The following is a 72,089-nucleotide window of genomic DNA, read 5'->3' on the forward strand; positions in this document are numbered from 1 at the left end:
ATGACAGAAAAGATTTAATGTACTTTACCTTCAAAAAGCCCTTAGGCACCGGTAAAAAAACCCCCACAACATATAAAATATGCATACTTCTATACAGATAACTCACAAAAGCCATAATATAAATGCCAATAAACACGCAGAAGATATTTAATATTGTTAGAAAAAAGAGTGCAGCTGAAACAATAAGATTAAATTCTATCAGAATTTGACAAATATTAAAATGTCTGATTTTATTAGGTGTAAAAGAAAATGCCAGAAAACATTCATATACTTTTTGTCTGTTTTGTCCAGTGAATATTGAAAGCATAGTTAAAGTAATTTTCTCAAATTGGTTTATTCAGAGTTCCTGTAAATGTGAGAAGGTAGTGTGGGGGTAGGAGAAAGAGCAGGATACACTGGAGGATCTTCCAGGATCATCAATTTTGTTGGATGACAAGTATCAAACATCATTTGTAAAAATTATAAATATTACATAGAGTGAAACTTAAAACCCACATGACAAAATCAATTTCACAATGGTGGCAGATTGGTTTAGACTATAGCTTAGGAATCTGTTGTAGGTGTATGTTCTGTGTGTGTATTTTATGTAAGGATGTTGATACTTTTTATTTGGACTGTAAAATGATTATCCAGTCAATGCTACAAGAAGCCACTCCATGCTTTGTATGCTTTTTTTTTTTTTTAACATTTAGTGAGTAGAACATAACAACACACCAACTGAATTGAATAAATACATGATGGTAAAGGATCTTAATGAAATATGCACAGTGGAACCACAGAACTGAGTCATCTAAACTAGGTTGGGATTTGGAGAGGAGAGAAAGCAAGGAAGAGTACCCGGAAAAGGTTTTTCATAATGAGTCTTGAGGGATAAAGACTGTGTCTTAAGCAATGGAGGCACACCAGACATAAAGAGCAACGTGGATCAAGGCTTGGAGTTCTTAAAAGATAGAGCTTGTTTGGGTAACCCCAACGTGGCTGGCTGTGACAGTAGATTATATGCAAGGGTTTTTAGGAGACAAATTAATGAAGTAGGAAGAGGGGAATTTTATGTCAAGCTAAAGAGACTGAAAGTTATTCTGAAGGAGTTTTTTGGGGGGGGTTTTGGAAACTATTATTGGTTCTCAGCCCAGAGTATAACCATATCCTCTAGAAGGCCCATGGAAATGTGTGAGTAGGGTGCTTGTGGTTATCATAAAAATTGGAAAGTATTCTAGGCATTTTGCAAATGGGCCAAAAATGTTGAATATCTTGTATGTAGGTCAATCCCTTTGAACTAAATCTGAACCATCCAAAATATCAATAGAACTTTTACTTCAAAATATTCTGTTTAAAGCAAGTGAGACGTGTTGGATTTGCATATTAGAAAGAGCACCTTGGAAGCAGCACTCAGGGATAATTTTTAATATTAAATGAGACTGAAAACAGAGATGAATTAGAACAAGGTTGGAAAAAAGACACAGGAAATAAGGCCACTGAGGATGGAGAAAGAGAGATGGATTGAGGAGATGTTTTAGAAATAGAATCAACAGATCTGATAAAAGAGTGAGGAGGTGAGGCAGCAAGAAATTTAGGATTATTATTAAGTTTCTGGCTCAGGTAGTTGAATGGAAGATGTTGGTGTTTACTACGATGAAGGATAGGGAAGGGGGCAGGCTGAGGATGTATGCCATCTGTTAATGGAACATGCAGCTGAAGATAGGGTGGGCCATCACAAAGATGTGTGAGCCGTCACATCGGGGATTTAGAGCTTGGGGCAAGAATGGGATCACTCAAGGATGTAAAAAGGGAGTGGTGATCTAGGACAAATCACTGGGGAGCCCTGGTGTTTAAGGAAAAAAGACAGAGGAAAGGTCTATTCCTATTACTAGGAATATTACTTGTTAGTTATAGAATCCTGAGTTTTGGTTGTTAAAAGTAACCATAACGTTTGGGAAGGAGAGCTTGAAGCCACCTTGGATGCTATAATGCAGTCTGCATTCTCATTTTTACACTTTCATGATTAAACTCAAGAAGACCAATAGATCACTTCTTGGACTTTTGGCTAAGATCAAGTGAAAAAGACCAATAGAAGAGAATTTAAAAAAAGGACGAAAATTCTGGTTGAAAATCAATCGAGGCAAAGACACCAGCAAGACTGTTATAATAGAAAATCCTAAAGATAAAATTATACTAATTTAGCATAACCCTATATAATATGTACTTACAATTCTCTGCTGATTTTATTTTGATGCCATTAACAAACACCTCAAATAATTTAATTCACATTAATACCTTTCCATGTGACTATCTTGAGTATTTGTTCTGAAAGTAAAACAAACAAACAAAAAAACACCTCAAAGATTGTATTTATTTTTATCAAACAGTATGATTCACCACAATTTAAGGAGTGCATACCAAAAGCTATGCAATAAGCAATTATGGTTAAATGCCATCAATACTGTAAAAAATTGGTCTGCACATATGTGAAAAAAAAATATGGATTCAAATGGTGATAAATAGAGGAAAATGGAACTGTAACATTTATGTGAATTTTCCCAGCAGTTGAAACTGTTATGAGATAGATCTTTTAATGAAAGGCAGCTGGAGATATGGAATGATCACAATTGTTAGCCACTTTAATGAAAAAAAAATGCAACAGAAATTGAAGACATCTGTAGTTAAAATGTAAACCCTGAAGATTCAAAAAGGAAGCTGCGGTCCAAGCCCCTGGGACGCATCTGACCTGTTTCTGTGCAGAATGCTGTGCTCTGGGCCCTTACAGGCAGTGACCACCTTCATTCCTCCAAACCTGTGCCTTTGCTCACTCCACTGAAGGCAGCCTACAGGTGGCTTAAGTTCAAGACAAAAATTTAAAAATCAGATCTGAATCATTTTTTGTATTAATAGCACCAACGATACCTTCCTTCTGCTCAGTTTCCTCTCTGTGCTCCTAGCCCTTAAATTAATTGTGAACGTAGGCCTAAAAGTTAAAGCCTTCTTTTCTTAACCATTAAAAGCTGCAGATGCCGAGTCAGACCCGCCATGACGCTCCCTCCACGGCCTCCCCCCACCATGTACAAATCCTGCTGCCCTTTCCCCCCTCCCTTGGAAGCTTTACTCCCTAATGATTTCATCTGGAGCAGGATGATTTCATCGACCATCTGCATAAAAAGGATTTCCAAATCCACTTCGGCCGCCCCTGACCTAGCATTCTCCAATCAGTCACACATTTTATCCTGTTCAACCGCCCTTCCAAATAAATCACTGCTGTGCTGAACTGCCACGTAGAAAGCTGTGAGTAAGCCCGGGCTTGCGTAACTTTCCACTGCGTCCTTCCCTATGAATCAGAATCGCCTCTTGCGTGACTCCTGCTGCCCTCCTTTTGCCGTCCTCATTTTCCCCCCTTAACCTAATTTTCCCCAGCAAGTGTGCCTACGCTCCGTGACCCTTCCTTTAGTCTAGTCTTTGAAAAAAAATGTGCTTTGATGCCTTGCCAAGCTTCTTTAGCCTTATTTTCTTCTTCCCTAAAATGTAGATGCGCCCTTCTTTCTTTGCACAATAGGTATCTCTCGGTTGCCTGTAAACCTGATCCTGTCTCCTCGCATGTACCTTGACCCCAGCTCCCCTCAAGCAGCAGCATTCCAGGATGTCAAGCCTTTATATGGCTGTACACTGAGAAGCACATTTAAAAAATCAAAACCCAAACCCAAACCCTGTCATCTTGCTATTCTAAGCTCTCTGTACCAATCTATACCTCCGGCCTTATTTCTTACACCACCACGTGACACCCATGCTCCATCTGAAATTGGGCTAATTTAAACTGCCAAATATACCTCATAACTCTGCACCTCTTTCCTTACAGTGTTTTCTGTGGGCTTCTAGTCTATCCCTGAAAACATTCTGTTACTTAAAGTCTGCCTCAAATGCCACCTTCCTCTTGTAGCCTTTCTTGAGAGTCTCCAAATGGGCATGATTGTTTCTTCATTGTGCCTGTCTAGTATCTAATATCTCTCTACTATAACTTATTATAGTGAGTCCTGTGATATGTTATTGTCTACATTTTATGGTATCTCACTCTTCTTGAATCTTCTTGAGCACTTACTTGATTCTGAGCCTTGCAGTTAGTAACTGTTCAGTGTTGCTGAGTTGAAATGAATTAATCTAGGTAGCCTGAATTTTTTGCTGTTCCATGGGTATGGAATAAATCATTCCTGATTCTGTCTTTCCTCTTTCTTTCATTTCTTAGTCTGAAATGGTTTTCCTCTTTCCACCGTTTACTTAAATCTTAACTTTTCTTTGTTGCACAACTTAAAGAAGACTGTCCTGACAATAAAATTATCACTGGCCAATTCTTTTTCTGATCTACTATCTATATGTCTTATGGCTGGCCCAGTACACTTAAGCACTTAATTGTTCACCATCTTGAATGCTTTTGTACCATTTCATATGGGTTCAACTTATCTATTCTAGATAACACATTCCTAAGGAGTAGCAATCATGTGTTATATTTTCTTATAGTGTTTAGCAGAGTGCTAAGAATGGAATAGGAGCTTGTAGTAGATAATGTGTTGCTCCACCCATATTTTCTCTTCAAAGCCTAACCATTGACCTACCAGTCCCTGGGAATATCTGTTACTGTGGACTCACAGTTATGCCTCTCATTGAGAATTGCCCTCTGTCACCAATACTGACTTACTGACGGTAACCCCCATTCCTTCCAGGTTCTGGCCCACAATGAACTATAACAACTCTGAAGGACCATTTCATTTCTGGCCTCCAATGATTTATAACTCTGAAGGGCCATCTCAGTTCCAGAGTTTCTTGTAGGATTGCCTGAAACCTCAGTGTCAGTTACATGTGGGTCAACTTTTCTTCCATCCAAACCTTCCTTTATGTATCTCCTGAGATAACTTTCCAATAAACCTTCTGCACATAACTCTCCACCTTAGAGTCTGTTTCCAGAGAACCTAATCTAAGACAGAGTTCAAGTCTTGTCATTTTCATTCCCATCTATTTAATTATGAAATGTCTCATTTGCAAGACTGAAATAAGCATATCATTGCTTTTACATCATCACTAAATTGGTATAAAATATAATAATTCCCATTTATAAATTTTATGGACCACAAAGCGTAGCCAGATTTCTGTTAAGACAAATCATGTCAGATATGGTTAAAAGATGCCAAGTAATTCTGTGCATTTTAATGAGAACACTTAAGAATTTTAAATTTAAATACGTTTTTGAACAAAGTTTAAAGACATTTAAAAAAGGAGCAAAAATATCATCATAGAAAAATTTGTTTAGAAAAATATTGGCTATGGATGGTATTTTTTTTCCTCTATGGCATTGACTCAACAAGTGATTCTTCATAAGATTTCTGAAAACCTTAGGTGTGGCAGACTGGGGAACATGAAAATTTGGGAAGAGATTTCATGTATGCTCTGTCATATAGAATGTTTTCACCAATTCTGTATCAAGCTCATTTGTGAATTATGACTAAATGGAGAATTATGTCTGAAAGGAAAATATTTTTCAGTTGATGACTCACTTTTAAAAATAAGCACATTCCTCTACAATAGAACCCAGACAAGTAAAATTTTAATGTAAACTACATAAAAGTAAGTTAACTTTGATGTGAATTCTAACTTTGAAGGCATTACTTTAAAAGAGTTTCCTCTATATTTTTCCTAATTATAACCAAAATAAAAGAATACTTTTTAATAGATAAAATAGTATTGCGTTAAATGAAATAAGCAGAATGCAACATTGCATATGTAGTATTGTCAAAATTATGTTTCAATATACATAGGCTTTAAGGAAATGTCCACTGATGTGAGACATGGATAATCAATTTTTCTTTTTGTCTGCTTTTCCAAATATGCTCTAATGACTGTATAAATTTCATCCTCAAGACATAAAATAAGCTTTATTTCAAACACAAGGTGAAATAATTTTTGTTCATGTGCCCTTTGAAGGTTTTAAAAAGAATTAATTTAATTCTCCACCAAGCGAGACCATGCTGTGATTATATGACTGTGAGTTGGAGGATTGCATCACTATTTGTCATCTATAGGACAGAGGGATGGGATATAATGTTATTTGACCTCCATTTTTAAAATCTGTAATTAGTGGCCTAGGGATACATCAACTGTAAGGTTATTTATCTTCCTAATATGCTATGATTCTAAAGTTTAAATAACAAACTATTTTTAACTTAGCATCTAGGTCACTGCTCTTTCCTTGTTTCCTTTTGTTTCTTCTCCATTGTCTGAGCTTCTTCCTCCTCATTTTACCAACCTATAAATACTGAAATACCACAAGAGTTCAGTCCTTACTCATTTTCTCCTTTCTATACTCAGTTACTTGATGATGTCATTTACTTCCATGGATGTAAAAACCATACATAAGCTGAAACTCCTAAATATGTATCTCTGACCTGGACGTCTCCTCTGACCTTTAGATTTGTATCTAACTGGAACTCAGCAATGACATCAGTAGGTAATTGGAAGTTTTCAGCTCCGTTATAACTAATAGGGACCACCTTCATATATGTAGTTCATTATTGACCAAAACATCATTATGGTGCACGTGACTATATTTGAAAACTTTAGTAAGGATCTCAATTAGGCCATAGAATATATGAGTTTCTAGTTTCATGAAATGCAGATGTAATTTTTTAATTTTTTTTTAATAATTTTATTTATTTATTTTTAATTTTATTAGTGTTTAAAATATTACAGATGTTCCTTTTTCTCCCCAATGACCCATTCCACCCCATTCCTTCCCCCTCCCCAGTCCCTCTCCCCACCATTGTCCATGTCCTTGGGTTGTGTATATATGCACATAAATTCTTTGGTTGCTCTACCCCTCCACCCACCCGCCCTTCCTCCATCCCTCTGACGTTCATCAATCTCATCTATGCTTCCATGTCATTGAATCTATTCTGTTCATCAGTTTATTAAGTTCCTTAGATTCCACGTATAAGCGAGATCATGTGATATTTGTCTTTCGCTGCAGATGTAATTTTATGAGTCATGTTCAGTTAAAGTGAAGATTAAAATTGTGGAAATAGATGAGACTGTCAAGGAGAGATATTAGAGGGACTAATGGTGTTCTAATGACTGGATAGAAAACAATGACAGGAATAGAGAGGAACCACCTAGCAATGGGAGGAAATTCACTTAAGATATTTCTCAGTGCTTGATAAGTATCAAGCACATTAGATGTGCTCAGTAAGTATCTTATGATTAAGTGGCTTACTAAATAAATGCACACTTATAAGAATTCTGGTACATGAGTTAGCTGTGATTATCCTGGAAGCAAAAAATCAAAATCCCGACTGAAGTTAAGAGAAACATTCTGAATCCCTAGTAATTGGGGTTAATGTATAATTCTTCTTTAATAACTCACCTTTCCCACCCCCCAGCCCCCCAAGAAATGCATTTTCTCTCTTCCTAGTGTATCACTAACATGGTAATTTGGGTTTCTTTTGAAAAAACAGTATAAATATAGTTTAGGTGGTTTACTGTCATGGCATAGATTATTAGCTCTATAATTAAAATCAGATTGTTTGGGCTAAAATCTTAACGCTCCTTCTTACTAACTAGGTGCAATTTACCTAACTTCTCTTAACTTCTTTTCTTTTCTTTCATTTTTCTTTTATTTTTATTTTTTGGCTAAATAAAGATAATAGTACCTCATAGAATTAAAGCAAATAGTGCATTAATATGTTTTAAGTGACTAGAACAATGCTTGGCACATGTTAACTGCTCATTGGTTGTGTTGTTATTGCACAAGACTGCCTCCAAAGCACTGAACTTCTTCCTTAAGGTCCCGGCTCTATGAACTATCTCATAGTTTGGGAACTAGGTGAAATTCTTATTGCCTGTGTGCTTGCTCAGCTAAGCTCTCTTTTCAACTACTAAGTACAACTCTCACAGGCAGCCCTTCTAATAGGGCCCATCTTATTAGGCCCATTATCAATTAGCCATCACCGATGGTATTTCCAAGTTAGGTGTTTGCTGTTGATGTTGTTTCATGGGAGTTTTGTTTTTTGGGGTTTTTTCTGCTTGTTTTTTTACCATGCCACCCTGCTCTCTCTTACAGTTATTCTCACTTTGTTTCTGGTAGTCTAGAGATGCTCTTTGACCTCTGCTCATGGGAATTCTGTAATTTCCACTGAAACCAAGAAGCTTATTTCAGCCGGGTTCACTTCCATCTCCAGAGTAAAGACACACTTCGAGGAGGTTTCCAATGGTGTTGGCATGTATCTCACCATGTACTTCTGAGACCTCGGTGGTCCAGCATTAGAATACATAGTAAGAAGATGAGTAGCATGTCACATATGATAAACCATTCCAACATTTCTATCTTCTTAAGCATTTAAATTATTTTCTCTACCCACCAGGAAGTTTGTGATGACTCAAATTCATTTAGTTTGGATTGCCTCTGAAGCCTGGTTCAGACGACCAACCATAATAATTATAGTCTTTCTAGAATTCTGTTACATGCACAAGTTGATAAGTTTGTCTAATATGAATTGCACAATTCTCATTGGTCTAGCACCTCAGAAGCCACTCCCACATATATTGCCCAGATTTTAAACAATGTAAATTAATTAAATCTTTCCATTCTTTTATGTGTAAGCAGGATATTGACCTTTAAATTGTTACCCCTATGAAGCATTCAGGGATCTGACTCTAGTTATATATTTGGAGACAATAAACAGTGATGAGAGTGAAGTATGAGGAGAGCTGGTCTTTTCTTGTAGGCATCTTTCATTTCAAGAAAGGGAGAAATATTACCAGGCAGGAAATAAGGGGGCTTATTTTAAATAGCTAGAGAAATTTAATATGGAACAGGAATGTTTGAAGAGAATGTTTCCATAAATTGAATCAAATATATGGGGTCTTGTTATTTCTCAATAGCAATCAAGCAGAGAATTTAAAAATTCATTTAGATTTAGGTTGAAGTTTTGTGTTCTGCAGAATTAAATTTATACTTTCTTTCCAGTTATCTCAAACCACTATAAAGAGATGAGTTTGAAAACTTTTAAGTATGTTCATGTTTTTTATTTTAGCTCAGTCAGAGAAAGACCATTGCTTTCTTCCTAAACCTTGAGCCAAGAGGTTAGGGCTTTAAACTTGTCATTCTTTCCTGTGCATAACCAGAAAAGGCAGCCATACCCACATGCAGTTCTACAATTTCTTATAAAATTTAAATATCCTGTTGTATATCAGAAACCATTCATTGTCTTAAACCTGGTCTTCAGTGTGCAAATCACCCAGGTGATCACAAATGATGAATTCTATGTCCATGGACTGCCAAATTCTCATCCTTGGATATAAGTTGGGTTTTCCTACCTTTACCCTTAACCAGTACAAATATTTGATTCCATAGTCTCTTTATTTTCCTGAACTTATGCTCACTATAATCACTGTTATTGCCAATTATTGGCCTAGTCAGAATTCTTTGTTGCAAACAACCTAAAGCAACTTTGACTGATTTAAATACAAAAGTAATTTGTAGGTTCTAGCTGAACTTCAGAAAATTCAGAGAAAGTTAAAGAGCCCAGGTTCATAAAATGAACTGAAATGAGAGGAATGCTGATGTTCAGAGACATCTTCAAAATCATACTCAGAAGCAGCCTGCTGAAGCCATCCTAAAACTGAACACTGGATGCCATCTTGGGCACTATTGGCCAAGCTTCTTTAGAAATATGTCTGTTGCTGCTCTAACTACAACTTGACCACCACCCACATGGACTTTCTATTCTCCTTTCTTCTTTTTGTAGGTACACAAAATAATATACCGAGTATATTCACATCATAACCACTGGAACCTATGAATGTTATGTTACATGGCAAGGCAAGAAAGAATTAAACTTGCAGATAGAATTAAGGTTGCTAATTAGCTAACTTTGAGGTGAAGAGATTATCCTAAATTATTCAGTTGGGCCCAATGTAATTATAAGGGTCTCTATAAGTGAAAGAGGGAACAGGAGAGCCAATGTCAGTGTGATGCAATGTGAAAAAGCCTTGACCAAATATATCTGGCTTTGAAAATATCTAAAATTAGAACACCAAGTGACTTAACTTTATGACTCATAATGCAAATTGGTTTTCTGTCTCTCTGTCTCCATTTCTCTCTGTATGTATCTCTCAAATATTTATATAATAAATAATATATTTATTCAATATATAAAATATTTCTGGGAAGATGCAGGAGAAACTTTTAACATTTGTTGCCTCTAACATGGAGGATAACTCGACTAAGAGTTTTGACATTTGACTGATGACATTTTTATTTTTGAAAGTATTACTTTTATAAATCACATATAGTGAGCAATTTCAAACTATAGAGTCAAATGTGCAAGACCATACTATTTTTCTTTACAGTAACTAAAGGAATAAGAACTTGATAGTGGAGAAGGGGCTGGCTGAAGATGGCAATGAGGCTGTGTGTAAAGGTGGTAGAAAAAGCCTAGACTTGCAGTTATTCTTAATGTCTGTTTTACTGATCCTGCTTACATCCTTAAAAATTACCAGCTTCTTCCTTCCTGATTCCTTCCACTTTGGGGACAACTTGATTTACTATATTACTATTTCTGGGTTTTGACTCAGAGGGGTTCCACTAAATATGATCTAAATATCTGCAATATTCCCCACTGGGCATTCTCTTTGTTCTGAATATAGGTTATAATAACATAATTCTGAAGGTCATTGCATTTGTAAGCTAGAGAGTTAGAGTTCAGTATTCTTTTTTTCAAGAAAATCACTAGTGTTCCTGAGTGTAAACATGTATTTGTTATATCTATGAAAATTGACAAAAACCAGAAATGTTTCATGATGATATTTTATTATGGGTGTCTGTAGGAAAAAAAGATCAACAACCACATACAAGCTTACAAAGTTAAATTTCAACACATTCCCTGTGCTGCTATGACAAATCAGCCCCATAGTTTGTTTTTTGTTGTTGACTTTTACACGACAAAGGGACAGAATCCTTCCTCTAAAGTGACATGCCAATGAATCTTTTTGACAGGAGATATGTACAGATGGTGTGCACTTGGTGTTTTGAATGAAAGGCAACAGTTCTGCCCTAAAGTTTTAAAAGTGAAAGTATATTAGCACCATAACATGTATCTTTAAAGTCTTCCCAAATATTGGTCTTGATAATTTTAGCAATGACAAGAAAAGAGAAAAGCACCTTTAAAAGCAGTTGATATCCAAAATTAAAATAATTGTGCATTTAAAAATATTTTTAAAAATTCTTTCACTACATTCTACTTTTTAAAAACAAATATTTTAGGAAATAAATCAATGAAATTCATAAGTTTTATCAATTTACACAATTTTTTTCATCTTCTGGGACTTAGAGAATTCATGTGTTTCTGACCAGGTTGAGGTAGTTGAAACAGGGAGGTCTTTTCAAATTTCATGTTTGACTATTTCAGAAAGAAATGTTATCTTTTAATGGCAAGCATAGTCATTGCTTTACAAGTGGGCTAGGATTCAAAGAAGTAACTCAGTGTAATTGTAAGAGTGTTGAAGTTTATTTATTATAGCACCATTGAGACATTTTGAAATTGAAATTTTTAAAAAAATAAAACAGAAAGCATTTGAACTGTATTTGGTGAAACAGGAAAAAAAAGTGTCCTTTTTTTGTCAAATTATACTTTTTCCAAAAATTTTGGAAATAAATAACTGGAATTTAGTTGGTCACTTGTACTGGTTGACAAGATTAGAACAAGAGGAACACATATGGAGTGTGAGATTTTTTGCTGGGATTTTAGATAGAGTTTGGTTTATAAAAAGCAAACAGGGCCAATGTCCACACCGAATTCTTGATCAGGACCACCAACATCATAGGGTGCAATATCCACAATAGGTAGTCTCACAGCCTTACGTGTTCGATATTCGAAGACTGTTTTGCCCCATTCCCCAGTGTGTTTCTGTCAAAAAGAGCAAAAAAATGTAAGTGATCATGACATTGCAATTACATTCATATGCTGCTTAATGAAGGGGATACCTTCTAAGAAGTGCATCATTAGGCAATTTTATTGTGTGAACATCATAGAGCACACTTACACAAACCTAGATGGTATAGCCTACTACCAACCGAGGCTAGATGATATAGTCTATTGCTCCTACGCTAACAGCCTGTACAACATGTTACTGTACAAAAAAACATAAAATTCAATCAAGCACAAGAGAAAATGATGCAACCAAGAGATGTGGTAAACGTGAGATGTATGATAGCTTCCGTATCACTAGGTGTTAGGAACTATGGGGACACCGCTGTACATGCAGTCCCTTGTTGACCCAGATGTCATTATGTGGTGCATGTCTGTGCTTAGACACTTGCTGTGATGGACCAAGATTTTTAAAAATTTGCTTGAAGGGAGTTGTCAACTTGCCGTGTTATCTTCCATACACATGAAATCTGCTCCACTTCAAAGCCATATCCTCCCAGGTGCTAACCCATATTGTTTACAAAAAGCCCTGTAGGTCTTCAGAGGAAACCCAGCAGGGAGATTGCCATAGCCCAGTTCATTCACAGAAGCCTTGGCTCTGGTCATTGCTAACAAGTATATAGCTCATTTAAGAAACAGAAGAAGGTCTTTCCCAATGAAATTTGCTAATGTTAAAAGTAAATTCTCCCTCTATTCATAAACGAAAATAACAAATAATAGATTTAAAGTTAACCTTTAAAATTAAAACAAAAGCAGAGATTTTAGACTGTTGTTCATATGATGGTAATTATACAGAATGTATAGTAGCCATCCAGATTATCTGGTAAAGTTTATATTATGGATTTAAGTTTCAATTGCTTTCATTTCAACTGCTTTTTACCTGGTGGTTGAGAAGTTATATTCATTTTTTGTGTGGTATTTAACATTTCCTGCAATGAATCAGTAGATTCTATATAACTCACACCAAATGCCTTCATTTGTTCACACCCATTATTTCTATGTCTTTTCTAAATAGTTAGTGTGATTAAACTAGCAATGCTGAGCTCCTTGTAATCCATGTTTATAAAAATGTTATTACTTACAGTGCAACCATCCTCCAGAACTGTGTATGTGAATTTGCTATTTCCTTCAGCCTTGAATTCGCCTTCATTTGAGCCCATGAGCCTTAGGGCTTTCTTTACATTACCACTGGCATGATCCATGTATGCAATGCTATTCTTGCAGTGATACGTGATGTTCTGGGAAGCCCGGCTGGAGAGAAGTCGGAGGAATGCCAGCTGGACATCGAGGACATCTTCAGGAAGTTCAAGATTGCCATAGCTAAACTGTAATGGGGACAAATAAAACTGATCAAACATTTGCTTTGCAACTGTATGTAAGGGATTCATGCAGTATAGTTTGGTCACTATAATGTAGGTTTTTCATATATTTTATTATGAATATTTTATATATGAATGTGTTATTAAAGTATAGTTGACATACCATATTCTATTAGTTTCAGATGTAACATTTGAATTCTACACTTATATACCTTACAATGTGATCACCACGATGTCTATTAACAATCTGCCACTGTATGAACATGTGCTTATTGCATGTATAACACAAAATATTAGAGTAAAATAGGTCTTGAGAATTGAAAGAAAGGTGGTTGCATACTTCATTCTAGTTTAGCTTTAAGAGAGAAGTTACAAAAGTTTTAGAAGTAGCCATCTGAATATATAAAATCATTTGGGCTCTCCTATTTATTAACTCTGCTTTGTGATGAACAAACATCAGGAACCAAGAAAATCAGATATGTAAGGGTGACTTAGTTGAGGAAAAAATTGTATAGCCTTTTTTACCTGAAAACCACCATCCATGGTTTCTCCAAACCAAACATGTTTCTTCTCAGCACCAGAATCTGTCCACCAGTGTTTACGTGGAACACTCAAAGGACTAGCATTTATGCATGTTTCCCCAGTTTCCATATTACAAAATACTTTAATAGCATCCATCTTGCAACCTTGGTTAGGATCAACCCAATATTCTCCTGAATAGTCACAAAAAAAGGACAATAGAAACTGGTTATAAAATCCAGTAATAAAATTTGGACCAGAATGATTTTGTTTGCCTGGTAAGACATTCATAATATTGACTACTGATGTATTTGTATTTTCTGAATTTGTATTATATAGTATAGCATAACAGAGAAACTTTTAGACTGAAATTATTGAAGTAAACGAGTTAGCTATAACAATTAGAAACCAATGAAGTAAAAAATAGCATTTGTTACTGACCGTTAAGCCAAGACCGTTTGACTAGTGTATTGTATTTACTGAAATCTCTCTTTTTAAAAGATAGCTACCTATTTAATGTGGTTTTGCTGACTGTAAGCTCTTTGTCTAATCTAGATTTATGCCAATAAATCTAAACCAAGAAGTCCCCATGGTTGATAACTGTCCTCTATTTTAAGTAATTTCCATAAATGACTCCAAGAAATTATCCATGTCAAGATATTTAACAGCTTGAAATAATTTTGCCTTTCAGAAAGAATTAACCCAATATATGCAAAATCTTACACTATAATAATATTAAACTCCATATAATTCTCTGGAATTTTTTGCTTAATTATTTTATAATTTGAAAAAAATAATAATTTGATTTATTACAAAAGTTAAATTGCATTATTTCAACAATTAGATTGAAAACTTTGCATCAAATTACGTCCTGAGAACACAGTGATAAACATTGCTTTATCACTCAAATAAATTTGTGATAATATGCAGAAACATACCAAACTATGATTTGTATTAAAATTTCTAAAAAACTGTCTAAATTGTCCTACATTTGGAATATTTTGGAGTTATTCATGTTACACTTTAAGTACATTTGCAAAGTTCTTGTTTTCTTCTCACAGTATCAATAGTTTCCATTCTAATAGCATTCTTTAGGTACTATTTATGCTATAAAATATTTTCTCTTCACAGTAAAATTTTCCTCATTCCTAAGTTCTAATATAAGCAGCTTTCTCTGTAGTCCCGTTGCCATGAGTCTGAAAGAGTCCTCAACATACCACTCTTGAGTTCAGGATGGCAGAATTTCAGGTCTCGGCAGTTCCGAGCAGGGTTTTTACGAGAACCATCAGGACTAATGAGGCTTTCTACTTGTCCACTGACTGATTTGAGTGAAGTCATAATCTCTTCAGTGTTGATTTTGAAATCCATTGGCTCATCTCCGTAATATGGGGAAAAACCACCAGCTTTTTCACCTCCAACGCCAGAGATGGCAGCAGCCCCGCCACCACAGCATGGGCCAGGGGCACCAGGAGGTCCAGGAGGGCCTGGTTGTCCTGGGTGGCCTGGGGACCCCTGGGGAGGGTAAGAATATACATCATTGAGGTGTACTTGCTTGGTCTCCACTGAAAGAATATGTTGGTAGCCGAGAAAATATATTAAAGACAATACCTTGTGATATCATAATTATTTTAATAAAGGACTGAATTGTTTTGTGATCAAATGGTAACAAATTTATGATGACTACAATTCGTTATCATGAAATTGATTGTTTTGTAAGAATCAGTGGTGTTGGAGCACATATTTTACTCACCATGCTTCCTTCTGTATAAATGATGTAAGCAATTCTAATGGTGACATGACATCTCCTGTGTCATGTCAGCATTAGAATTCTGATCCCAGATTTGTCATTAACTTTGTGTTTTGGGGCTGATCACTTATTTGTTTCTTAATTGCCATGTGTGTAACTTGTGGTGGTAATAGTTTTTATTCTGTTGACCCCAAAGATGTAGGATTGGAAGGTATTAAGAATGAAGGTATTCGTAGCAAAAAAGAAATCATGGCAGCTATCTGAGAAGTAGAATGTACTACATAGAAGGGTAGGCAAAAGTAGGTTTATAGTTGTGAGCACACAACACATAGAGTTAATAAAACTATTGCAATAATCATAACCAGCAGTTCTTTTTCCGTACAAACAACTGTAAACCTACTTTTACCCACCCCTGTATTTGCAAATCATTATGTTTATCATAGTTGTGAGACTCTAGTGTGAGATCAACACTGTCAGGGCTTGTTTGGTTAAATGGGCTTATGTCTTTGTTTTGATGTGACTGTTTTCCGATCGAACTGTAAAAAAGGTTTTTTGTCTCATTGCTGTTGTGCGACAGAGAAAGTCTTAATGTGGTGGAGAATTTCTCAAAGTCATTGTTCTTTTTCTAAATCAAGTTGGGTGACTGCACTATGTTTAACTCGCTATCTCAGTTTTAGAATATTGTGAAGTGTCTCTGAAAATGTGAAGATTTTAGCAAATTAAATACATATATTTATAAATGATGTTTTACCTCAGATCCTCTTTCACCTCTGTTCCCTCGAGGCCCCGGTGGTCCAATTGGGCCTGGATGTCCACTGGTTCCATCTTTGCCAGGGGGCCCACTAGGCCCAACAGGTCCCTAAAACATTATCATGATATCACAATGCTAGAATACCTTCTTTCAATGCAAACAGTGAAAAAATATAGACCTTTTAGTATCTTTCTGTGGTACTTACTCTGGGGCCTGCAGGTCCTGGACTCCCAACTGCACCTTGGTGACCAGCGGGACCCTAAAAGGAAAGGAAGGGTGAATGTGAGTGAAGGCTGTGAAAAGGTTAGGCAACTTTACCTCCAGATCAGACCAAGGGACATGGGGATCATGATAAAATAAAATTTCTTTTTCCTTCAATCTCCCCATTGTCTCACGCCAACCACTATTTCAAATAAGTCCTCAAATCCATTTCTCATCTCTTTTAGCATATACTTTTAGAAATGAACATTTTCTACTATCAGTGTCTAAAATGTGCCTATCTTATCATTTAAAAGGCATTGAAGGGGATTTTCTAACAAAATGGATACACTTACTGGAGAACCTGGGGCACCTGGGTTGCCAGGGAACCCTCGATGTCCTTTGATGCCAGTAGAACCCCGTTCACCTGTTTCACCTTTGTCACCACGTGGGCCTTGGGGACCCTTCACAAAAACACATTTCAAATTAAGGTTATATCCACACATACTCATTGGAAAAACAAAAGTAGTTTATACCAATTAAGCCCATTTTCTGACATTCTCTTAGTTAGAAGTCCCATTAGCAGACTGATGAAACCCCAATAATTGATGTGTATATACTTGGCCCCAAGGAACTGTTGGGTCATGAATTGCTTTCTATATTATTGAAGGAAAGTTTAAATTCTGTTCCATAGTTATGTATTTTGTTATCCCCTTTCCCTTGAGCATGCCAGAAAACAGAACATTTCCTACACTGTAGAATGAGTTAAAAAAGAAAATGACTTACAGCAGGACCTCGGGCACCAGCAGGACCTGGAGCGCCAGTAGGACCAGCAGGGCCCTAAAATAAAAATAAACAAACGTACAAGGAATTGTTTATTAATATAGTTTTGTTTGATTTAAAAGTTAATGATTTCATTGTGAGGGAATAATAGTATGCTTACTACTATCCTACTATTATTGAAAATATCATTTTTCTCTTTCAATGTCCTTTCCTTGCTTAGATCTTTATGGGGAGGGCAGTCTAAACAGACAAGCTGAGAAAGTCCTATGAATTCAGCCTTACATTTATCTGATAAATATATACTTGGTCTGATTAATACCATTTTGAATTTTAGTAATGAATTCTTCATTGACTACTGCCAGAAACTTCCCACATAACTTTATTACCTCAGTTGCCTACTAAATCACTAGCATAAAAACTGTAGAACAAGGGATAGTAGATCTTTTGGTTGGCAGTTGTGACATTCTATCTTCTACTTACTAATCTCTTTATTAGGAAAATAGACACACGTAAAGAAATATGGTGCTTATTAGAACTCACAGATTCTCCTCTATCACCACTCTTTCCAGCTGGACCAACGGGACCAGGTGGGCCTGGATGTCCAGGAGCACCAGGGGCACCGGGAGAGCCATTTTCACCACGATCGCCCTGTGTGACAATTCACAGATCCAAAATAAATATGGTCAGCAGCTATTGTTTTAACTGCATAAGCCTACTGTACATGTGTTTGTTATACCTTGGTACCAGGAGTTCCATCACGGCCTGGCAGACCATCTGATCCAGGGTTTCCCTGATTAAATTAAAATAAAAAGAGAGAAATAAAATCAATACCTTTGGAACCATTCAAATACCATTTAAGTTATGCTTTCTCAATGGGAACAATATCAACCTAAAGAGTATAAGAATTGGTTCTTGGGAGTAAAAAATCTTAGCTATTACAATGGGTGTGGCTCTTCAAAGGCTTACAATGCCTAAATGTAATCTATCTGTGGTACTAACATTTCATGGGGTAAAACAGGGAGAAATGATTAGGGGGAAAATGTCTAAAAGGAACCCTTAAGAGAAAGATAAATAAAAATGTGACAACAGTAATTTGATAACAGTAATGTGACAACTGATAATAGAAATCTATAATTTAAGGAAAGACTAATCACAGATAACATGTAGTAGGTTTGGAACTAGAAGGAAAGTTGTAACTTAAGGGTCTCCCTACCCCAATCTTGTTTCTTTCTTTACCTAGAGTTCATATTTTCCTTTATGAATTATCATTCATTGGGTAATATTAATGAACATGTACATTTAAGTCTATTCGAAGGTGTAATAGAAAGAATATCTGATATTAGAAAAGAGAGAACTTAGGTATGTAGCAATATTTACACTCTTAACCATCAAGGCCCAATTTGACCCTTGCTTAAATAAGATATCAAATACTCCCTGGCTGATCGGATATTTCCTAAGAACTAGTACTTACATCTCTTCCAGGTTCACCAGCTGTACCGGCCAGACCAGGAAGACCTTGAGGTCCGGGAGGGCCACGTTCTCCATTATGGCCACTAGGTCCTGGTTTCCCTGCTTCACCCTGTGTAAAAAATAAAAGACATTCTTTTAAACTAGAGAAATAAATTAATATAATGTTATCAGATGTTTTTATTTCCCAGAAAAAAAACACCTTGTTTAAATCAATTTGTATTCAATTTGTTCCTAAAACTGTCTCCACCACAGGGGCAAGGCTTTGGAGAAGCAAACTTGTGTTTTCTAACTTTTCCAGTGACTCTGGATACTGAAGGGCTGAGTAGTTACATTGATTACCATATTCAGAATACATTCTAATATGAGATGCGTAAATAGACATGACCACTATAAGAAAAAAATAATGATGAACCATCATGAAACTATAGGCTTACAGTGCCCATTACAATTAAGTTACATAGAACTTTTGGCTCTACCTAAAGAATGTACACTTACTAGATTTATTCATATAAGTTGAATACACTCAAATGTTGTATTGTATCTTCATTACAATATTACATGACATTTAAGTTTAAAGAGGGGCTTGATGTATCGAAATATGAGCCTTAATGAAACAAAATGTTATTGCCCCATTTGCTAAATGAATATTTAAGATGCTAACTAGTAGGATGTTAAAGTAATATTAGTGAAAGCAAATCAGGAGGGCAAAATGAATTGAGTTGATGAATAATTGCTATCCATGAAATGTCTATAAGCTGACATCATTTCCCCCTTTAAGAGTCTCAGTCAACAAACTAAAGAATGCTCACAAATTTCCCAGGAGAGGCATTTGAGATGGCAAGATATTTTCCTGTGATATCAGTTTATTTGTGCTCATGTTCAAGGCTGGCCTACAATGTGCATTGTTTTTGTGCTCTGGAAACTCTTAACATGCACACTTCCCCAAAATGTGAAAATGTCAAGAATTTTCACCTATTACAGAAAAACTTGCTCATTATGTACTTGCTATGGCTAAGTGATCTCCCAAGGCTATCAAAAGGAACAAGATCAGTGATACAAAGACAGCTCTACTTACCTTAATGCCTTGTGGGCCAGGACTTCCTCTAGCACCTGGCATCCCTGGTGGTCCTGCCAGACCCCGTGCTCCAGTAATCCCTGTAATTCCAAGTGGACCTGGAGCTCCCTGTTGTGACAGATAATGAAACCTTAGTTTTTCTTTATGTGAGCATGTTTTCTTCTATTGAATTTGTGATTAAAAATAAAATGGTATTGTCAATTATTAGAGCGATGAATTTACTCACCGGAGGGCCCTGGGAACCAGGTGATCCTTTCTCACCTGGTGGGCCAGCATCACCTTTTGGTCCAGAAATCCCAGGGCTGCCAGGACTACCATTGCTACCAGGAGGACCTGGGGGTCCATCCTTGCCTGGAGTACCACTGGGGCCTGGGGGGCCTGGGTTACCCTACAAAAAAAATGTTTGAAATGTATTTTATAATGAAAAAATTAAATATTTCTTCCCTCTTTCACCTGTATTCAAATAATTTTATATAGGATTTAATACAAAGAAATGCAGCAATAGGTAGTTTCTCATCTTATGCATATATGAATGTTCTTTATGGAAGGTGGTGAAAAAAATCCTTTAAAAAGCACTTACATTGCTACCAGGAGGACCAGGAAGACCACGACCACCTGGGAAGCCAGCAGCACCCTGTGAAATGATAACGTATTTTAGAATATCAAAAGTTAAATAGAACAATTAGTTAACCACTATAAACAAATATAAAGTACACAACCTGTGGTAGGCTCTACTTCCTACTCTGACTCACTTATGATTTGTTTTTAATCTTGGAATTTACATATAACTCACATATGAGTAAGTGATTATAATTTTTGTACTCTAGGGATCTAGTGTTATCAAAGCAGTTTTTATACAGATGGATATTAATTAATGCTTTTCAATAATAGTTAAGAGGATCAGTACTTACAGGACCGCCAGGACTGCCACGTTCACCTTTGGCACCTTGGGGACCAGGGGGACCCTATATGGAATGAAGTGAAAATGATTTGTAAGAATAGCACCAAAATTAAATTTTTGGCAAAGCATTAAGCCTTTGCCAAATAGTGACTCTACTTATTGTGATAATCATTTTGCAACATACACATATATCAAATCATTCTGTTGTGTACCTTAAACTTAAACAATGTTATGTGTCAATTTTATCTCAATAAAACTAGAAAAAACCCTACAATAGAAGTGAGAACTTCTACTAAAGTAACCCCCCAAGAAACAAAAGAGAGTAACTCTAGGAAGAGTTCATTGACGTATTTAGACGGCTAGAGCCAAGCTTCCAACTCGAACTGTGTTCCTATGAAGATTGTACTTCTCACTGCGACAGGCTGTCTCAGTCTGACGTATTAAATTATCGCTAAACCAAGAGCTTTCCATCAGAAGCTTTAGAGAAAGAGAGAAACTTACAGCAGGCCCAGCGCCTCCGGGGGGCCCGGCGAGCCCAGGGGGACCTCCTTCGCCTCTCTCCCCGGGAGCGCCTCTTTCTCCCTTAGCACCAGGCTCCCCGTTCTGCCCCTGCAGCCAGAAACAACCGCTGTGAGCTCACACCCGGCACGGCGCTCGGCCTGTCATGACTTACATTCAGAAACAGAATTATTCTAGGGGAGGGATGTGGAAATAAAATCACAAAAGAGGGCTCTCAGGAGACATGGTGAAAGAGAGTCGATCAAAATATTTTCCTGCCAAGAGAATATTATCAAGAAAACACTAAGATGGACATCATTTGTCATAGGGCAGAAAGTCTCCCAGGGGACAGGGCATCTGAAAGTGAGGACAAGGAATATCATTTAAGGAAGACGGGGCTTGGAGCTCATTTGAAATGGTGTCATCCAGCAACGAAGGAACTTCTCAAATCTCAGAGAGCTCGAGATGGAGGGCATTACGTGAGCCTCATTAACCTGGCATAAAGGCAGGGCAAGTATTTTTAGCTCCGTCTTTTAAAGAGTAAGAAGAGAGATAAAATAAAAAAGGGGGAGGAGCTAAAATAACCCCATAAGGAATAAGTGGCTGAGGCGGGACTATATCCAGACTTAATTTATACTTCTGCCATTTTTCAGCAAGAGAGTGATTCTGGGCTGTGTGACATGTAATTTTTTTAAATTACAGTTTACATTTAATATCATTTTGTTTTAGTTTCAGGTGTACAGCATAGCAGCTAGATACCCATATACTTTACAGTGTTGCCCCCAATATTTCAAGTACCCACCTGGCACCAAACATAGTTGTTGCAATATCATTGACTACTTTCCCTATGCTGTACTTCACATCCCAGGGACTATTTGGGGACTACCAGTTTGTAGTTCTTAGCCCCTTCACCTTTTTTCACCTAATGTTCATACTTACAGGAGCACCAGGGAAGCCAGCAGGTCCTGGAGGCCCATTTTCACCCCTCTCACCCTGAAGGGAAAGATATCCTCATTAGCCACAAGGATGACATCTTCCCACAAGGACCACACATCATGCTCGATATCACCTTTCCTTTTTTTAGGAAGGGAGTGTGCAAAGGTAAGTAACATGGTTTACCATCCGAAGGCTTTTGAATTTCTGAACAAAATTAGCAAACACCCCCAGAACCATTGATTCCTTCTGCCTCTGACTGTGAAATTATTTGCAAGACTAATAACTTGACAGTTCTGATGTATTGAACACATTTAATTGTATAACTTCAAAATAATTAAGAATTTAAAAATATGGTAAATGGGTTGAGGAATCAATAAATCAATAATTAATTAAAAACATTTACTATACATCTCTCTTGAGTCGCAAACCCTGAAGAGAACTTTAGAGCTAGAAGGAGCCTCAGGCAAAGATTCTATAAGTTTAGGAAACACTTCTTTACCCATGTATATTACTTGTGCAATTTTTATATTTTTCCAAAATTATATAATAAAGAAGGCATGATTTAAAATTGTCTCTTGTGAATTTTGGATTTGAGAACTTTAGCTTTTCTTGCACGTTGTATGACTTCTAAAGATAGTATCCACCGTTGAGGCTCCAGGCTTCTAGGTAGAGTTGTTAAATATAAGTAGTTGTTGCCTGTGTGGGGTTAAAAAATACGTTGAAAACGTCTTTAACACTTACAGGGCCACCACGAGGACCAGCTATGCCTGGAGGCCCAGGGGCACCACCTTCACCCTTTAAAAAGAGAAAAGAAAAATAATATTCTCATCATCCAAAAAGGCAAAGAGATTTTGTTTGTTTGTTCCTAAATAGTTTTAAGTGTTACCTTATCTCCAGGCTGACCAGCTGGGCCAGGGGGACCAATGGGACCAGTAGGACCCTAAAGGAAATAGAAATATATTTTTAATTTTGAAGATAAAAAGCATAATTTTTTCTATTAATCAAACAGAGAGCATATAGACATATTATTCAGCCAATAAACTAGATAATATGATTCTTTTATGGCTTGAATGATATTCTCTTCAGTGCATAAATGCTTTAGAGCTTAGTAAATATAAGATTCTATAGAATGACTCTAAAGGACTGCAAGATTCAGTGGAAATTTACTGATTCATTTTTCTTTCTAATGAAGTAGGTAAATAAGAAGTGATGTAAGATCTTACAGTCATAACTTAAAAATTAAAATACATTGCCTTATCCCACTGCTTAATAATTCAAAATGTCACTTGACTACTCAAAATGCCATTACACATATAAAGTTTTCAAACTGACATTTTCAAATATTAAAGTTTTATTTATTTACATAAATAAAATATTAGGTTTTAAAAAAATAGATTATGGCTTATGCATCTAGTCTGTCAAATGTGAAGTATTTATGAATTTTTAAGGCAACTACAGTAAATATAATATCTATATAACAACTTAGTTTTCATGTTTAGCATGTTTATTATGCAGATTCAACTAAGTCTAGAAGATGTTTGCTAATGTGAATAGAATTGATTATAATGCTTTTTTCCCCTAACATTTATTTTGAAATAGTTATAGATTCACAGAAGGTAGCAAAGAAACATACAGGAAAATCCTGTACACCCTTCTCCCAACTTCCCACAATGCTACACCTTACACAACTGTTGTATAATATTAAAACCAAGGAATTGACACTGGTACAACCCATAGAGCTTACTCAGTTTTCTCCAATTACACATGCACTCATTTGTGTGTGTATGTAGCTCTATATAATTTTTATACATGCAGCCTTGCATAATCTCCACCATAATCAAGATATTCAAGTGATACAATCACCATAAGACTCCCTCCTGTCACCTCGCTATAACTATAGCCATCTCCTCTCCCCCATTCCTCACTCGTGGCAACCATAAATCTGTCCTACATCTATCTCTATGCTATGTTATTTCACAATGTGACATGAATGGAATCATGCAGTATCTTTTTCACTTAAGTTTTCTTCACCCAGCATCATGCCCCTGAGGTCTGTATGAATTGTTGAGGGTATCGGTTGTTCATTGCTTTTTATTGCTAAGTAGTATGCCATGATATGACTTTACCACAAAATCACAATGTTTTTCTAAATCGAAAAGTTCCTTCATGAGCAGTATTGATTATCATGGATTTTAGTGACTCATTATGACTTTAGCTTGTAACTTTTATCATACTTTTGGAATTTTTCCATTCTCAGGTCACGGTTGAATTGTCAGGTAGTGAGAGATATAAATCAGGAATTTTAAGTATCAAGTCATTTGGGTCTTCTTAATGGCCAGAAGGTAGCAAAGTGTTCTAACTTACCATGAACAGTTTTGGGAACAGACAGAAATTGAGATGAGAGGACTATTGTCTATCACATACCGATAAGAACTGTTTCTCCCCCAAATGAGTACTCACCCTTGGACCATCTTTCCCTGGAGCACCATCAGCACCTGCACTGCCTGGTTCACCCTGTCAAATAAAAGCCAATGTCGTCAGCTTAGAAGTATCCTCGATGGAAATCTGCCAAGAAGAGGAGCAACCTACAAGATTTACTGTGATGGGGGTGCGTGGAAGGGGTGTGGGGAGGAGGGGATTAATGGGGGGGAAAGGGGATATCTGTAATACTTTCAACAATAAAGATACATTTAAAAAGATAAAAATGGGCCCAGCCGGGTGTGGCTCAGCCGGGTGTGGCTCAGCGGTTGAGCATCTACCTGGGATCCAGGCGATCGGGGTTCGATTCCCGGTCAGGGCACATGCCCGGTTGCGGGCTCGATCAATGACTTTCTCATCATTGATGTTTCTACCTCTCTCTCTCCCTCTCCTTTCCTCTCTCTGAGATCAATAAAGATATATTAAAATAAATAAATAAAAATAAAAATATAAAAATGGACTTTATGTAATTTTTTAAAAGATTGAGATATTTATCAGGAGTTCTGATTAATAGTTGCTCAAGGAATACATCACAATTTTACTAACTATAAAATAACATTAATTTGGAAAATAGATTGCTTTTCAGCAACAGTATTTTCCTTTTACCTACAGCCTGTTTTCTTACATAATTAACAAAAGATAGGTCAGTACCTTGTCACCCTTTGGGCCGGCGCTCCCGAGGCCTCCTCTTTCTCCAGGCATCCCTTGCAGACCAGGAGCACCAGCAACACCAGGTGGTCCAGGGGGACCTGCAGGGCCCTGAAATTAAGGGAGAAATAGTAGGTCACAAGCAGGAAATGTAATGCATTTTGTAAAATCTGAGTGAACTGAATTATGTGGCATTTTACCTTTCCTCCTTCGGGACCAGGGGGGCCAAGTCCACCTCTAATTCCTGGGGGACCTGCTGCTCCAGGAGATCCACGTTCACCAGGGGCACCAGCATCACCCTGTAGAAGGAAAATGTAATATTCCTGTTAGAAAACCCAATGTTAAAAATAAATCCCAAACGCCCTAAATTGTATTATTTTGATGCAGACCAGTAGGTTCTTAACACATATTTACGAACAATATGGAGATTTTTATAAAAGCTATTTGATCGCCTGAGTGGGAGCCGAAAACTTAAAGTTAGTCTAACCAAGGAAACCTTGACACCTTATTTGATAAATTAGTGTTGAAACTATTATAATAATTTTACTCATAAGAGAAAAATTTTAAAGTTCTACAAAAACAGGTTTTAAAAAATACATATAGAATCAATGTACAGGGGAGATTTTTCTTTTGAAATTTCAGGTGGGTAGTTGATTCTATAGTGTTTATTAATATCAGAGAACTTGATTTTCCACTTGCAGCTAATATATTTGAAATGTCTTGAGCTACCCTAAGTGTATTCACTAAACATTTACAATGTTGTGCTTCTTAAAAAGTGTATTTTGATATATTATACTAATCAATTGCTCTGTAACACACTCTACAAGTTAGAAAAGAAATTGAAATATTTACCTTGCCTCCTGGAGCTCCAGGCGCACCGGCCTCACCCTTTGGACCCTAGGAGATTGACATTCTATAATTAGGCCTACATCAGAATGCATGCTATATAAATATAAGCAAGATACACATATGACTTGTTTTCATAGTGTACAATTTATCAGATCTTGAGTTATGCACTCTTTCTTTAGTTCCTTGTATTTTATGGTCAAATTTAAACAGTGTAATAGTTCTTCTTGAATAATTTTTCTTTGTTTTGTTAATGAATATTCAGAAGCTAAATGTTAAAACTCAGACAACATGGCATGAGAAAATGCAAAATTTAATAATTAATAAATAATTACAACGAATTCTTTTGGTTTCTGAGTTTTGATGCAATGACACGCCACTTACTGGTTCACCAGGTTTTCCATTTTCTCCTGATGGACCACCAACTCCAGGTATGCCCTAGAAGGAATCATATTTGTATTGTGTAATCACGTCAAACATTGCTTACTAAAAAGCTTTCATGCGTGTGTTTCTGCAAAGTATTAAAAAATGGTTTCAGTGGTCTTTATAGAGGTAAAGGAAATTGTGGCTCTCAAAATCCAATGACAGAGATGTGATAACCATGTCTTCCAAACCAGTGTTCATCTTCTTCTATTCTTTCTGCTGAAGTTTATAAAAATGAATTGATGATCATGGTGAGATGGATTTAGCTATATAAATTTAAATTCTAATAAAAATAAGCATAAAAAGATAGAATTACATGAACTTAATTAGGTTTAAATTATTAATATTAAAAATTATTAATACTCATTCTGAAATATATGTTGAAATTATAGAAATTATTCCTGTCTATTCAAACTGTCTATCATTTTATTGCAAGGTAGAAGACAGACCTGCAAATTTTAAGCTTAAAATAAATTGTGATCTTTATCATCACACAAAAATTAATAAATATAGCCATCAAAGGGAAGTTCTTAATTGTCTGGTAAAAGCAGGTGCTCAATGACAATTTAAATAACAAATTCTTACTTGTAATCCTTGTGGACCAGGGGGTCCTGCATCTCCTTTTTCACCACCTGGCCCCTAGGTAAAAACAGGTAATGAGATCCTCCATTATAAAATACCTTTAGCTCACACAATTTTCATTTCAGCAGGCTGATGGCTTAATTTAAAAATTATTAATGTGAAAGGAGGGTAGAGTCTGGCCTGTGGAAGTGAGGCAAGAGAGACATCTATAATATAAATTTTACTCAATGTCAGCATTTAACTAGTTAACTAAATAAGCAACATAATAATTGCTTTGATGAATTATTATGATATAGTGTCAGAGATTATGTAATTCCCAAAGTTTTCCCTCTGTCCCTCTCCCTCTCTCCCACCCACTTCCACCTGCAATTTATGTGAGTAAATTTACCGTAGGTCCAGGGGGACCAGGAGGTCCAGTTTCACCATTCTTCCCAGCAGGACCCTAAAATAAAAAGCAGTTAGAGAAGCAGAGAGGTCATAGAGCTGGAGATAAATGCCTGTATATAAGGGTAGGAAGAAGTGATGAAAGCTACATACCGGAGGGCCAGGACCTCCAGGGCCTCCTCGCTCTCCATTTTTGCCAGGAGCACCCTAAAGAAATGGGCCAGAGTTTACTAATTCTCAAAAGGAAATAATGCATCTTATTGTTCCTTCAGAGTTTTGACCTGCCTCTTATGCGCACACACACATACACACATTCACAACCAAAAACTACTTTCTATAACTAGATTTCCATGAATGTTTCTACTCTTTCTCCCCAAAATATTTTGACTCCCTTCTCCCATAATATTTTGATTTTCATATATTCTTCTGTGCTTTGAAGCAGAGATCACATTTTGGCCATCTCTGCCCTCCCACATGGAAAATAAAAGGCCTTCTGTCAAAGAGTCATTGAAGAAATCAAGGCAGAAACTCACGTCATTTCCTTTAGGACCAGGGAAACCCATGACACCAGGCTGGCCCCGGGGACCAGATGGGCCTGGAGGACCTGGACGACCACTTTCTCCTTGACTTCCCTAATGAGAAAAAGCGATATTAATAGAGGTTTGATAAAAATATGATCAAAATATGCAATATACATATCAAGGCTGTCAATGAACATCAACGCAAGGTCCAACCATGCGTGCCATTATTCACTGGGCTTATAAAATGAAATGTTAAGTATGTACGTACAGGAGGCCCTGGTTTTCCATCGCTGCCTGGTCCTCCTGGGCTTCCGGGCACACCCTAAATTGAAAAAGTCATTCAGGTACTTTAAAAATAATTTTAAAGACATACACCCATCTGTAAAATTTTGAGATTTCCATCTACATATGTAGCCTCATAGTTGCACACGATTTTTCTTCTTCTAGTAAAATGTTTTAGTCAAGTGTTGTATTGTCTGTTCTTTAACCTATACTAGCTTAAGTTTTCTTAAAAGAATTTTTTGTTTTGTTGTAAGCCTATAAAAAAAAGGTGTAGTTATGATTTAAGATGTCTCTGAACCTTCTTCATTTGCATTATTTTCTTAGTAAATAACAGTGTTTCTCTTTACCCTTATTCCTGGACCTCCAGGGGCACCATCTCGGCCAGGTTCTCCAGGGATTCCTCTTGGCCCTGCAGGGCCTATACCACCACGCTCCCCAGGGGCACCCTACACAGTGAAATGAATAATAAATATGTAAAAGAGCCTTTATCAACCTAGACATTGACAATATTTAGGTTACAACTAGAGAACTTCATTTGGTCTCTCCCTTTTTTTTTAAGGCATCCTTTTTTCTTTTTAATTTTCACCCAAGAATATGTTTTTATTTATTTTTAGAGAGAAAGGAAGGGGAAGAGAGAGAGAGAAAGGAAGACACATTAATGTGAGAGAGAGAAACATCGATAGGTTGCCTCCCAAATGCACCCTGATCAGGGATCAAACCCGAAACCTAGGTATGTGCCCTGATCAGGAATTGAACCCACAACTGCCAATCAACTGAGCCATCTGGCCAGGGCTCTTTTGGAGTGTTGCTGATATGCTCAGTATAAAATCACTGTTAACTATGAGCTTGGATTTTCATTTTGGAAATATTTTGAGTCAACTTTGATGAACATCACATGCTTAAAAAAAACAAGAAATGTAACCTTATATTTCTGTGCATACAAAGTTAAACATCTTTGATGGAATGAAATCACATTTGTATAGCACTTTAAAGTTTTCAAAGAACTTTTAGGCATTTTTGTTTATCTTATTCTTGAATTGAGGCTGAGATAAATAGTTCCCAATTGACAGGTAAGTTAAAGGACTCTCATAGAGGTTAAGTGGCTTGTTTTAGTTACAAAGGTAGAAAGATGGTTGATTAGGGGTTGGAATGATTGTTTTACACTGGGAATTATTGTTTTTTGAAAACTCTATTATATTTCTTTCAGATATTTAAGTTTTAATTGATGGGAAACTGTATAGAAGAATATATAGAAGAATAGATCTATTTATAGTACTAGCATTTATGAAAATAGAAACTAAAGTTTTTTACTTTTTCTCCAGGAGAACCAGGTGTTCCAGCAGCTCCTCGAAATCCAGGTAGACCCTGGAAATAGTGAAAGGTAAATATTTTAGTCCAAAGCATTAAAAATTTTCATAATTCTTGAGTGGCAATAGAGATATTCTCATGTTATAAAATGCTTTAAAACAATACTTGGGATTGGCTACTCAACTTAAGAAAAGCCATGGTTGCCTCACCCTAAAGGTGAAGTTCTATGTGGGTGATAGTGATTTTCCTTTTAGATGCCCAAGGAAAAATACCCTGTCTCCCGCAGCTCCTGGAAGTCCATTTGCACCAGGCTCTCCAGGTGAACCGTCTTTGCCATCTTCACCCTTAAGTCCTGGAATACCGGGGGAACCAGCTTCACCCTAAAGAAGCATGCCAACAAAGGAATAGTGACTGAATTCAATGGCAACATTTTTACCTGCTTACTTTCTAACTATGTTGTATTTTTGTAAAAGTTAGCCCCATCTGTTGGGGTAATACTTACACGTTCACCGCGTGGTCCTGGATCTCCTTTGTTACCATTCTTACCCGGTTCACCCTAAGTGAAACAAAATTGGTTTAAAAACAGAGAGGACAAACTAACAAATTCATCACCACTAACATTCAACTATAAAATGAGTGAAAGCAACATAAACTCAACTGAACAAGAATGAAAAGCTTGCTATTTATGTTTCTGTTGTGAAAATAAAGCCACACTTTTCAGGAAACAAAGGAAAAATAGGTAACTTACGGCAGCACCTCGCTGTCCAGGAGCACCATTGGTACCAGGAGGCCCTGGAGGACCCCGGGCTCCTGACAGTCCAGGAGCTCCAGGAATGCCAGCGGGACCCTAAAAACAACCCAAGAAGACTAGCATTAGCCAAACTTGAACTTTCTCTTCTGAATAGCTAACTGAAACATCACACATGTATTGTCGTGCAGAATACAAAGGAAGTCAATAATGTGTTTGAGGGTGAGATGAGGGTGAGGGGTGGGGGCATCTTACCATTTCACCTTTACCACCAGGACTACCGTTAGTCCCAGGAGGGCCCTAGAGGGGAAAAGAGCACATTAATAATAATGCAGATAGTGCATATATATTGGAAGTGGTTTATATATTCGTAAAGTAAGTTTACTGGTGAGTGATGTGCTTTATAGAGATTAGGTGATTTCTCCAATTATAGCACAACACAGGCAAAATATTACCATTACCTGAATAAATTAGAGATAATATGCACTTGTTCTAAATTATTAAATAAACAAGTAGCATAAGTTTTAGTCTGGTTGCTTCTCTGAAATTTTTATTGGTGATTAGTTTGGAGCATATACTTTGAAGTAGCAGATAACTATTTTTAAGCTTGCTCTGTGTCATACAAACATTAAAATTTTAAATTCTTGAAGAGTGCAAACCTCAAAAACCATCATTTTCAGTACTAATCAAATCAGCATTTGTCACAGTAAAGTTATGGCAGAGCACTAAGCAAGATCTTTTTTCCCCCAAAAGTAACTTTAATTACTAGCAAGGTTAAAATATATGCTTTCATGAAACAAGCATGGTAACACTTTCCCTCTCAATGGCCACGTGTGCTACTTACAGGAGGACCTTGAGCACCGGCATGTCCCTGAGGTCCAGGTTCTCCTCTTTGACCAGGGGAGCCATTTGACCCAGGAGATCCTGCAGGTCCAACTTCACCCTAAGGAATAAGCCCTAAGTAGTCAGTTTCCCTTCCAATTCTAATCTCTTAGCCAGTTTAGTTTTCAGTCCTACTTAAACCCATCCCTCAAAGGTTGGAGTAGGATGACCATACACCCTCTATCTAAAGGATGTCTATGTATACTCTGTCTATGACTCCTTAATCATAAAGCAGAGAAAAATGGTAACTATGCGTGTGACTATGCTATCTCTGTGTCCCAGAAAGCGACTGGGAAAAAAGAAATGGCATCAGAAGGATATCAGGATAGCTGAATGCCAGGCGTAAGACACGGAATCCCGAAAGACGGTAAAGGGGCTCAAACACAAAGTGACCAAAGGACACTAGGCTTGGCGGTAAGCACACAATAAAGCATACAAGTGTCACATTATAAATTTGGACATCTGAAATTTGAACAATGTTATTAACCAATATTACCCTCAATAAGTTTAATGTTAAAAAAAGAATAAGACTTTAAAGATCCATACAGGTAGAAGATATCCACTTGACTGGTAAAGAAAAAAAATTACTTTCAAGAAGCAACCCAATGATTTTGCTGTCTCCAAGACATATCTTATATTTTTCTATAGAAATGCATATTTACCTTAGCACCAGGGGAACCAGGGAATCCTGCAGTTCCAGGGGGACCAGGTGGGCCCTGAAAAAATTAAATACCATTTCAAGAGCTCTGAATCAAGTAACAAAAGCTAATGCTACTAGTAAATAGTATGTGAGCATATATGCAATACAGAAGACAATTATGTATATAAATAGTATTTATCATTTATGGATGAATATTATGTGGAGAAACAATGTGGCAAAACAAAAAGAGGGTAAAATCTGAAGTTAGAAAATTTGGATCTTCCCCACTCCTGACTTCTGCCACGAATTCTGTGACTTTGAGCAGGTTACTTAGCCCTGAACTCTCATTTATAAAATAGAGGTAACATTATTATCTATCTTAATTGTCATATCCAATACTATTAACGAGCATTGTAAGCACACTACAGATGTTAGCAATTGGCCAACTATAATAAGGAGTATCAGAATTTTTTATGAATTTAGCATTTCTAGAAGAACTGTTTATAGATTTTTATTTATGGGTTTAGTGTCAGTTTGAAGCGAATGTTTATGAACAACGCTGAGTTTTGAATCTGTAATCCATATTATTCCAATATTCCACAATCCGTAACTTCTCATTACCCTGAAGCAAATCAGGTTAGATAAAAAGTTACTTACTGGTTGTCCATCACTTCCTCGAGCACCATCATTACCTCGAGCCCCCTAAAAAGAAAAGTTTGTCTTAAATATATTCTTAATTCTGAAAGACTGGTGACTAGTAATATTTTGATTAAAATTTTGACTCAACTGAGTTAACTTTTCCTTAAACATATTAAAGTCTGATTACTGATTACATATATTTTAGAGAAAATTGTTAAAATTCATATATAGCAATGACCTAATGTAGAAGGATTGGATTTTGTATTTTACGAACTGAATGTGAATTAATGGCTCTGATAACACATGCAAAGTTAAAACATTTTTAAAATATCCTCAACCAGAATAACAACTAAAAAGCACTTGTTTCCCTCTGATTGTGGCTAAAATTTTATGGAGGTGACTTTAAGTGCAATTTTGTAGAAAAGAAATTTTCCTGCAGATTGTCACAGCCTGCATGCCTGGCTGTGACACTTGTCTGTGATTTGGGGTTGTGATGGTGCTATGTTGCTAACGGTACTCACTGCAGCTCCAGGAAGTCCTGGACGTCCTCTCTCGCCAGGAGCCCCTCTGGGACCCTACAGAATAAAATTGAAAGTATGGTTAAACTTTAAACTTGACGTGTGTAAAAACAGTTGCTGAGGGAGCAAGGCAAGTTTGGGGTTAGATGGAGGTTAGTAATAAAACTGAAAATTATATATAAGAAACATAATTACCATGGGTCCAGGAGCTCCATTTTCACCGGGAAGACCATTTTCACCCTAAAAACATGAAATATATGACCATTTTATGTAACAGGAAGAAAAGGTTTAGTTTTTTAAACATAGCATATTATGAAAAATATCATGGAGCCCAAGAAAAAGATATACATTTTAACAACATCAAAGTTTCGTAACATTTTTTTATTTACCAGAAGTCTCAGTTTCTGTATTTTTAAAAAAAATGTGTGGACTAAACAGAAGTAATTCATGAGCTACTCAGGAATGTTCATTCACTTCTAATGTAGACAGTTCAAGTTATCAGCTGTCATGGAAGCTTTAATAGAACATCTCAATTACTCACTATTATGCAGCTCTTACAATGCAAAACTCAGGTAAGTTTCAGAAAAAGTTAAATCCCAAAATATAAATCTTAAATATAGCTATACTTATGAAACTAAGTATGAACAAATAAATATACTTATGAAAATATGAATTTATGATTCACCTTTAACCCAGGAGCACCTGTTTCACCCTTTTCTCCATTTCGTCCATCAAAGCCCTATGAAATGTATAAAAATAGTAAACATATTAAAATCTGTTAATAATACAGAATGCTAAAAAACTTTACATTGAATTTTTTATTGCTAGTTTTCCATGTAACAACATGTTCATCATTAACTTAAATAATTTAATGCTCCTTTCAATAGATTGTAGACATTTGATGATTTTATAGTAAAAAAAATCTGAACTAATTAGAAAGTATAATTTAGTCCAATTTAGAAGTTGCTTTAACTGTAGAGTAGCAAATATCAGTTTCATAGGTTTTAGTTATATTAGGTTGATAGATTGTTGGTTCAGTTGGTTTAATCTATGTAATATTTTGCATAGAATAAACTTGCTTAATTCTATCTGTAAGTCATATTGACTAAGTCCATAAATATGCATAACTATTATAATATATTTTTATGTTTTTTCTGACAGTTGTGATAAGAAAACAAAATCATTTCCCAAGTTTTTTATACACTTAAAATCAGCTTAATTACTTTGTATAAAATATCTAGTTTGTTGTTAGACTCAACCATGTTTGGCACAGTGAACAGCTAAATAAAACAGCTCATAGTTAATTTAGAAACTCTACTTACTCTGTGTCCTTTCATACCAGGGAATCCAGGCATGCCAGCTGGACCTTTCATACCCTAAAATTAATGAATAGGAAAGATTTTAATGAACCTTCAAAGAAAATCACAAGCCAGTAGTAAAATGCCTTCTATTTTTAAGTTTATTTCAACATAGTTGTATAACAATTTTCATGTGAAAATCATTGTGATTTCTCCATTAATTCAGTGGATGCTGAAGACTTACTGGAGGTCCAGGCAATCCTCGCTCTCCAGCTCTTCCCGGTCTCCCTGATTCCCCCTAGGTAGAGAAATAAATGATACATAGGAGTTTGCATAAGTGAAAAATACATTGTAGCCAATTAACAACCTGATTAATTTGCATTTTTTCTCAGCAAGAACTCATGAAAATGGTTGGGCTAACCATAGAAGTGAGATCAGCTTTCTTAATAGAAGAAATGAGGAGAGCTTTTCCCATCTCAATGTAAACTTATGAATAATGAAGACATCCCTCATCACTGAAATATTATGACCATCTCTCAATCCATTAAGAAGAATTTGCAATTGGAAATTAAATGGGAAAGAAAGAGTAGCATAATATTAAAGGTGTTTATAAGTTTTGAAATTCATAAAGTACTGATATCAATTTCTTTATTGCAAGAAGCAAAGAGAAGAAACTTTCATCTCCTCCTATTAAGTGACACAATCACTGGATGAGTCTTGACAGAGTCAAGAAGCACATTTGTGGGTTCTGCTAGTTTGGAATTTAACAAATGGTATATGTAATTATGCAAGTACTATATAAATATTCAAAGATTAATATGAGCTAAAATATCATTAAGATATTAACAATTTTTGAGTAAGACTTTTCTCTCTGATATTGTGATGTATGGTGCATATTATTTAGAATAGTCCAAGTTGAATTTTGCTGTGTCGCCATTCAATCCTTATAAACTTACATCTTTTCCAGCAGGACCGGCTGGACCCATAGCACCAGGCGGTCCTGGAGGGCCCTAAAATTAAGAAAATAAAAAACAAATCTGTAGATTTTTCTGTTACAGTCAATTTATTATTATATATTATATGCATTACTGGAAGAAACCTCCTTTTAGAAAATACTTTCAATATTTTGCATCAAGAAAATAACACATTGAGTTAATATTATACCTATATTCATCCAGTTTTTACAGTTTGTTAAACTTATTTATTTATTTATCTTAATTTTTAATGTTGACATTACTGCAGGAGTCCCCTTCCTCCCGTCTCCTTTGTTAAACTTCATTTTAATGAAAATTAAAAATATCATGCATCTATGTTTTATATCACATGTGTGTATCTATAAATTTTGATGTACTTCTACATTTTTGAGATATTGCATTTTTAAATATATAGGTATTTCCAAATACTTTGAAATATTAAAATGACTTCACCTTACATGCTTATTTACACAGCATGTTTTCCTGGAGAACTCTGTTAGATTACATTTATTTCTACTAAATTAAGTTTTACAAATTATATATCAGAAGAGTAGACACAAAGGTGAACTGCGTGGCTGTAAGAAAATTAAATCTATATTTAAAAGATAGAGGATTTATATCTGCACTAGCAAGTGGACTGTTGTAATGGCCAATTAACCAGAGAATTCCTAAATAGTAAGTGTCTCTAAATAAGATATTTGAATCATTAAGAGTCCAAAAGATCTGTGAAACCCATTTGACTGTCATAAAAATAGTATTTATTATTATAAGTTGAAAGCATAAACTTAGGCTATACTTTGTAGGAACTTATGATTATATTTTAGAAAATGAAGGTGGTTACTATATGGAATTTTCAGTTTATTAAATATAGATATAATTGTTACTTACTGAAGGACCAGCTTGCCCAGGTTCACCAGGGGGGCCTTGATATCCTGGAGAGCCCTAGTGGGTAGAATAATATGTAAATATTTTAAAAGTAACTTAATCTTCATATAATTCATTTACATTTTGAAGATAGTATGAAATCAGGATTTTTAAGTGTAGTCAGCAAATTTTGTTCCAGTTTATAAAGATTGAAGCCAAAAATTTTCAGATCAGATTAAAGTTAATTTATTCCATCACATCCACTTCATTTCATGGAAGTTGAATTGTTTAAAACTTGAAGTCATATTACATGCAAATTAAACATGTGGTTTAATTTTACCAAATTTTAATTGCTAATAGTTGTTTGTAGAAAGTAACTAAATATGAAATTCCAACATCTTTGCAGGAATCATAGTTTCTTGGTTGTGACTTCTCTAGTTAATTGGAACTATGCATGCTGGAATGGCTAAATCGCAGCAAGATCTATATTATCTTGACTTATAGAATATGAATGAAGAAGAAAGTACCACTAATGGCTCTACTTACAGGGGAGCCAGGATGACCAGATGCACCAGGGGGACCAGGAGGACCTGGGGGACCCTGGAATAAAAATTTAAAGAATAAATACAGAATAAATGCATCTAAAATATACTTTATTCAAGAATCAAAGAGATGCCATTGTATAAGAATGATACTGATATCTTTAAAAATATGAACAACCTACCTCATTATGAAATAACTATTTATGGATATGATTAATTTTATTATATTTACAATAAAGATATTACAAAAATGTCACTCTAAATGAAATTCCCACCAAATTAATAAAAATTATTGGTAAATATTATAATTTGTTGGCCTGAAACCCCTCAAAAGGGGATTCAAAATCTGAAAAAATGCATGCAAAAGCTATGAAAATCCCTTCAATATTAGGATACTGGTACAACTGAAGAAACATTTTATTTATGTATGTATGTATTTATTTATTTACCTCATTGTAGAAAGTTATCTGCATACTATACAACCTAGTTTCTAAAAATAATGGTGTAAATCAATCCAAAGATTCTTAGCTACATCACTGACATGAAGACTTAGATGTGCATATGAGAATCTTCAATATTTGGGATTATGATGAATTACAATTATAATCAATTGACACCATTTTTCAGAACTGTAGATTAAGCTAGAGAGTGTTCAGTGTTGTAATCTGCTATTTTTAAAGACAGTTTGTAATTAAATTTCCTCTTATGAATTCTTTTCTGGAATATTAATAAGTAGTGGTTTTTTAATGTTTTTTTTAAGTAAAAACTGTATATCTGATTAAAAAATAGGATTCATAATATGAGTTTAGCTGAGTAAAAGCAGATGCCAACATAGTTAATATAATTTCCTGGCTTTGAAAGATACCAACACACAAAATCACTATAACTTCAGAGATTTGTAAAATTCTCTTTTTGTAACTTGTTGAATTTTAATAGTCTTGCTTTAACCACTCATTTGGATGTATTAGTTAAAATTTTGTTTTTGAAGTCACAAATATAGGGTCCAATGATATGGGCAAAAATCCTCCATAATCCTCAAGAATCCAGTGTTATGTTTCACTTACACTTATATACCTTTTGCTCTCAGTGAAATGATAACCTTACGTAGCGTGTTCTTCCTGAGAGGCTGTCTACAACAGGGTCCTTTACATGGGACACCATGCACCACATGCATATGACTAGGTTTCCGTGTTTTTTGTTATTTCCTTCTATCAAAACTCTAGGTCATTTATATTGAAAGAAACCCTTTGGGTACAATGTGAATACCTATCATTACAGTAGATGAATTTAAAGACTTGATGAATTCTGGAAAAAACTGTATTTGATTCCAGGACCTGAGTTGAGACAGATTGTGATATTAGACATTCATCACTCAACATGTCATCTAGAAAGTAGTGTTTAACTAATAAAAGACAATAAAAGAAGATTCTGAAAAAACTTAGGTGAGAAAGAGAAAAAGTGGCAGTAAAAACTAACAACATTTGGTTAAAATTAAGAATATATGAGTGTGAGACCTAAGCACGAAGGCAGGTGGGCCCCAGTACGTGGTTGTATAAAAAGGAAATGAGTGGCCAAACAGGCATGAAATGAGAAGAGGTGATGAAAAATTAGTTAGGATGGAAGGATCATGATAATCCTACCACTTCCTTCCCCATCCTTAATAGATAACAAGCTATTTTTTACAATTATGTTATAATATTATATTGCTAGAAGAACAACCATTCAAGATTTAGCAAAATGGAAGACTAAATAATGCTCTAAAACACTGAGAAACACTTGTACATACAGCTGGACCGGGATAGCCTCCAATTCCCCCTCCTCCTACTCCAGACTTGACATCGTAGGACTCAAACTGGGGAGAATAGTTCTGTAGCAAAAAGACCAGACAAATATGATCATTTTGATATATAGATCATAGTTCTTTCCAAAAGCATTTAGAGGAAGTGCATGAAACGTCTACCATTCACGGAGAGAAGCTTTCCACATGCCAGAGGATGTCGTGCGCATTGTTCAATTATCTTGCTTACCCCCTCCTCTCTCTAGCTTTAGCTATTCTACAGAAATCATTGCATTGTAATCCTTCACCTAACTGCATGCAATGTCAATCCCAAATGATTTGTTCCTGTATGCTCTTACTCAAAATATTTCTAAGAGATAGCCACAGCATTAGAAACAGGATCACAGAGTGTTTGAGGCCAAAAGAGCTTTCAGAGCACATATAATCTGACGTTCTCATTTTAAGCAGAAAAATGGAGAAGTCAAATTATTTTTGCAACAGTTAATGATATGAGTAAAATACATATCCCCTGGCTTTTGGTTAATGTGCGGAACAGATTCATGTCAAAACAAATATCTGCATAGAAAATAAGCACAAGAATAAGAGAAAGGCTTGTTTGTTTATTGAATTTCTTTGGAGATTATTTTATTTTGAATTGTAAGTTTAGCAATGGCTCTGTGGGGTCCCAGGATAAGAATGTTAGGTGATATTCTTTGCTTCTCGTTGAATTGATATTTGAAAATATTTTTTAAAAAACTCATAGTGATTTGTGTATGTGTTTTAAAATTTCTCCTTATTCCAACACAGCAGAACTTTTTTTTTCTTTATCTGTTTGGTTATTTGTTTTACACACAGAGTTAGTTGGTTGCCACACTTTTCAAGAGAAGCAGGTTGTGTTGTGAAGGCTTGGCAAAAGTAGTTACATGTGCTTGAATAATCCTGTTGACTTAAAGTCAATGCGGAATGTTCACAGCTCAACTGCTTTTCATTCAAGCTTTCAGAATCTTTACCATTGGGATTAAGGGAAATAGGTACAGTTGCAGCAATTCCTAAATTCTCTAGGTTAATTCTTTGGAGAGTTGATGGTTCATTTCTCAAACATAGTGCTTATGTTATATGCCTGCTGAGAAGTTGGGAAATTTTGTAGATATAGTAGCAATAGCATTAGCATTATGAGGAAGAGTAAATACTTATAAAACACTTAGAATTGCTCCCAGTATTTATAAGCACTAAATAAGAATTTGTTAAATATATAAAGTCAGAAAATAGATATAAGGAACCCACAAAAGAGATGTAATATAGGCTAAATAAAAGGAAGTGAGTAGGTAGTTTTAACAAGGGAATCTTTTTGTCCAGAAATTTATTACCTGGCCACCAGTAGGGCATGATTCACAGATTCCAGGGGGGCCGGGAGAACCAGGGGTACCTGGTTGTCCTGGAAGACCAGGATCACCATTTCTTCCAGGAATACCAGGAGGGCCCTAAAAAAATCATAAATAAAAATTAATAAACAGCGAATAGTCCTAGTGATTCAGAATCATTATTAAATTGTAGCTTCTCTACTTTACAATATGAGGAATCAATATAAATAATACATTTTCTTGGGAATATATACCTTTTAAACTAAATCATATGCATAATTTCAATGTCATTTATTCCTTTATATTGACTTTTATTTTATTTTTAAAAACTGATAATGGGGATGAAGACATTATATAAAGTTTGGGAAGCTTGAATCTTTACATGTACAATCATAGATTCTTAGTTTGAGTTATTTTGTGTCATTATTTAAATATGTGCTATCAAAGAAAATGTATAAATGATGAAAATTCAAATATAAAAAAGCTATTGGGGGGGGAAAAGCAAACTACTCAAGGAACAAATGTTATTCCACTGAAGAATGTTTACTTACTGGATCTCCCTTGGGGCCTTGAGGTCCATGACCATTAGTAGGGCGAGTAGGCTAATAAGTGGAAAAAATACAGATTAAAAAGACATAGGAACAGCTTTCCCATGAAGTGTGCCCCAGTGTGCATATTTATTTCTTATTCCAAATCACACCCAATCTCTAGTTTTAAACCAGAATGTTCACCTTTTACTTGTAACACTGCCATGATTGTTAGACAGACATTACTTTCACTCCCTTTCAGACTCCTGTAATATAGGAACTAGTTGTGTATTCAAATATAAATCTTGAAGATGTACAGATTTTCTTTATACTCACAGTTGTTGGAGGCTGTGGGCACACTGCACAACATTCTCCAAATGGGATCTCTGGGTTGGGACAGTCTAATTCTTGGTCATCACATATTATGTCATCGCAGAGAACAGATCCTGAGTCACAGACACATATTTGGCATGGTTCTGGCTTCCAGACATCTCGATCCGCATAGGACTGGCCGAGATGGGAGCATCCTCCATCAATAACTGGAAAATAAGATGAAATGTGATTTTCATTTTACTGTCATGACTGTTTCCAATAGCCAAAGTAGAGCTAGTTTGAAATAAATAATGTATTCCTTTTATTAATTGTTAGTATCTTCTTATGAGCATGCTTATGAAAAAAAAAATCCACAAATTAAGTTACCAAAAATATCATATTCTTCCTACCTAATTTTCCAAGTAGTAAGTGACTGCTTGCAACAACAAATCTGTTTATTGATATCACATTGGCGCAGCATAGTAATTCTTTCTTAAGGCCAGCGAGCATTTTAATTTCATTTATAGTAAGGATTTAACACCAACGCAAATCACACACTCAACACTTAAACATTTTTTAATTGTGCAATTGAAAACAAGCTTTTTGACCCAATTGCTATTCTTTGCTTTAACAGTAGATGGGAGCATTCAACTATAAAGATAATTTTGTCACTACCTCTGAACACTTTCCATATTTTATTAACTTGGTTGAGAAATTCAGGGGAAAACTCAGCTGCTCTTGGCAACAACACTCTTCCAGAATCCTGGGGAAGCTTTAACTAAGCTTTTGTATATATTGAATATCACTGCTAGCTCTGTTGGGCGTTAGTAGGTCAACATGATATGACATAATATATTGGATACCTTATATGGATGTGAAGAGTTTTCCAAATTATAAAAAAGGTGTTTTTTTAAAACAAATATTGGTAAGGAATAAGTAAAAATAATAGGAAAATATTAATCATGATCATGTGTATTTGAAGCTTAAAATGGTCAAAAATTTGCTTCAACCAAAATTTTAGACTGTTTCAGCAGCTATTACCAATGAATCAGCTTAGGGGTTGCCAAAATAAAACCTGGTCTCAATTCTTAAAGCATTAGTTGTGGTTGTGGTTAAATACAACTTCAGTTCTTGAGGATCACTATGACAGCTTGCCAGTATTGAGTAAATAAGTAAGAGGTTTCTAAATATCTGCAAAAACTTTTGCAAACAACGAATGATGCACTTACTGTTCAGTATTTGTATTTTTTAAAAAAGTGAGATTTTATTTTATTTTCTCAGAGCCAAGGCATTCAAATGTCTGCTGAAAGAGGCCTCCTTGAAGGAGGTAAGTTGTTAACAACCACACTGCTCTCTTTCCCAAAAGGCCTTTGAGTGTGTCCTGAGAGTTTTATATCTAGATACTACATACAGCTATGAAGACCACCTTCTTAGGTTTCCATTTCTATATCCCCTCCATATCTGAAGTAATAATGATTTAGGTTTGTGCTAAATGCTTTGTGTTTACAGATTTAGCTGGTTTAGTAAAAGTCTATAGAAGAGGAGAATTTCAGAACCTACAGACTCTACAGCCTCCTGAAACTGCCTCCCTTCCTGCTTCCATTTACGTGTGCAGATACAACTTTCCTGATCTTGTGCAACACCCTTGATGGATTCAAGAAGTTTAAAAATTCCTTCTTACTTTGTGTTACAATTACCCAATGTGGCTTAGAGCTAATAAAAGAACTCATGATTGTTTTATTGCAATTTTAAGTAGGCAAGTCATTCTAGTTCCTCCTTCATGTTTGAAACAGATATATGAGACTATTGGGAAGAAATATTGTCTAAACTTTTAAAGAATCATTCCTTTATACTTAGTGAGCAGAAATACTGAATGTCAAATGTATACCTAATGCAAACGAAGTAGGCCTGTTTAAAAGGTGTTAAGAAAGACATGCTTAAGAAGTGTACACTTTTTTTATATTATTATGAACAGTAATATATGAGGGTCTAGGCATTAAACTCACTGTTCTCTAAACATAACTGGCATCTTAAGTTTACTGTTTTTCCAGGAAAAATCTGAAAGTTTTAATGAGATGGAAGCCTGTTTAATAAAATTGCATGAAATATTTTCTTCGATCTTTGCATTGGTTACCTTTTCTTAAAAACTTTCTCTAAATTAACTTTATGAAATGTTCTAATAGATTTGTTTTAGGTCAAGCTTTCCCTATTAATAATGTGGATTGCTGGCTTCCCAGCCCCCTTGAGAATACCACTAGAGTAGAGAATGTCGACTACAGGTAATAATATCATATTGTATACTTGAAATTTGCCAAGAGACTAGATCGTAAGTGTTTTTACCATGCACACACAAAAAGGTAACTGTGTGGTGATGGCTGCATTACTTACCTTGATTGTGGTAATCATTTTACGATATATATATATATATATATATATATATATATATATATATATAAAATCATCATATTCTACACTTTAAATATACACAATTTCATGTCAAATGATACTTCAATAAAGCTAGGGGGGAAATGCTATTGGTTTATATTAATGATTTTTTCAGCACTTTGTCTCTGGGTCAGGAATATCTTTCTATGTTTAACACAGGACCTATTATAAAAATTAGTTATTGAATACTGATGACATATTAAAGACAAATGAGGATAACAGTTTAAGTTAAAGTCAAGTATATCATATTTTAAATATATTATTTTCCTATGTTCTTAAAGTGTCTTAAAATTAACATATTTTCCCCTTGTGTATACATCCTCCTGTTTATGTCCCATTGACGGTATCATATCACTAGAAATAAGTATTTTCCATTTGCTCTGCAAACTACTAAATATATGAGCACAATACTGGCTTATTGAAAGTGTAAACAAATTTGTTGGAATTTGTTAAACCCAATGTTATATAAACAACAACTGTTATTCAGCCTTCTGTTCCCAAATTTTATTAGAAACCATATGCATTATGCTTTTTAAAACACAGAGGTCTCAATATAAAGGTTGAGTTATTTTAGAGTACCTCTCTTTTTCAAAAAGTGATATTGGTCTAAGTAATGAAAGAAAGGTGGAAGGCTTGAAAAATAAGAATTAATGCAGTTTTATGTATTGCCATAACTTATTTCACAGACATGTGAAAGAAATTTGGCTCTCCTGAAAAGTCAGTTCCTGTAGAAACTGGTGGCTTTGTTTCTCTATAGAAACAGACTTTTCTCTGTTGCATTACCTCAGTCACTTTGTTGAAAAAATGGTGACTTTTGTGCAGCTTCCTCTAATTTCTTGTTCTGTGCATGACAAAGTATGGTTAGCAGTGTGTTCTCCCAGAAGCTAAAACTCTTACACAGATGTCTCATGGCCCTCAGTTTTGGTACGATAGCCTAGTTGTACATGGGAAAACCATGCAGAGTCAAGGGAAAAACAAGTTTGTTTTCAAGGGAAATAAAATGTTCCAGTTAGCCACTTGCAGCAGTTAGAAATGGAATAGAAAATGGGATTCATAAATAATAGTCATCTCATATTACTCCCCTTTTTTAAAAAAAAATTATCTTTATTGTTGAAAGTATTACAGATGTATTACTCCCTTCTTTCCTTAGACATCTAAATTCAGAGCTACTTTGATAAAAATAAAAAGATAAATTCTTTTGCAACAAATGTTAAGTAAAAAGCAAATAATCTCATTTTTACCACTGGACAAGTAATAGATTTTCTAATTACTTCCCTTATTGTAATCACTTAAACTAAGTCCCCTGTTCCAATTTGTAATTAATTTTAAACTACACCTCTCATGTCACTTGATGTTTCTGGTGTCTTTACAAAGTACTGTCCTGAAATAAATTTATTTATGGTCACACAAGCAACTCATTGGACTATATCATCTCCTTACTGGGATCTAAATTACAAAACAAAATGAAGCTAGTATATGATGTAATCTACTCTTAGCTTCTTTTATTTCCTAGCTCTCTGTTTTGGAACTTTGGAGAAAAATAAAACCAAGTAACATAATTTAATACTTTTAGATATGTTTAAATCTTTCCATTTTGTTTTCATTCTTCAAATGTTAATTCATGCTGATTTTATTGTTGTGAGTAAAAAATAATGCAAAATACCTTTATCTTAACTCCATTTTTGTAGTAAAAATAATATTCTCTAAGGTATCCAAATTGTTAATTTAGCTCAAGTGACTAGTTTAATATTTTTCTCTTCTCTTTTTACTGATAGATATGATATGTAAGTTATTGTGACATTATTTTCTGTTACTTTAGAAAGTTGAATATTTTGTAAGTGCATATATGGAGTTCATATAGTTTCTAACTGAAACATGTTTGGCTTTTAAATGACACTAATGTTCAGAGAACATATATTTTTATTAAATATGTTTTTGCTGCTTATAGATTTGTTGGAATATCTTTAAATATGATAGTTAACCAAAAAAAGGTTTTGAAGGAAAGACCTATAGACCTACATAGATGGAAAATTTCAATTTTAAAATGTGGGTTGCATGGGCCAGGCAGATTCAGCTAATCCTTGTCCTCACCAAAACACTAAAGAACTTTATGGATCATCATTTCTAGTTTTTAAAAAAAAAAAATTTATTTTTTATAAATATATGATTTTTATGTCTCCAATTAGAAATTTCCTTTAAGGTGATTAATATTTTGTTCTGCGAGAAATAAAAATAATTAGAGAATTAGCATGAAAAGTATCATATATCTAACAATTAGCAATTGCATTGTAATATAATCAGATTAGTGATAAATTGTAAGGATTCTTAAGAAAATATATACAGTTTCTTCTCTTATAGTTGGCAAACATCTTTAAATATTGTATTTATTAACCAAAATTTTATATCTTTCTTATCACCAAGTTACTAAGTACTTTAATTTCTTCCTTACAGTAATTTTATTTTCCAGTGTTAGTAAAACATGTAAGACAGAGCTTGTACAGTATCTCCTATGGGGTAACCACTGTTCTGTTTTGCATATTTATTTTACTTACTTTTTCCAAAGGCCTTATGATGGAGGTGCTATCATGGTCTTCATTTTACGATGAGGAATCTGAGACATGGAGACATTAAGTGCTTTCCCAAGGTTATATGGTAAAGGGTAAAGCTGAGATTTGAACCTAGGAAACCTGCCTCTACATTTGATACTCTCAACTACCATGTTCCATTCCCTTTCTGCAGCTTCAAGGGCAGGATAGGATTAAAGGTGCCAGCTTCAAAGCCTTATCCCTTTGTGGTTTCTAAACCCTGCAAGCTTAAAATCAGAGTCTAAAAGGACAGATTTTTTTTTTTTTTTTTTTTTTTTTTGAGGGGTACCAGTTTTCTGCAGAATATCTTTCCTATCTAGTCTCAAACCAAGAAGTTAACATCTGGAGTTTTATTCTGTTGTTTATTTTCTCCTGACCTTATGAAAAAAGTTATATCTCCAAGGCCACCCTAATGACATCCAGACCACCAGTAAGATTCACATGTGACTGGAAAACCTAGTATACATTTTACTATGTACAGAAAAGGAGGATTCCAACAGCAACAGCAACAAAAATCAGATAAGGCTTCTGTGTCTAATGTCAAAATCATTATTAAGATGTCACACTAAGACCCTGATTTTCAGAAAATGCAGTTGGTACTAGGTAATTCATATTAATGAACCTCTAACATCAGTAGATGCTTCCCTTCTAACCTGAGACATTATGAACATCCTGTGCAGCTCCCAAGAGTCTTTCTCTGATTTTAATTAACTTGAGAAACACAGTCTCTGTTTGCCATCCTCCACACCAAATGCTATAGGAAACAAAGTTTTGGGAAAGTAAATGCCATTTTTACTGAAGCAGTGACTTCTGAATGTGTTTTAAAAGCAAATTGAATTTTTAATAGTTTCTAATTCCTTTATCTTTGAATCTTCCATCTTTTGAGCATGTTAATTTTTATGCTATTTGAACTTTGCCTGTTGTTCGTTAAGATTACATTTTAAATGGCAGCTCTTGACCTCAGTTATGGAAAATACAAGGGATCCGTTAGTTAATCTGAAAGGAATCCACTTCTGCTGTGTTTTCATTAGGCACAGACAGACATTCTAGTGGTTAATGTAACTCCCCAAACTACAGTTAACAAATGATTTGTGTAAGAATATCTATCTCATTTTTTCCATTGTCATCTTGACATGAAACAGGCAAAGTTTCCCCTTTGAAAACTCTGGGGGGTTTTTTTGTCTGTGTTTTTTTTACATCATACGACTCCCCTCCTCCCCTCTTTTCAGTGTGGAAAACAGTGGGACTGAGCTTTTTTCCAGGGAAAACTGTTTTACAAGAAACAGTCCACTGAGATGTTTCCAGAAAGTTATTGTAGACCTGAAAACTACAAATGTTCTTCATGTCCAGTAAAGGCAATAACATCTTTCATGTTTAAAACTTTAAGGCTTAAGCAATCCACCTTAATCATTTCAAGACGGTGATATCATTTGATGTTGCAAAATGAAAGAACTGGGCTACAAAACTTTGGAACTTGGCACAAAAGTCATCCACAATGAAAACCATGGGGTTTCGGTAGGTGGCACTCTTCGCTCTGAATGGCAATTCAAGGCCTGGCCTGCAACTCTGTAGGTGTGGAACAGGGACTTTTCTGAGGAGCTATCTAAAGTCTCAACTCTACCCCTGGAAAACTTACAGCAAATGGTCCTAGGTTTTTAAAAATAAGATGCCAATCCAGGAATCTTCATTAATTAAAAGCTACATAATTACACTCTTTCCTTCTTTCTCAGAATTGTTTCAATGGATTTGCTGGCTCCTACAATACTGAGATGTTTAATTCCAGAATTCAGTCAGCATATCTATTTACTTACAGACCTTTAAACCATCTGATGTTCACTACTCTGGAGGTGGTAAGGAAATGTGAGTTATAAATGGAAAACAATATTTTGTATTGATGCTTTACTTAGAATTTATATTACAGGACTGAAGATGATTTCTGGTTAAATTATAAGTAAGCCACTTATTTAAAAAATAGATTTACTAATTCAAAGTGGGGTGCTTAACATAAAAAAATCTACCTTTTTTTTAACCTTTAGAAATGCATAGGCTCATATATTTTCTAGGACAATGTATAATTTTTCAGTATCTCTTTTCAATGTCAGTTACAAAACTAAGAAAATTCATATACTTTGAATTTAATATATATACTTTTCTAATTACCTACAATTGAACAGAATTTTGGTTCTAGCCTTAACTCTGTCATTTGCTTCTTGTGTAATCTCAACTGAAGCACCAAATCCATGTTAGATGCCTGACACAGAAACATGAGCAATTATGCATTCTCTCCTCTTAGAAGTATAATTGTTTCTATTGATTTTTATTCTAGATTTTTTTCCATTAGTTATGTATGTTTCATTATAGGGGCAATACAAACCAGCAAACTTGAATGCTACGTGATCTGTTACAAATTCTCTTTTTAAACATAACAGGATAGACTCTCATAACCTGTAATAAGGAACTGATTCTGAGTCCACTTACAGTTTTGTAATTCTAAAACAATTAAAGGCCCACAGCTCATTGTACAGTGGAATTATCAGAATAGCAAAATAAAAGCTCAAAAGTTAGAACACTTTTAATTAAAATGTAGTTTATCTCTCTCTGCCCCAATGAAGCAATATTACTTAATATCTACCCTTTTATCTATCTAATAAGAGGTGTTAAAATACTTACATCAAATAAAGACTACATCAGAAACTTGAAAAATATTCAAAAAAAGTCAGTATATATTATATGTGGAATAGTTACATGTGGAATTTTGGAAATGGCCATAACATCAAGCTCATTTCCAAACAGTTTTTAAATCTGGTTACTATTGTGTGTGAGTATATGTATTTGGCAATGTGTTACCAGTAATATGCTTATTTTCTTAGGAAAGTAATATTTAATATTTGAAATTTATACATGTAATATTTTAAAATCTCATTATAAAATAGGTAATCCAGCTGTGTGTAACCTTTATATTGGCATTGGTTATGTAACTCTGTCAGCCACTAGGTGGTGAGTCTTTGTGCTTAAAATTTGGCATGTTTATAAACTACAGGAAATATAAAACAGACCACATTTCTCCATCGGTGGAATAAAATACACGAATTAAATAGAACTTTCACAATTCTTTGCGAGGACATGTTTTTTGTTCCAGGAAATTTGTGTGAGTAGACTAGAAGTTAGTGTTCATTAGAGCTGTGCTGTTTCTCTCTGGGATTCTCAGGGCATAGATAAGAAACCCACACCCCAGAACTATATATGACTATACTCAATGCGCTGTATACTCAGCCACCTCCTGTAACCTCCCCAAAGCTCATCCAGCAGCAGAATTTTCTTGTAAAACCTACAGGGAACACAATGTCTTATCTTAAAAAAGTCTTAAACTTTTTTTCATGACACACATGAACAATAAGCTGAACAAAATCCCTTTCAACTTCTTTTGAACTTAAAAGCACACAAATGTGTCAGCAAAATTCGGTAGCTATTTATCATTTTCTGCAGCTAAAAAAAAAAAAAGGAAAATAAAATAAAAAGTTATGTGATGTAAAGAAATGTAGGCATCAAACATTCTTCCTCCCTAAAGTTAGATTTAGAAGAAAAATTACCATAGTGCTTATAAAAAATTATAACCAGTAGGCAATTATAAATATTTTGTCAGTCTTTGAACTAAATACCAAAGGTTTGTAGTCTTTCTAACAAATGGACATTCTGTGATTTTTTTTTTTTTTTCCAGAAATCAGAAGAATTTAAGAGCTAAAAAAAAGTAAATATCTATTGAGGTGGGGGGTGTGGTAAGAGTCCTTAGCCAAGGACTGAGAATTGTAGCATCTTCTGGGAGGGTCAGGATGGAGAGGAAAAGGGGGGAGAAATAAGAGAGGGTGGGGAATGAGGATTCTAGGAAAGAAGGGGGGGGAGGCAAGAGGGGGAAAGAAAAGAGGTGGGTGGGAGAGGGGGGAGGGAAGGAAGGGGAAGGAGAGTTGAGGAGAGACGGGCTTGCCTAGGAAAAGGTGGGGTGATGAGTGAGAGAATGAAAAGGGGGAGGACCTGCAAAGAAGCCAAAAGGGGTGGACAGATAAGAAGGATGGGAAAGGAAGGGAGGAGAGGAATGGGGGGGTGAAGGGAATAAGCAATGCGGGGGCTTCTTTTCTTTTGTGGCCATAGGCTGACTAGAACTGAAGAAATGCCATTGGCTGTTTCTCCCCTACTTACATATATGACCTGTGAGAACATCAAAGATGTTTGGTACTAAAAACAAAGAAAACCATTTCCAGACACCATGTTTGCAAAAATTATAGGTTTAAATGTGAACATTTTATGTGCAGATAGAAATTGATGTGTAATGACTTCTTCTAGCACCTTTCAAATTTAACATTTAGATGTTTATTTCTATTTAAGTTTGTATTCCAATATGTCCAGTATTTTCATGACTAAGAAACATATGAATTTAAAGGAATATTTTCACACAATCAATTAATAAAACAAATGTGGTTTGGGGGAGATGAGAACATGAAAATTATTGTTTGCACTTATTAGAAAATACAACAAACCAACTTTTTTGAAGTCAAACAGTACTAGTATCTTTACTTTGCAGAAAAGTGAAACATTTCTGTTGAAGATATGTTTTAAAATATTCTCTTTATTAGTGCACATGTGTAGGTGAAGTGTAGAACATATGTAAGACACTAGATCCTTAACAACAAAACTATTAGAAAACATGTTTTAGTCAACCATGTAAGTGCTTGAAACAGAAAAAAGATAGGAACCATGAAACATTCTGAACAGTTTGAATCCATTTAAAGGGTTTAAGATTTTATCTCATTGCCATTTTATAGAAATCTATTCAGCAATTCTAATAATGCATCACATTTTCCTTTAGACTATTCTTAATGAATGCTATTTTTTAAATGCATTATCTTGTTGGGAAAACAATGCTCAATATTCTGTCCTTACAAAGAATCCAACATACAAAGGAAAGCGTAAAGCATTACAAGAGACCAATAACTTCCAGACTGCCCAGGGAAGCATTCCAAGATGTTAACAATCCAGGAGTGGAACTTTTAAAAGCCATTTTAAGAGTTTCCAGTGCCGTTAACATGAAAATAAGTTCGTGCAAGAACATTTTTACCTTAAACAGCTAGAAAACTTTTAAATACAAAAATGACAATATTCTTTCTAAGCAAATGGAATAAAAAAAGCACCATCACGCTCAGTTCTATGCTTCACATTGGGGAGCTAACAAAGGAAATTATCTTTTAGGAGACTGATTTCCCCTTGATCCCTTTTTTCGCAAGCAAAAGTAAAGACAAAAAGCCCATAAAGTTTTTTGAAATCAGTACCTACTCACCTTCCTGGGGCTGTTGTGCCAAAATAACAGTGGGATGAAGCAGAGTAAGAAGTAACCAGGTCCCCTTTTGCACAAAGCTCATCATGTCTAAATATTAGACATGAGACTCTTTGTGCAAATAGGAGAAAAGAAAAGGAGTTAAAGTAGCACCATCAGTCGTTCCCTGCCCTTCAGCACCGGGCCCGTCATAAAAGTCAGCCACTGAGATTCCTTTGCTCTGGCCTTAAATAGGAAAAAGTTTGGCTTCCCTCACTTTCCAGCCCCTTTCTGAAATATGAGAGCAGCACCCATCCCCTTAGCAGTAAAAGAAATGATTAATATGTCTTTTTCTCTTATAGGAGACATAACCCACAAAGGAAGAAAAATTGCACATCTGGAGCTTGTATGCATCTGTTTACACATAAGTTTGTTACATATTTTAGTCACATATATGTTTGTGTAACCTAAGAATATATATCTAAATGCTCTCTCTGCCTTGAGTTTTAACGAAATAATTAAATGTATGTTTGTTTATTTGTTTTATTTTTCCTTATAACATTAACTGCATACATTTGAGAAAGTGCTTGGTGCCCTTTGCGTGGGCATGGCTAATTTGCAAACCTGATCTTCCTAGAAGGTTTTTATATTGGGATTTTGCCAGAATCACTCTAACTCAATTTAAAGAGGGAACTGTAAACGATTAGCTAAAAGAAAAGCCTGTTTGTCCCTTCTACTCATCCACCCACCCTGGGTCCTGAAAGTTTAATTTCAGGCAAATGTCAAAGTCTAAGTATCTGAGCTATGTTTGGATGGCATTTTAAAAGTTAAATACTTATCTATGGGCTGTTTCTATTTCTCACAAATTTCTTTAGCCAGTCAAAAGTGATTTCTTGTGAGAGTTTAAATTTTTATGCTGCTTGTGAAAGCCGGAACAGATTTTTCTAGAGAAAAATTTAGCCTTTTCATGTCTTGATTTTTTAAGAAACAGGAAAAGAAAGAGTTTATCACATGGAATGTCAAAAGAGTACCAAAAGAAGTTCTCATTTTATCTGTATTGATACAAAGATTAGTATGCATTTCAGGCCACATTAACACAGCTCTCCAATGTATTTCTGAATCTAAGGAGTAATTTATGGGGCATATTTGAGAAAGAGATATATGCCATTTATGGTTCTTTATTAAATCTTTGCAAAAATATGATTGTCCACAGTATGAAGATATTTCTAGTAAGCAAGATGTTTCTTAACACCCTCGTCACCAGTCCATAATGCCTTCATTCATCTCTATATTCTACACAGGCTTTTCTATTCTAGTCAAGACTACCTTCATTTATTTTATTTTTTCCATGTTAACATTAAGCATGCCCACCTCCATGCATGTATGTGCACATAAAATTCTCCCCACTTCACACCAATTCATCAAAGCCACTTCTTTAAGACCCAACTCAAAGCTTTTTTCCTTTAAACTTGTTTTCATCTTTCTTTCTCCCAATTCATGTTACTTAATTTTTACTAAATTTACATGTTATATGTATATCCCCAGGTGAATATCTATTGTATAAGCATGGACAGTGGAACGCTTGCTTCTCTACAGGCTCAGTTACAAAATGCACAAAGATGTCCCAATGATGATGACATCATTTGATGACAAGAAAAGAGAACTGGTTGGACCAATCATCGTACATCTTCTGATTTTAGACTGGAGAGTCACTGCTTGAGAAAAAAGTAACTATTGAATGCTTATGAAAATAAGCTTCTCTTCAGGATCATACTGGAGATATTGGGGGGAAAGACTGCTATATATACATCTTTCTATTTTCCAATCAGTTTCATTTTATACTTAAATTTTTTGTGTGTGTTCAAACCAATTCAAAAACATGATTCATTTTTCTTCTGGTGTCTTTGACACTTACATAAAAAACTTACATATGTATATTCATTATCTTATTGTTTTAGACGGTCAATGAAGTTGAAATTTATTGAATTTCTTCATTAGAATTATTTTCCACTGTGAAAAATAGATATTTTTAAAATAATGCTTTGTATGCTTTATTTCAGGCATTACATGTACAGTTTCTATTGTATTTTGGTTTGTCCTAAAATTCTTATTTTTGATTAGCTTTTCAAAGAAAAGTTTTATAATTCTTTATACTCATAAGAAAAAATCATGTTTGATGCATGCATTAAGAAAAGTTAAATGATATTTTGCACATAAAAGTATTGTTCTATCTTCAGGTACCCATGAGAGATCCAGAAATAAGAAATCTCATACTCCAGATTTTCTGAGAGCATTCTTCAATACCTCCTGCATGTTTGGAGGTCCTTTGCATTTCTGTGTCCCAGATCCTAGTGCTCTTCCTCATGCCAAGTGTTTTCTAATATGGTGTCTAAGTGGGTGTGGATCTGAGCTGGTATCACAACTGGGTGAAATACACACAGTGGTGAATCTAGACACACATTTCTTTCCGTACATCCCCGCTTCACTGATACTAACCAGCTCACACAAACATTCCATTTTGCTCTCTGGGTTGCATTTGGAGTTTTAACATAATTCTAAACACCTGCACCAGCTAAAGTACTGATTAATCTGGCTCTCCCTTAACAAAGAGAGTGACTAGAAAGATGAGGAAAAGTAAGGGTGTGGCGAATTATCAACCAAAAATTCAAATTTTTCCCAGTTCCGTAGAAAACAGAGCTTGGGAGAGATGCATAAGCACAGCTGTGATGAACTCAGTAGGCCAGCGAATGTCAGCAGTGTTCTCCACAATAGCAATAAGAAAATTAATTATCTTCATCATGAAAAACACATGGAAGAGAACTCTCTCCCATTGTACTGCTTCATGTGTGGTTTTCTTCCTTAACACAAGGAGATGCATTGTTTTTATGGATATTTTTTATGCTTTCAAGTAACTGTAAGCCCCTTTAAAATGTATTTGTGATAAGATACACTTAAAAATAGACTGATCCATAGCAGAATTGCAGCCTAAATTAGGATAACTTACAAAACAATTGTAAAATACAATGCAGATTTTCTTTACTATTCCCAGAGGTGGGTCAGTTCACTTAGTTTACATGGGTATAATTACATTTGAAGAGTTGTGTTTCCTTTAAAAAATTTGAACAAATACCAATATGTGGGTAGTAGAGCCAGACAGATGGTTGTAAAATGTCCTGTTGTAGTTGAAGGACTTGGGCATATCTGACTATAGATATTCAACATTGAGGCAATGACATTGGCAGTGGGACTTGATAGGCAAATTTATGAGTGATTACTTTGACCAATGTTTCAAGACCCCTTCTTTAACTTCCTCTTAGTTCCTAAGGTAGAGTTAATTTTCCCCTTATTTTTGTTCTTATAGAATTATATTGATAACTACTTCCCTTTAGCCTAGAAAATTGGACTAGACTCAAATTTCCCTGACATTTAGTAAAATGAAGTGTACTATACAGTGTAATCATTTTGGACACATGAAATATCTGTATTCCTATATAAATTTATATCCTTTGCTGTTAAGCCTAAGGATTTGTACTTCTATCCTTATTATTTTGCAGCAGAAAATTACCCCAAGATTAAACAGAAAGTTCAAAGAGGTTACAGGACTCTCAAAATTACTCATTGGAACTGGAACTGAATAACACACTTTCCAAAAGTTTTTCACCATGTTTTCCACTAAGTCACTGATTGCAGTAACAATATTTTTATACAATTTAGGAATTGTGTGAATAAAAATTTGTAATTTAATCTTGTTCTATTTTCTAATGGGGGACTGTAAAAGGATAGAGAGAAGAAAAAGAATAAAGTTATAGAGTTAATGGCCAATTTTAAAAAACACTATTTTTCTGATTTTTGGCTTATGATTAATCTTTAAGTAATGTCCAGTATTGCTGTAATTTAAAAAATTTGAGTAAATACTCATTAATTTATACGGAATGATGGAATCTGTTCTTAGGGGATGCAAGAGAAGTTACGTATGTGTTTGTGTGTGTTTATATGTGTGTCTCTATGTATGTTTATATACATACATAAATATATATTATATATAATATAAACATATACTTTTAAAGGTTGACAAAAATTTGAGCAAGTAAAATTTCCTGGAAATTGCCTTAATGTACGTGTTTGAACTATGAAAGTTTCTGAAGTATTATAATTATGTCCTTCTGAATGAAGTCTTTATATATTTATGTTTCAATGATAATGACTTGCCATTATAATTATTGTAATTATATTTGAAAATTCATAGAAAGTTGGAATTCATCTCATTACTTAACACACTGACACCCCCCAGAACAGCATAATTACTTTATGAATTTTACTACCAAGGTGACACAGAGGCTAGGATACAACATTTTGTAGGAGTTCAAGAGCTGCTTGTTGGGTCTTCAGTTAACTTAATCATTCTCAGGATTGAAGCTCCACTCTGCACATCCCACTAGACTCTATCAAATATAATTTGTCATCTGAGTCATACTTAGGAATCTTCAGCAGTATCCAACACAGCTGCAATAGCTTTTCAAATGAAGCCAATTCTGTCTGAAGATAAAAGGGAAGCCCAAATCATAATCTTCTGATAGAAGCATGAGATAAGCCAAAGCCAAATTATTGTATTTGCATGCTTCAAATGGAGATTGATTTTAATTCCTATCAATGTTTTTAATGTTCATCTACTCAGTGGGAGTCCAGAATTATTTTAATGCAAATAATTCTTAAGGACACAGAGATTTAGAGGCTTCTGTCTCTTTTTCCCCAAATAAATGGAAGTAAATGTGGCCTTTCCATGTTTAACTTATCACGACTATTACTCTATACAACTAACTCCTCTTCAGATCAACGTCAGTGCTCATGTAAAAATTATCCTGCTGAACTGTCTGAAGACTTTATGTTTGTCTATATGTTAAATCATGTTTAAAGAAGCTCTATATTTATGTATGCTGTTGGTCTACGAAATCACACCAACATTAGATTCTTGGTAGAGGAGGCTGTTGCACATGGGCTCCTTTTGTTCCCAAGGATCTAAGTGTTGCCCTCCAGAGTCTTGGTTTTCATGTGGTAGCTTTTTTTTATAGTTATGCATCTATTTTGTTCTTTCTTATAGGCCATTCTTATTTCTTATCCCAGTGGAGTATTTAAAATATTAGGTGTTCGCTTTCTGCCATCTTGGGGCCTGTGGAGACCTGCTAGGAACAAGATATGTCTGGAAGGCTGTGGTCCAAAGTCATTTTTACTGGCTTAAGTAGGGTCTTTGGAACAGAAGGAACACAGAGCTCTTCTTAAAATTGAAGATGCTTATGCTTGAGATGAAACTGAATTCTATTTGAGCAAGAGATGTGTTTATATGTACAAAGCAAAGAACAACACAGTGACTTCTGGTGGCAAACCAAATAAAACCAGAGTAATCTGAGGAAAGATCACTTGTGCCCCTGGAAACAGTGGCATGGTTTGTGCCAAATTCTGAAGCAACCTTCCTACTAAGGCCATTGGACACAGAATTCATGTGATGATGTACCCCTCAAGGATTTAAAAACTTATTGAAAAGTAAATAAATAAAAGTGTGGGGAAAAATTAGGTGTTTAATATTATAGGCATTTCTTAAAATTTACAAGACCCAGACCAGGAATTCACCTCTACCCTTCACCATTTTACAGATGTGAGCTACATTTCATGAAGTGATTACGTCAAGACATCTGACTAATGAAAACAAACCATTCCAAGTAGGAAAGATCCACATGGAAATTATGGCATCTTGATTATTCAAAGTGTTCATCTTTGGTGATACTGAATAGATTACTATTACTTTATTTCTATTCTTTAATGTCCAGCAATACTCTCTATTTTCTACCCCTACCCCAACAAGAGGCTCTTTTAGCCAATTTCTGATATGCAGTTCATCCTCTTTCAGACACTGCCTGCTTAACAAATTGAATGGCTCTCTTTTTCTAATAACTAACATACGTATTTGTTTCCAGGCCTTTGCATATGCTGACTCTCTGTCTGAAACAATCTTTGCTCACCTCTACATGCTCAAAACCTTCCCAATTTTCAAGATCCAGCCCAAAGATCAGCCAATAAAGGAAAATTTTTGGATCCTCCCTTGCTGAGATCATTCTCCTCCTCTTCTAATCTCCTTTACCTTTTTTGTGGCTCTTAGTTTCTTTTTATTTATAGCTTTTTAAAAAAAATCTTTACTAGACTGAAAGCTACTTGAGGGCAGGCTTTAAGTTTATTCATCATTTTATACCCCATAATAGCTATTACATGGCCTTGCCTATAGTAGGCAATTTATAAATATCATATGGTATGTGATTTAAAATATGAAACACTTAATCCAGCAAAATACATGGAAAGTAATCAATTTCTTTTGTGTCCTTTATAACTCATGTAATTTTCAGTAAACTAATTATTCCCAGTATTTCCATCACTCTGAAAAAAAGGGAAGTCACTCTCTCCAGCATAGGAAATCTTTGGATTTATAATGGATTTTTAAAACTTCCAGATGTTATGAATTTATTTCTAAAATAGAAAAAAATAAACAATAGAACTGGTTAGCAAACAAATTGAAAGCAGTCAAACTCTGTGTTTACCACAATTATCACAAATAAGAGACCACAAAAAAATTATAAAATGGAAAGAATAAGGTATTTTACCCAGGATTATAAGAGAGAATGACAGAAAAGTCAAAGTTAATTTCAAAATGAATTTAAATAATATGAAATAGAAATGCATCACAATTTTAATCTGTTTTATTTTAGGGGTGAAAATAAAATAGCATATAAATGAGAATCATGAGAAAAAATGCTTCAAAGAAGCATCCCTTTTTTTCAAATTTACTTGATTCAATTTCTTTGCACTTGAAATTTTAAAAAGGAAAAAAATAATGTAAAGTATCAAATCAAAATACGGAAAATTTCCCTTCCCTTCCACAAATCCAGATACTCTGCATGTAATGTAAGACAAATGCTTAAAGCTTTGTTTTATTGCTGATTTTTTTTTTTTGGTTTAAATTACCTGGAGAATTGTGGAAACTTCCGTCTGTTGAATATTTCAATGGATATATAGAAGTCAGGGAACAGTACCCTCAAAAGGTCCCCTGTATGTAAGAATTGGAATCCATTTTTTTTCTGTTTTGGTTGTTAGAGGCAAGACTAGCTGCAAAGTGGGCAGCCACATTGACCTAGATTCGGCATCAGGGTTGTATCATTCTTGATTGCTGCCTGGTGTGAGCTGAAAAAGGCACTCCCAAAATTTCAGTTACTGTGTGACCGACAGTGGAGGCCAACAACTGAAAGTACTTGGAGGCAGCACTGATCAAAGTGGGTAGGACTGTGTGAGAATCTCCTGACCTTCCCTATCTTCCAGCAACATACTATTATGATAGGGAAGGGAAGAAAAAAAAAAGAAATGTATTTGCTCATTATTAGTTATGATGACTAATTAAGAGGAAATTCATAGCTAAATCATATCGATTTAGTGGGGGGGGGAGGGGGTAGATCTTGGGAGATTTCAGTGAAATTAACAACAAGTTGAGGAGGGTAATTTTATATTCACACTTTTTGTTACAGCCAACGCCAGGGCAGAATATGGCCAGACAGTCAATTGGGACAGCATGACACACCACTGGAAAAAATGATGTTGAGTTGAGTGCAGAGTTACAAGAAAAGTAAAATCATTGTTGAAGCCACGTTAGCATACCCTGCTCATAATTATATCGGATTCTCTAGACACTTCTTTTGGAAGATTCCCCAAAACAAAAGCAGAGAAATTACATAAATGGTTTTCCAGCCCAACCTTTCTGATTTAGTATGTCGTAAGTTGCTTGCAGTATTTCTCCAAGTAGGGGATCCAGGAAAATTTCTAGGGTTTGTGGATTTTGGAATTTCACCAAATTTTTAATGATTGCAGCCATACTAGTTAGTAAAATCCTTCCTAGCTGTTAATGAAAAGGAAGTGTGACAAGTGAAATAGAGGAGACGAGTGAACTAGGGGAAACAATAGCAGTAAGGATGGGCAATCAACAGCTTCAGTGCCTGTGTGTACCCATCATGGTGTTAGCTTTTTCTTCATTGTTGTTCTTCCCAGCGCTATATTGGTGTAGTTAAATTTTCTTTTCCTTGGCTAAAAAGGACAGTGAGAACACTTTTCATGCTCTCTTCTGAACAGTTTAGAATTTAGGGAAAATGGGTTTAAAAGAGTTTGGGGCAAAGGAATCTTAGTTCACATGACTTTAAAATACTTAAAAGGAGTGCCAAAGTATGGGCCATATTAAATGGCCACATTCCAAAGGTGGAATGTGGCCATTTAATTTATTTTCTGGTAGTTATTTATTTATTATAATATTTACTTGATTAGTCAAAATTATTAATTTCTATTTCCCGCAAGATTTTAAACCCCTTGGGGAAAGGGTTATGCCTGTTGTAGTCATCTTTTCTCTAATACGTAGCATGCAAGTCTCAAAGAGCAGGCATTCATTAAGAACCTATTTGTTGATGAGATGTTGAGAATCTAGTCCAGTACCAATGATTCTAAGTTTTCTGGTGATTTCATTATTTTTCCAGTCTAATTTATACAATTAAATTAAATTGAAAGCCTCCCAATTCTCAACTTTGAATAGTGGTTTTACAGGAAAATTGTCACTTTAGAGTAAAAGTATCCATCTGCAAAGTCTTAAGACATTTTTCATAGTTCCTTTTAAAAAAAAAATCTCACAATAAAATTCCTGCCAAGTGAAAGAAATACAAGTAAATTCAAATAATTTGCCAGAGGCAAGTTTATTAACATTTTTCCAAGGCATATCTTGTTTGAACTGTTTATTTTGGATCACTGTCCAAGAGATAATTTTTTTTAAGCTTGTAAGAAAAAAATATTGGACTTTAAATATTAGTTCGCATAGATAAAGGCAAGGAATGGGATTGAGTAAGGAAGAGGAGCAGCATCTCCCCCAAGTAAAATATTCTCAGAAATTGTTTTTGACTATGTCCTTTGAGCACTTAGCCCTAAAGAGTGTAAAGGGAGAGAACTTGAGCCATCCCAAAATAAAATCTGAAAAATATTAAATAACTAATGTATGATGCAGCTCTTGGTACTTAAGGTGGTCAGTAAATATCTGTTTAGTGAATGAATTATGAACTGGGTTTATATGTTTTGGTTTTATTAGTATAAAGAAGGTTATTTTAATGGAAAAATAATTGTGGATGATTGTCTATAATGAAAACAATAAATAAAGCCTTTCAATAATAATAATAATAATAATATTAATAATAGGAATTTTTATGTAGTACTTTCTATGTGCCAGCCCTATTCTAAGCTTTATATATACAATAATCATATAAGCATTTAATGTAATATATAAACTAAATACATAAAAATACAGTGTTTATATTTCATATAATCCTTACCACAACACTATGAGCATATACTATTTTATACCTATTTTACAAATGAGTAAAATGACTTCCTAAAGATCACATGGCAAGTGGACTGGCAGAGCCAAGATTCAGGTAGTTTGGTTCTGAAATCCATTATTTTAATCCCCATGTAGCCCTAAATGCTTTTAAACAGATAAGAACTTTATATTCAAATGAGTGTTTTCCTCTTTAATGAAAAATTTGGGGAAATTATAGTTAGTTCAGTTTTTTTCTCAAGTTCATATTTGTTTGAAGCATATTATTTTGAATGTTTCCATTGGTAGATTCATTGAAGGTAGGTTTAATTTTTTTAAACTATCAAAGATAATTTGTTGCAATTTCTGGTGAATAAGTAGAATTAAACAGGTTTGACAGTGCATCATGAAATAACAAAAGCTAAATATAAGATAATGATTCCAGTTTTCTTTCAGTCTCATATATAAAGACAATTCTATAGTATGGATTTAAACATGTTTTTGAAAAAATGATGTGAGGATATAATAAAAGGTGCTTTTTTCTGTTGTATTAATAAAAAGAAAAGAAAAACCTCAGTACTCCGTGGAATTTAAAAGTCATGAAAGAGTCCTTTAAATCTGTTGTCTTGAATTGAGAGTGTAAGTACATTAGAAGATCGAGGTCTTATTCTTTCACTAAATTGTATTTTTAATCCTATTGTTGCATTTCTCAGAATCTGTTAGGACAATCCAAGTTTTACTGTAGTCAGTATTAAGCTAGGATTAGCCAAGCAACCAGAAAGTAAAAAATTAGGCTTTCCCTCCCCTGGGGGCCTGTCCACGTTGTAAACTATACAATATGATCCCATCCTCACAGTGCAGAAATGAACCTAGTTTCCAACAAAACTTACATATGTGGCAGGGAGCTGTCCCAAAATGACATACTTAGACAAATATTTCCAAAGGGATCATAGGCTTTTCTTTACAACAGTATCCCTTAGGCTTTCCAACATTTCTCAGCTTGGCCTGATATTAATCACATTCTCTCTTTCTCTCTCTCTTTTTTTCTTTTCAAAACAGAACTTGATTAATTTTCAGTTTCTTCAAAGAAAAACTTTTCCTACAAACAACATTTTTATTTTCATGTACATTCTTATTCAGTGCCAAGAAGCAATCAAAGAAAAACAGTTAAACTGGGAAACATTATGGATTATTAACAGTTAATTTAAGCAGCTAACCCAAATCTAATCGTTAATTTTTTTTTTTTTTTACTTTAATCATTTGATAGATGTGCCATTTGTTCTCACATAACAGATTTTGATTTTCAAGCACATTATTCACTTTCTACATTTTTTTTTTTTTGCCTCCAAATTACTTTCCAACAATTCATGTAAGTGCCTTTAGGTGAATAGTGGTATCTAATTGATAGTTCAAATAGTTCCCATTTAATTAATTAATTATGCTAGTCAAAAATTAATTAATTATGCACAAATACTGTGTAAAGCATGGTATAAACTAAAAAGTATTGTACAACCCCTTGCTCTAATGAGATTACAATCTATTTAATATTGAACAAGTCATTTGGTCACTGGGCATAAATTCATTTCTGAAATGATAAGATTAAATATAATTTGACTATGCTTTATTCTAGTTATGTTCTCAAATTTGTTTCTCTCTCCTGTAATATGTTTTATATCTGTAGACTAGTTTCTGTTTTCCAAATAGCTTCCTCCGAAACAGATGCAACTCTTCTCTAGATATAACAGAATATTATTCTTTTTCCTAGTGTACATTATAAAACACAGGTAAAGAGAATCAAACTTTTTTTTTAATTGCACATGAAGTGTTTTCTCAACTGTTAAGTTCCTTAAGCTTTCTCTGGAGATGATATATGGGTGTTTTTCACTTAAAATAGAGGTTTACACATACTCTAGATTAATTCTTTATTGTTGTTATTTATTTTATTATGCTTGAGTTCATTTTTGTTTTCAGTTGGAATAGCCTGGTTAATTGATAGGTCTTAATTTTGAATGGGATGCCTCAGAATGAGGCCATATACTTACAAACTCTCACTAACAGTAGGTGACGTGTAATTTTTCTGTTGTGTAGTTTAGTCACGTAATCCTAGAAAAAGAAAACAAGAAGTTTGTTTTCCCATTCCAACTGTAATTTTTCTTGTGCCAAGAGATCAAAGAAATTCACATTGAAAGATGCAAGGTTTTTAAAATTAATATTAGCTACATAATAAATAATTGGAACTGCTAGTATTCATGATGCAGAGGTGGGGTGGCTAGCCCATTAGTGACTGCTTTGTTGAGTTATGCAGGCATATTTTTCATCTGGCTGTCACATTGTTTTATTTTTCAATCAAAGCAATTGAGTGATTCATATTGTCCTATAGAAGACCCAAGGTTTTTCATGCAAGCATTCTTCTAGTATTTCTAATAAAATATTTCACTCTGATTTAAGAAAGTGCTGACAATAATGTAACCCTTATTTGTATACAGGAGAGTAAATATACATACAAATGACAGGACATAAATCTCAAAATTACTACGTTGCCATTGGGGCTATACCTGGGGCTAATTGGAGATGTTCAGCTTTCTTTCTGATGCTGCAAAGTTCATGCTAGTCAATTCTGGCAACGTCTCTCACATTATGCTGGATAAGTAAAAACCTCTTGGTGGGGTGATATTAAAATAGGAGGTGTGAAATCAGTTTGACTAATATTCAATAACTAGTAGACATAGCAGAAATTCTTATCAAACATGTAGGTGATACAAGGCTACCTGTTGCATGATAGCATTAGGATTTAAGTAAAAAATCTCAGAACATAGTGATAGTGGGCTAATATCAATATAATAAAGTTGTGTAAGAGGTAAGTGCAAAAGCACCCGTTAAACCTGCACAAGAATATGGTGAAGAGAAATATGGCTGCATAGCAGCAGTTGATCTGGAAAAAAACAAAAAACCAAAAAACAAACAACAACAACAAAACAGTTGGTAGGTTTTAACTGATCCTAGCAGGGAAGTGTGGCAGCTGAATTGGCCCGTGCACTCACTCAAGAATTAAACATATTTATTGAGTTTCGATGATGTGCTAAGCATTATGCTCGGCGCAGAGCTTAGTGATGAAACAGACCTGTTCCCTATCTTTAATACGTCCACAGTCTGGTCTGCAGAACCCACAAGAAGCAATTTCAACTCAGAATGATAAATGCTATGATAAAGATGGTACTGAAACATGTGACTGGTATGTGACTGGTATGTGATCCAGTCTATAGGGGTCTGGGTGGCTTTTTATTTTAAAGGAAGTGATGTAAAAACTATACTTATTATATTTTCCACCAATCTCACACAAAGAGATTCATCCTGTTATATCTAGATCCCATCCTTGTTCTGTTCTAAGACAATCTTGCTAATCTTCTCCCTCCTCTACACTATCTGGAAAAGATTGAACTGGGTACCAACTTCCTCAGTCCTCCAGAGTAGTCTTATAAATGTGCAGTTGGGCAGTGATGCATCCTGAAAACCAAAGAGCTTTCCTAACCCTTCCTCCTTCTCCTACATAAGAAATAGATTTGCATTCAGGTTGTGTCACTCAGTAGTGCTGTGTGTGTTTTTTAATGAGATAAAGTAAGAAAGAGGATAGATAGAAGAAAGCTAAAAAGCATATTAGTTACTTTTATTACTTCTAGTTCATATCCCAATATCCTCAAAACATTCAAATAGCAAATAGATCTATGAAAGCCATCAGCTCTGAACAAGCCCTATTCCATAGTGCTGTAAATAATGCTTACTAATGAGAGAAAGATGTTGTATACTATATTTTATTAAAGGAATTAGGTAATTTTATAGTTCATTTGAGAAAGAGTTATGTCTAAATGCATGTTTCGAGTATTCTAGGAATCCTTTGCCCAAGACCCCTTTCCTGCCCCCCGCGTCCTCTCTGCCTCCCAACCTTCTCGTGCCTTCTGCGGCGTTAACCTTGAGCACATCCTGATGGGACACCGGGCACGCGCCGTCGCAGGGCATTTGCACTTGCTGGTGCCTCTGCCTGAGTCCTGCTTCCCGTGGAGTAAGCATGCTTTGCCCCCTCATCTTCTTCAGATCTTTGCTCAAATACCACATTAGCAAGGACTTTTTTGACCATCATATTTAAAATCTTACATCCTTACCAGCCAATCTGACTTTTTCCCCCTGCATTATTTTTATTTTTATCACATCTAATCCTCGGATATACGATATATTTCACTTATTTTTCTGTTATTGTCTCTCCAACTGGATTATAAGTTCCATGAAAACAAGGGCTTTTGTTTTGTTCTTTCTTGCAGTACCAGCACCTAATGCTCAAGCACCAAGCATTGGACGCGGTGAGTCAACCCTAAATATGCACTTCACCTTTGACCTCTTTCCTAAGTGCCACACGTCTCTACCCTAGAGATCGTCACTATAGTCCATCTTTTGCTTAGATTTGAGTAACACTCGCCTAGTTTCTAGCCCTTCTTCTAGTCTTTCTTCCTGTTATGCTGGTTCTCTGTGCCATCTCTTACAAAATTGTTCTCAAGTCCAAATCTGATCCTGCCACTCATCAATTTATAATTTTTCAATGGTATTTCACTACCCTTAGAAGAAAAACCTACCTTTTAAGAAGAATCACCTTAGCTTTCCTCATCTCACTTTACTGTCTCAGCTCTCAACACTCCAGTCTTCTCTCTGATCATCCTAAACTACTTTAAGTTCCTCAGACTCACCACCTTCTTTCTTACCTCCGCACTTGCATAGATATTCTGCTTGACACAATCTCTGACAATTCTCTTTATCAGTCTTTTCTCTTTATCAGACTAACTTTTATGCATTTTTAAAAAATATATATCTTTATTGATTTCAGAGAGAGGAAAGGAGAGGGAGAGAGAGATAGAAACACCAGTGATAAGAGAGTCATTGAATGGCTGCGTGTGCAAGATCCCTACTAGGGATTGAGCCTGCAACCCGGGCATGTGTCCTGACCGGGAATTGAACAGCCATCTCCTGGATCACAGGTTGATGCTCAACCACTGAGCCACGCCAGCCGGGCTCTCCTATGCATTCTTCACTGTCAGGTAGCTCTGCCCTGGAGAGCTTTCCCTGAAGTATAGAAAGGCCAGTAGTTCCCGATAAGTGTCTATTTACTGCTTGCACTTTCTCAAAGCAGTCATTACATGTTATTTAAACTTATTCCTCAGTGTCCTCTATTAGGATCTAAGTGCCATGCAAATAGTCATCTTGTTTGTTTTGCTCACACCTAGGTCCCTAGAGTTTAACATGGTGCCTAACTTATGGTATGCATTTGAAAAGAAAGAACCAGTAAGAATGAGTGGAACCAGATGGGGGTTTGGAAGGATTCAACATTATTCTGCTTTGAAAAGAAGACAAACATCAATTATCCATGGAGATAAATTTTCTTAAAGTTTGAAATTAGATAATAAAAAACAAATCTAAAATCCAGCATAAAATATGAAATACTTTAATAACTATTTTTAAGTCACTCTCTTGTTTTAATAACCCAGTATATTCCCTAGACCATACCTCGTACTAAATAAATATCTGATAAATAACACACAAGATTGTTCTTTGCAGACAGATTAGAGGTAATCTTTGTGAATATACATACATTGTTTGTTCAATAAACTTACTGTTTTTAGAGAGAGCATTCAAAATATCCTCCAGGCCAGGACATGACTCACCCAGCCCAGTGTTCACCATGAGATGGAGAGTGATTCCATGGACAGAAATGGATGGGAGAACTCTCAGAAGTCATATCTATATGACAGATTTTTAACTAAGTAATTCTAAACAATTGTATTTTATTATCTGTATGCTCCTAAAAATCGCTATTAAATTGTTACATCTTTAGGCAACCTCAACTCTTGGGCAATCAATTTTCACAAATTTTTGGTCACTGTGTTCATTAATCTTTTCAATTGTTCTAAAACTATATATTCAGAACTTTCCAGGATGCCCAATACTTGTAATTTCAGACTTCTTGAACAACTCCAAACCACCAAGTGATTAGCTTCCCTCTTATTTTTCTTAACTTTGCGCAAATTTCTTAACTGTCTTTGTCTTTCAAGGGTGTGGAGGCAAGTATTTCCCAACATCACTCTGCCTGAACCCCGAAGTGCTGCTGTAGATAAGGCTCTGTGAACCCTCACAAATGTATAGCCCACTTAGAGTCTTTTTACTTGTCCACTTCTCTCAAATCTGCAAGGATAACCATTTTGAAATAAAGTTGGAAATGTAGGCGAAGAAAAAGGGTGGAACCAGCCTGAGTTTGAGAAACACGGCCAAGACCATGCGTATTGATTTTTCCTTGCCAAAACATTATTGCTATCTTTCAGAACTCTGCTAAGGGTTTGGAATGCATCTCTAAGCTGACTCTGCCACGTGTTCCTATTCTCCGCAGACCATGAGCTAACGTTGCAGGCTAGTTAGTGCACCATCTGGTATCATTAGAGAGCTAAACTCAATCTTCACGCTTAAGACAAGTATGCTGAGGAAGAGCTCCGTATATTATTATAGAGAACTTTCTTTTCACACCACATTGGCAAAATTATATACACCGCGAAAAAACAAAACAATAACAACAAAATAAAAATATTACAGGAAAATATTTTACAGAGGGAAATTTTATTCCTTATTTGTTTTACTGTGCTTTGAATTTTTTTATTTGCCCAAATATTCCCAACTCACATTTTAGTGTAATACTTTCCTTCTAGTTCTGCTTACAAGATGTCTATGACTGACAGCCATTTACTAACTGAATAAAGGAGTAAAATGTGGGAGAGAGGACTTAAATTACAAAATATTAACCTAAGATTTTATCAGATTTTACAATATAGAGCCAAATATCAAATACTGATACTGGTTACTTATGTTTTTTGGCTTTCTTTGCAATTACCAAAATGATTAGATAATATGTTGGATATGAATGCACCACAAAATTGTCAATTCATTGCAGTGTGATTTCTAGATTTATGAAATAGACAATTTTTGATATGTTAAGTGAGATCTGAAACATGATAGGAAAGAACATGAAATTAGCATGTGGAATAACTTGGGAAAAGAATTGATTGGAGTGAGATTTGGGGGATGAGAAAAGTTTTGAGAAAGTTTGCGATGTAGGAGTCCAAGTGCTGGCTGGTTTAGGATCAGAACAGAAGAAAGGAGAGAGAAATATAACAGGGAGTTGGGTAAATCCTATTTTATTTTATACCCATACTTTGAATATGATCGATGAATCTATTCATTCTTCAGTTAATAAATAATCCTGTATAATGAGTACACTTCCCACCAAAACTCAAACAAAGAATGTGAAAAAAATTTGTCAGTTAAGTGCAGGTTTTCATTATATTTACCATTTATACCATTACGAAGACCATGTACGTGTTGATTTAATATAACCTACATATTACATATTTTCTCAAAGTACCACTCTCCATTTATGAAAAATACATACTGCTGCAGGGCAAAAATCAATGGCTTATACATAAACTAATAAAGGGGGCACCATTTTCTTTTCTTTGCTTCCTGAATTATGATATGATACCTGAGAAAGAGAGAATTAAAAAAACACACATTATGTGTGCTTGGATCCACAGATGCATTCTCAGAGGTGAATAAGTTTCCTATAAGATTTTATATTTCTCATTTTGATGAAAAACATCCCCCTCCACATGTGCACTTACATACACTCTGGATAATATGTATGATGCTTCTATAATGAAGTAATACCAAACAATAGTCCCTGTATTTTTGTTTGTGTTTACAGCTTTTAGGTGCCAAATAAAATTATTCTGATTAATCTTGGCTAATAGAACAGTGAAAACCAACAGAAGTCAAATTAATAATTAATATATAAATGTTGCACTTTCCCCGAGTTCAAGTGTTGTCATGACTTGATACATGAATCAAAGTTTCACAGTAAGTTTGAAAAGACAAAAGTAATAGGGAAGTTTGAGGGCGGAATGAGGTGAAGTCCTAAGGTAAACAGAATGACATTTTCTTGAGTATAAACTTTTGTATAATTTTGACATTTGAAAGCATGTAATATTCTCCATATTTTAAAATATAAATTAATACAAAGGCAAAGTTCTAGGCAGTGCAGTATGGCAAGAAAAATAAATAAAAATCACAGGTTGAAAAAAGGAAACTAGAGCTACTTAATGAGTCTAGCATATTGCAGGATACCAGATGAATACACTAAGTTTAATTTTATAGTATATGGTAACAAGATAAAATTGGAAATTTAAATAAATACCATTTACAATAGCATTAAAATATAAAATACTCAAGAACAAATCTGCAAAAATCTATATAAAGACTGCACATTGAATATTATAAAACTCTGATGAATGATTTCAAATAAAATCTAAATAAATAGAGAGATATATCTTATTTATGAATTGGAACACGTAACAAAGTTAAGGTTTCTGTTTTCCTAAAATTTAACAATAGATTTAATGCAATCTCAGTCAAAATCCTAGCAGGAATTTTTTTTCTTTAGAAATTGGCAAACTCATTCTAAGGCTAATATAGAAATACAAATCACCTAGAATATACAAAACAACTTGACAAAAAAAATCAAAGTTGAATTACTGAAAATATCTGACTTTAGGCTTTATTATAAATTACAGTAGTCAATGCAACGTGATAATGGTATAAAGGTTAACAAATACATTGGTGGTATAGAATGGAAACGACAGAAATAGACATATGTATATGTGGTCAACTGGTATTCAACAAAGGTGGAAAGTCAATTCCATGGGAAAAGAGTAGAATTCTTCTAATGCACTGGAATAATTGGATATTCACTTCCAAAACACAAACCTGTCCATATCTTTCTCCATATACAAAAATAAACTCAAAATACTTTATAGACCTAAATATAACACCAAAACCCATAAAACCACTAGAAGAAAATGTGAGAGAAAGTCTTTTGATCTTGTGTTGGGACATGGTACTTTCTTCTCCTTGAAATGTGATGATACACAAAGTGTATTTCAATCAGGGAAGCTCACTATCACCTTTGGTGTCCAGAATTTTTATTAGGACTCAATCATATACTACACACATAGCTGACCTTTAACCTCCAGTACACACCTCCACCAGGTGTTCAGCTCATATCTTTAGTTTCCAGTTCCTCTTGGAGGTCAGAACTAACATGACATGGTTCAAAACCCCAACATAAATTACATTTTTGGAGTGTCTGGTGGCCAAAGCCTCTCGTAAACAAAGACATGCTTATCCAAGAGGACATTCCAGGGGATTGGGATCACGTCCCAGTAACTGAGGACAAAGACCAGACCTCTCTTTGGGTAGAGTTTATTCTTTACTACACATTAAGGGGCACACGAGTTCCTCTGTCACTCAGGACCCAGCACTTAGCACCAAAGCAGAGCAAACCATTACTGTAAGTATCCACACTCTGGACTAACAGCATGCAGACCCCTAGGAAACATTCTGCTTTTCTTGCGCTGTGTTCTTGAAGCTAACCTCAACCCATTTCTACTGCTGAACCAGAGTGCTGTGATTTGAGTGGCAGAAGTGCTTAGAAAAGAGAAAAAACAAATTCATTGTGTAATATCCTTCCACTAAAACAACATGATTACCAGAGATCCTCACCTAATGAAGTACCCTTTACCAGCAGTGCTGAGACCCGCTTTATTCTGCTTTTCTTTGTGTTCCAATATGTGGTTTTGGAGATACTCGCAAATTAGCATGATAGTCACAAAGATCGATCATGGCAGCTGAAGGACACTTTGTAATTTTAAACAATTAACATATTACTTTTTTTCAATCTTAAATGTATTAGTTTTACTTTGTCTCTTTGGGAGCTAGCCACATCATGTTTGAAGTATACGTTTGTTATTGATTCTTTAAATTCACAACTGTATGGACATTAAGGGATATAACAGTATTTAATTTCCAAAGATTTATGACAAATTTAGTTTTATTTAAATAATTTTGAATTAATTTATAATTATAATTTATAATATGTTTATAAATTATAATTCTATTTTGCCTCTAAATTATCAAAGATAATTTTGATAATTTATAAAAATAACTTTTTAGAAAATGCATAAATTTAAATTAGTCATTTTTGGTTTTTTACGTTTACATGTTTGATATTACATTTTATTTTGTATTTTAACATTATCATTCAATAACATTATGCTAAAATGAAAAGAAATAAAAGCAAATTTTGTGGTCTGATATATACGTATGATAATTTATTACCTATATCTTGATTTTATTCTTCTTCCAAGAAAAATGTCAGATCATCAACAGAATGCTTACATGCACAATCATAATTGATTGCAGTTATCTTTGATATTATTTTGCCTTTCAGTAATAAACAAACCATGGCTTTACACATATTTTTGAATTATATTTTTATGAGAATATATTTGTTAAGACACAGGATAAAGCATAATTTATTAACAATTTGTTAATTTATAACCTTTAAGTATTCAGCCATATGTTACATGGGCCTCTACTTATTCTATTGCCCAAGCCCCACAAATGACAGAGTTGGGCATATTGGTAGACAAGACACCTCTTATCTAATTGTCCGATGGGGTCTCGGGGAGATTTGGGGCCTGCAGAGTCAAAGAGCAGAGTGATAAGGGGCTGATACCAGGCAGAATAACCAAGATTTTGTGTGTGTCTGTGTATGAAACAGCCGCACATGTTGAAGTCACAGGAGGAATGTCTTCAGAAAAAACAGGGCAGATTTGTGGAAAACATACATTTAAGGATTGAAGAGGGGACATTATTTTTGTCAACAACAAAAGTATGGAGGCAATATAAACACTCCAAAATATATACTATGTTTTACCAAAAGGTCATGGATTAAACTTTAAAATATATGATTTTGAGCAACTAATGGAAGAAAAAGAGAAAATTAGTTTTATCACATGGATACTTAAGTGTGCATGAGATTTTACCTACAGCAAGAGAAATAAGTATGTACATCATTATCACACAATGGACTCTTCAGTAAATAATGCCTATTGTGATCATTTTAAAGTTTAATCAATTTATGGATAAGTCATGGAAGATATGGCTTCAAAATAGCAGACTTGGAGGTCAGTCATGGCAATTTAAAATTTAAAACCAAAGCTAATTGAAGTTGATTATATCTAACAAGCGAGATTAAGTCAAGAAAAATACAAGAAATCTGGTGGTAATAAGAACTAAAATGTTCTCATCTTAAGAGGATAAGTTTTCATTTTTGACTTTGATAACTAGGGGGAAAATGTGTTAAAATAACTTAAAATACCAGGAAAAAATCTTGAAATTTCTCAAATGAAGATCTTGAATTTGTTATATATCCTTACATTATTTATTAATTTTAATAATATATTATATTTTTAGTCCTGTGAATTTTATGAGGTATATTATATTCTAGTTTCATAAATGCTAGATTCATCCTAGTTTTTTTTTGGCCCTGGTTTTTCACTCTGATGTCAGTTTTCAATTTTGTACACTTTCTAGCAAATAAACAGAGATAAAGGAGCTTGGTGTCTAATCTTAGTATAACATCTCATTTTTTGTGATATACATCTTACTCCTAAAGGGAGGAAAGACAATGATGACTGAAAAGTAAAATTATAGTATGGATAATAAAATAATCTGGATAAGAGA

At 34.8% G+C, this 72,089-nt stretch overlaps 1 protein-coding gene and 1 pseudogene across 2 annotated transcripts; one reads left to right on the plus strand and one right to left on the minus strand.

Moving 5' to 3' along the window:
* Positions 1-10,821: 10,821 nt before the first annotated feature.
* On the minus strand, positions 10,822-51,286 carry COL3A1 (collagen type III alpha 1 chain). Its single transcript, XM_081143493.1, has 51 exons — positions 51,068-51,286; positions 40,733-40,935; positions 40,421-40,471; positions 39,876-39,989; positions 38,518-38,598; positions 36,736-36,789; positions 36,214-36,267; positions 35,308-35,361; positions 34,596-34,649; positions 34,376-34,429; positions 33,739-33,792; positions 33,249-33,293; positions 33,057-33,110; positions 32,554-32,598; positions 31,919-31,972; positions 31,219-31,317; positions 30,630-30,674; positions 30,375-30,473; positions 30,129-30,182; positions 29,899-30,006; positions 29,630-29,683; positions 28,666-28,764; positions 28,305-28,358; positions 28,049-28,147; positions 27,669-27,722; positions 27,520-27,573; positions 27,135-27,188; positions 26,511-26,564; positions 26,133-26,177; positions 25,481-25,579; positions 25,284-25,391; positions 24,615-24,668; positions 23,041-23,094; positions 22,896-22,949; positions 22,158-22,211; positions 21,222-21,329; positions 20,731-20,784; positions 20,400-20,453; positions 20,046-20,207; positions 19,820-19,927; positions 18,746-18,853; positions 18,011-18,064; positions 17,815-17,922; positions 17,278-17,331; positions 16,848-16,955; positions 16,499-16,552; positions 16,294-16,401; positions 15,013-15,307; positions 13,802-13,989; positions 13,040-13,282; positions 10,822-11,936 (listed from the first exon to the last, which is right to left on the minus strand). The coding sequence occupies exons 1-51, from the start codon at positions 51,150-51,152 to the stop codon at positions 11,790-11,792; spliced, it is 4,404 nt and encodes a 1,467-aa protein (XP_080999619.1). The 5' UTR covers positions 51,153-51,286; the 3' UTR covers positions 10,822-11,789.
* Positions 51,287-56,236: 4,950 nt separating this feature from the next.
* On the plus strand, positions 56,237-56,567 carry LOC308559919 (large ribosomal subunit protein eL33 pseudogene; annotated as a pseudogene). Its single transcript has one exon. The product of its transcript is annotated as a large ribosomal subunit protein eL33 pseudogene (transcript).
* Positions 56,568-72,089: the final 15,522 nt, after the last annotated feature.

The sequence above is a fragment of the Miniopterus schreibersii genome (assembly GCF_964146895.1).
Source record: "Miniopterus schreibersii genome assembly, chromosome: 7".
Taxonomy (NCBI): Eukaryota; Metazoa; Chordata; class Mammalia; order Chiroptera; family Miniopteridae; genus Miniopterus; species Miniopterus schreibersii.

Excerpts from the sequence above, each read along its gene's own strand:
- COL3A1 (XM_081143493.1), bottom strand. The coding sequence starts at position 51,152 with ATGATGAGCTTTGTGCAAAAGGGGACCTGGTTACTTCTTACTCTGCTT. Across the intron at positions 19,928-20,045 it reads CTGGTTCCCAGGGCCCTCCG|GGAGCTCCAGGTCCACTTGG; the intron begins GTGAGTAAATTC and ends CTGTCACAACAG. Across the intron at positions 13,283-13,801 it reads CCATGGATGGTGGTTTTCAG|TTTAGCTATGGCAATCTTGA; the intron begins GTAAAAAAGGCT and ends TCCCCATTACAG.